The 62,086-nt window shown below is 52.0% G+C and overlaps 1 protein-coding gene and 2 long non-coding RNA genes across 4 annotated transcripts; 1 reads left to right on the top strand and 2 right to left on the bottom strand.

Moving 5' to 3' along the window:
* Nucleotides 1–2,295: 2,295 nt before the first annotated feature.
* Nucleotides 2,296–21,669, bottom strand: CD93 (CD93 molecule). Its single transcript, XM_008541394.2, has 5 exons — nucleotides 21,481–21,669; nucleotides 15,017–15,198; nucleotides 14,448–14,609; nucleotides 7,207–13,242; nucleotides 2,296–6,929 (listed from the first exon to the last, which is right to left on the bottom strand). Exons 4-5 carry the CDS (start codon nucleotides 9,129–9,131, stop codon nucleotides 6,905–6,907), a joined length of 1,950 nt encoding a protein of 649 aa, XP_008539616.2. The 5' UTR covers nucleotides 9,132–13,242; nucleotides 14,448–14,609; nucleotides 15,017–15,198; nucleotides 21,481–21,669; the 3' UTR covers nucleotides 2,296–6,904.
* A 31,438-nt stretch (nucleotides 21,670–53,107) lies between these two features.
* Nucleotides 53,108–58,360, bottom strand: LOC139078105 (uncharacterized). 2 transcript variants are annotated; one of them, XR_011530864.1, is made up of 3 exons: nucleotides 58,043–58,360; nucleotides 54,830–56,714; nucleotides 53,108–54,285 (listed from the first exon to the last, which is right to left on the bottom strand). It is a non-coding gene; the product is annotated as an uncharacterized lncRNA (long non-coding RNA). The 2 variants fall into 2 exon arrangements; XR_011530865.1 differs by having other exon boundaries at nucleotides 54,830–56,710; nucleotides 58,043–58,354.
* Nucleotides 58,361–58,647: 287 nt separating this feature from the next.
* On the top strand, nucleotides 58,648–61,907 carry LOC139078104 (uncharacterized). The gene is made up of 2 exons (XR_011530863.1): nucleotides 58,648–58,778; nucleotides 61,553–61,907. It is a non-coding gene; the product is annotated as an uncharacterized lncRNA (long non-coding RNA).
* The last annotated feature ends 179 nt before the right edge of the window (nucleotides 61,908–62,086 follow it).

Below are 62,086 nucleotides of genomic sequence, written 5' to 3'. Positions count from 1 at the left end.
ATATTTGAACGTAGAAGGATCTCAACACAGCAGAAGCCGTGGACCCAGCTTGAGACTTTACGACATAAATTATGTGAAAAGGCACAAAATGTGAAGCAGAAGAGACAAGCAGTGCTTTCCAGGAGAAGAAGACAAGAACATGATACAGAGGTTCTTGGTCCCCAGCCAAGGTCAGCAGAAATAGAGCTCCGCTGTTCTGCAGGTGTGGTCCAGGAAGCTCCAGATGCAGCAAGGGGCACGGCCCCTAATCACCTCAAACTGAAAACTGAGACATGCGAAGGAGGGCCCAATGACCTTCACCGCGTCTGCTCATCACCCTTTTCTCTCTCTCCTCCTTTCTCCTTTCCTCCTTTTCTGTGTTTCTTCTATTCTTCCTTCCCTTCCTCCCTCCCTCTCTCTCTTCCTTCCTCCCTTCTCCCTCCTTCTTCCCCTCTCTCTCTCTCTTCCATTCACTCATTCTCTTCCTTTCCGTCCTTCCTTTTTCCTTCCTTTCTTCCTTCCTTCTCTTCCTCCCTCCCTTCTCCCTTCCCCCTTCCCTGCCGTCCTCCCTCCCTCTTTCTCACTCTCTCTCTTTCTCTTCCATTCATTCATTCTCCTCCCTCCCTCCCTTCCTTCAACACAGTTGAGTTCAATGGGCCAATTTCAACCGCAAAAGAAGATCAACATCCAAGTCAACGGTGACAAACCTCAAAGTAAAACCCAATAGCTGTACTTCAAGGGGGCGGCAGCTCCTGGTGCATCTGGCTGTGGGCCTGGGAGACTCCAGAGAGGGCCTCTTCGCAGTCCTGTGAGGGGCTTCCTGTCAAATTAAGTCCCTGGGTGGTTGCTGGCCTCATGAGTTAACCTGGCCTTTCACATCCTTTGCCTCTTTCTTCATTTTTTCATCATTTACCTGTCCTTCGTTTCCTCTGAAAAGGATGACTGGTAGGTATAAAGAAAATGTGAGGGGCAAACCCATGAGACTGTGTCACCCATCAGTTCAAAACCCCATCGTTTTTTTTTTTTTTAAATCAGCTGTAATGTCAAAATATAACTCAAGGAGAGGCTGAACTGAGGCTTTCTGGTTTTCAGGTTCGTCATCTCTGCTCTCTGTATCTTCTTATGGAAAATACTGAAAAACTGGCTGAGAACTTGATTTGCTCATTGACTGGTGTCAAAGCCCCAGCATGTACGTAATATATGTGAGAGTCTACATTTTAATCTATAGAGTGTCTGCTACAAGTGCACTTTGCATGTGCAGTAGATATAACTCTGTATGAGCTGAATTGTTTTTGTAAATGAATCGTATTTGAAACATTTATCTAGCGTTTAAGTTATTTTACTTAGCAAATAGCAAAAGTCACCAAGAGGAGTCACCATTAAAATCTGGCATTTTTGTTCTTGGGCTTTTCCTATATTAGGAAACACTGGCCTCAGGTTTGTCAGTATGAAACAGAAAGATGTTAAAATTGTGCATGTTTATGTGTCTGTGGGTGTGTGGATGTGTAAACGTGTTGTGTGTGGTGCATGTGTGTGTGTGTGTGTGTGTGTGTGTGTGGTGAGGGGGCAGCCATGGTTGTTCATATTAAGGTATAATTTCCAAATGTATTTGGTTAGTGACTAGACTGCTAAAAGGATCAGCTTTACTCACCCCTAAGTAATGAATGTTTCTTACAAGTGTCCTGTGCATTAGCATGACAGAGCAGAGCACTTTATCCTACCTAAGCCCTGTTCCTACCAAGGGCACAGTCTGAAAAGCAGGTGGCTTGGAATCAGCCACCATCTGCTGCCCCGGCTTCCAGTCGCAGTGAGATTTGTGCTGCCAAACAATGACGATCTGGTCTGCCTGTCCAATTAGTTAAATAAACTGAAAAAGCTTTGCTGACAAAGTGGTGATAAATGCTCCACTGATAACTGTAGAATGGTGTTTTCACATCACACCAATTGGACATGTTTAATCCTGCACCAGGTGCCACCATGCAATTAAAAAGATGCAGGGAATTAAGCAGTGAAGACAGCAGCATGGAAGAGTGGAGTCCGGATCAGAAAGCAAAATCTGGAAGCATTGAGTCAAGCCTGGGTCTTGGCAGCTGGGTCACTAGAAACAGTGCAGCCCAGGCCCTCCGTATGTCCATGTTCCCAACCTGTGTGCTCTGGGTGCCTCCAGCAGGTGAGGATGCAGAAATGGGGCAGTCAAGGTAACTTCTTTTTGCAACTCTTTGAAAAGGAAAGTGCATATATTTAATGATTGCGAATGTAAGTTCTGCCCTGTATTTTGAGTTGTTATGAAACATATTAAAGCACATTGACAACACATGTTTTTCAGAGTTTATTAGGAGAGGTGCACAGAACAACGCACAAAGGAGGACACACCTGCTACTTCCTGAGGCCAGCCGGAGATGCTCTCTGTCCCTGGAGCTCTGAGGAGCCAGGCACAGCTCACGGGTGCCCGCTGCCTCCCCCCCCACCACCACACCTGGGCAACTTTCACGCCTGGGATGAAAATAAACCCCGCATGGAAACCCACGGTTCCAGAATTGGTGGAACACATTTCAAATACACATATTTAAAAATACCTACATTCTTATTTGGCGTTCAAGAGTGATTACTGACATTTACGATCGCATCTAATATCACAGAACAAGGCTTTACATACAATCTAACTCAAGCTTGAGCCACATATGCAAAAAGAACTTCAGCCCAGGGTAAGAGCAGGCAAAGTCTGCTGCAGGGAAGGGCTGCCTCCTCGCAGAAAAGAGGAACACTGCGAGAAGGGAATGCCAGAGTTCTTCCTTAAATACACGGGCATTATCGCCAAGAACAGACCGAAACACAATTCATCTTTAAAAAGCACTTCAGCAAGTATTACTTCTGGAATCTGAAAGGAATAAGGTACTGGATTATTGAACACGTGGAGAATTTCGATTACTGCCCTCTTTGTTTTTGGGTGACCAACGCCACAAACCATGCAGATGTAAGCAGTGGGCTTTGCAGCCAGATAGGGACAGCTGTTTTCAGGGGTCGTGTCTCAGATTCCCATGCTAAAGCTATTGTTTAAGGAGATGGAAACGTGTAGGGGACATTACACCATTCTGCAGCTGCTAGAAAGCAATGCTTTCCTGTTTTCCTGATTTAGACAATGGAGAAGCCAAGAAGAAAAATAATAGGAAAAGGCTTTCCTATATCTGCTTTAAAAAACTGTGTTATTTTGAATTCAGTACATGTTTTTGTCAAATCTCATCTCTGTTCTCTTAGTTTTCACAGAAATATTTGTGAGAAAGAGGGTTGGAATGAAAGTAGCTAATTGTCAAATCCATATTCTCCAAAGAGAAGATGTTTGTGATAAAACTCCAGGTCCCATCACAAGATGCTCAAACAGGGGCTCACGATCAGAAGGTACGAGAACAGCAACACGCACGCGTGTGCTGCAGAGAGAAACTCATTCCTGACTCAGCGCCTCCTGCACAATACACAGGAGCACACACACATACAGGTTCTTTATTCCACTGTTCGCCTGGTCAAGGGAAAGAGGTTGGGGGAGCCTTTCTGAAGGGTTGCTGGTCTGCCATTGAATAACACTAGGGCGAGAGACAGCCCCACGAGACCTGGCAGTGGCTGCAGCCTGCATTCCTCCATCCTCACCTCAGAACCCAGTTAATTCACCCACTTAATGTGCCGGGGCAACGCCAGACGGACGTGGAGCACCACAACGTCACCATGACAATCAGGCGGGTGGGTCACCAAAAGCAACAGCAGCCGGGCTGCTTTTGCCTCGAGGTCATGCCATTGACCAGTGGTAGGTTCACCCTGCAAAGGGCGCTCATGAGTCCACCCATCCTGGGACATTTTCCGACAATTGCCCCACCCTTGGCTTTTACTCCTCAGCTTCCCCAAGGCAATTGCCCTCCTGCATCATGACTTCTCCAAATAATAACAAGAGAAAAGAGAGGGATTGCCCCTGAAATTCAGGAATGGGCAGAGTGGGCTTCCTGTTTAGGGAGACAGACATCCTCCCTTTAAATTATCTGCCCGGGGGATGGGAGGGGGGCAGTTTGTCTCAAATAGAGTTTTTCCACAAGTCTCCCAGAATTATTGAACTATGGGAAATTCTTTTTGGATGAAAGTCTCCATTGTCTTTGAGCCTGCCACCAAGTGGAGCCTGCTCCCTGTCCCCAGCGCCCCCCTGTTCTGCTGCTCAGCATGTCAGGGACAGAACTGCACCGGGTCTGCCCCTGCCCAGCCCGGTGACGTGGTTGGAGGAGTCTGCACACGGCAGAGCCCACCTCTCCCGTGTTCCATCCCATCAATTTCTCTGGCTGTGTCACAGCCAAGCCACTTGGGGCCCCTCTGGATAAAGCGGAGGGTTTGTCGATGGCCATGTGGCCTGTGGACATTTGTCTATCCACTGCTGTGGCCCCTGAACTCCCCCAAAGCAAGGATTTGCATCCCTCAGACAAAATGGCAGTGGTCTTCAAAGGGAGAGCAAAGGCAGCATCTGTTTGAGGTCAGTGGTTTTCATCAGATGCACTGCCTGAGGTCATCCTGTTCAGGGATCTTGGCCACTGGTCAGCAATGGCTGTGAGAGAAGGTAGGGCTCATTCACCTGTGAAGGGGCTGACTTGCCAGAGGGGGTTTTGAGAAACTATTATTCATCAGCCCGTTTCTCCCCTTGTGGGTCCCACAGCAGGCATCCGCGGTCTCCCCAGTGTCAGGGACGGGGCTGCTTCTTCCCACGCACAGAAGAATTTGAACACAGAGACCAGAAAATGGGCTGGGCTGTAGAAGAAATGGAACACTGAAAACGGGAGGGCGTGTGGGTGCCCTCGGCCCATTCCAGGCCCACAAGATGGCTTAGGGGAAGCCTAGGGCTGGCCTGGCTCCTCCGCCCCAGACGAGGAGGGTCAGGACTGGAAGGCCAGGGGAATGTTGCATCTGCATTCCTTTCGTGGAAGTGCAGGTACTGGTCAGCAACACATCCGGCCGCATCTTTAAATCATCTGAATGGCCACACACTTGGCTCCCATACAACAAACTGCCGACGGTCCTGTGGCCAGAGGAACTGCCTTTGTCTCCTCTGAGTGTTGAATATCAGTATTCTGAGTGAAAACTGAAGAATAGTAGGTGACTTTAAAAAGGCAGAAGTTCTGAACACCCCCCGTTAGGCCCCACAGAGCTTCCGTCTTTCCTCCTCCCACCTCGCCCCCTTCAGTTTTCCGTTTTCTTAAAAAAATCTGATCTATAGCATCTACATTTCTAAATTGGCAAAAGGATATTTATGCGGCTCTGAAGGCCCTGCACCTGGCGGCTGAGGCTCTGTCCACCCAGGGCGTGACCTCCGGGCAGATGCATTTCTAAGGCAAAACCAGAAAGAGCGGGTACCCTCGTTCTGAGAGGCAGTTTGCAATCTGAGAAGGAAGCCTGCTCGTTCTCTCTGTCCATTCTGCGAGGGCACAGCAGAAAGCTCCCAGGAGACCCGAGGCCTCCCGGCGCTGCTCAGGCCGCCCCCAGCAGCTCTGACCTCCAGGGAATCCCGGGCTGCTTTCCAGGGAGCCGGGCAGAACCGTGCGGGAGAGAGCGCTGTCGACCACACATGGTAAGGGGAATCTTTACAGGTGAGCACTTAAAAACGAGGATATAGATTAAAATTGCTTTGACTAGTTTTTGCAGTTGCAAAAGATTTTACTTCCTTTCTCTTTCTCTCTCCCTTCCCTCTCCCCCACTTTTCTAAGGACAGGAGAGAAAGGGGACTGAAGCAGCACTGGCTAGCCTCCCACATGACTGGTCCCTGACTTGGTGCGAGCTGCAGCCACGGAGCAGGATCGAGTTCTCAGGATGCAGTGTGGACTGTGAACCGTGCTAAAACGCCCCACGACGACAGCTCTCCACACTCAGCATGCGTCTCCCTCACACGTCCTTTAGTAACAGTCAGGACGAGAGACGTTGCAGTGCTTCCTCCCTCTCCCATCAGCGTCCGAATCCAGAGCAGCCTGCCACGGAGGCCGGCAGCAGGGCGGTGTCTTGGCTGCACTGGCTCAGAGACAGGCATCCTTGACTTTTTTCCTCGCGAGTGTTGGTCTCATTGATAGTCAAGTGAGAGCAACATCAGTGCACATAGATGCATCCATTCAAGGACTTCTGAAAGCAACCCCTTTCTCCAGCCCTTAGATGACTTGTTTTAAAAAATACTTTAAACTCACTTCATATAACTTTTCTCACATGTTTCAGACTTCACTTGCAAATAAACCCAAGACTATTAGAAACTTAAGAACTAGAAAATGCAATTTCTAAACTTCCTGCCTCCTCGCTACCCAAGCAGTTCAGTGGACTTCTAGTCATTCCGGAGGATTTCAATGACATCGAGCTCAGCAGGGCTTGTGATGGGAGAGCGTGTGAATCCAAACGTAGGGAGGTGCTTCCAGTCCTGAACTTGTTGCCTCTGGCCAGAAAAAGAGCTTCTTCTAGCATTAAACAACTAACTGACTTAGTCTCTGCTATACTAAGAGGGACAGACCCTTTTAGTCCTAAGTAGCATTAGCTGGCCGCTTTTTCGTTTGGGTGAACAAGTGGACAGAGAAGCAGCTTAAAGGGAGCCGTTAGCCCCGAATGATAACGCCCTGGGCCAGAATCAGTGAGAAAACAAAACCAGTCACATTTGGGTTGGAAAAGGGAGAGCGAGTGAGAATTGTTAATAGTCACATAATTCCCGCAGAGACATCCCAACCCACGGCTTCTGCGTCAGGAACGCCACACTCACGTAGAGAGCACCTGCACGCTCCGAGCGGCCGAGCTTTTCAGGAGAGGTGCACAGCTGTTGCTAAGATTCCAGGCCAGTCTTTCGGAAGAATGTGGCTCCCCCTTCCAACAGGGTGCGTGGGGCTCTGAGGACAGTGCTGCCGCCCGTCAGTGTCTCTAGGTTACCTCACCGTCAGCAGTCTGACCCCGGCGTCGGACTGTGGAAAACAAAAGGTGACACCACTGGGAGCTGCTGCCAGTTGCCGTGCACGTCTAGACCCGGGAGAGACCACGTGCACCTGCAATGCAGGCAGGGCTGCCGCGCTGGGAGAGCTTGAGGGAGCCTCCAGGTTGGCAGTGGCGTTGGGGTTTTGCTGTCCAGTGTGGATGGCGCCTGCCCCTTGCCCTCCGCCTGCTTTTTGCCTCAGTCACGGCCCTCCCGCTTCCCAGGCCCGCCCCCTGCCCCCTCCCCTGGCGACCTCAGGCCTCCTTTACCTGTACTGGTTCTCTGTGGCCCTGCTCTCAGCTCGCTCTGGGGCCCAGGAGTAGCTGTCTGTTGCACTCTGGGGCTTTTTCTCCTTCTTCTCCTCCCGCTTTGCTCTCCGCTTGCGATAAACCAGGAGCCCTAGAGCCAGAGCCAGCAAGAGCAGGATGGCCACCACGGTGCCCAGGATGTAGAATAAGAGCAGTTTTTGTCCGTCGGTGCCATCGTCGTTCTGTTTGGCCGCGAAGTCTCCACCCGTGGACTCCCTATGGCCAGTGCTGGCCGTGGGGTGATGGGTGCTGGGCTCCATCCAGACGCCAGGGGGCCCACTGGGGACCATCGTCTTGGGTGGGGTGGGGGTGATGGGAGCATTGGGTAGGAGGGAGGGGCCCCTCACAGTGGGAGCCACCTTGGAGGTGCCCTTGGGGTCCCTGGTGGGACTGGACGTTGAGGCAGAAGGCACAAGGTTCCCCTGTCTCTCACCCATGTCATCCCCCTGGTGAGGCCCAGCTGGTGGCCCCAGGGTTGTGGTGCCCATGATGCAGGAGACCCCATTGGGAGCCAGCTCCCAGCCTGGCAGGCAGCCGCAGCGGAAGGACCCCTGCATGTTGAAGCACAAGCTGTCGCAGAGGTGGCCCTCCGAGTCCTCACACTCGTCCACATCCTGGCACTGGGTGTCATCCTCACCTGCCAGGACAAAGCCCTCCTTGCAGGAGCAGTAGAACGAGCCGTCGGTATTGGTGCAGTCCTGGGCGCAGGGCGAGCGGCCTGGGGCACACTCGTCCACGTCCCGACAGGTTTCTTCTCCGGGGCCGCTAGGCTCGTAGCCCACCCAGCACTGGCAGTGGAAGCCCCCGGGGGTGTTGACACACTCCTGGGCACAGGGTGAGCCCTGGCACTCATCTACGTCCACGCAGTCCCGCTGAGTGGAGTCCAGCTGGTAGCCTTGGGGGCAGCGGCACAGGTAGCTTTTCCCGAGGGTCTCAGGGACGCATGTAGCCACCCCTCTGCACGGGCTGGAGCTGCAAGGGTTCCGGGAGGCGCAAGTCACCAGGTCGTCCAGCAGCCGGAACCCTGGCCGGCAGCCGCAGCGGAAGGAGCCATCTCCCCCCTCGAAGCAGTCCTGCTGGCAGCCCCCATTGTTGAAGTCGCAGCCGTACTTGGGGTTGACACAGAGGGGGCCCGAGCTGTCCCAGTCGAACACATCGGGGGCCTTCTCCTTGCACAGGAAGTAATGCCACTCACTCTCGTTCCTGTCCCCACAGGCCACATTGGCCATGGAGGCGAACGGCACGGCCTCCAAGGAGGAGCTGGTGGCCTGGAAGGGGGTGGTATAGTTCACCTGGCCTGGACCCCCCAGGGCCAGGGGCCGGCACATGCCTTTGAAGCTGAACTTGCACACGAAGCCCTCGATGTTGTTTACAGAAAAGCCGGGGTTCCCACAGGGGCCCTCGGCCCACTTGGGGAGGTGGCTGGCGAGGGGAGGCAGGGACAGGTCCAGCACCAGCGACACACAGCGCCTGAAGGTGCAGCTGTTCTTGGGCTCCTTGTACCAGTTGGCATAGGACGTGTTCTCCCCGCCGCCCACCCAGCTGAAGCCCCTCAGCGGCAGGGTGCTGTCCAAGCACTTGCCCTTCTCTCGCTGGAGCCCCATCCAGAACTTGCCCATCCGAGTTACCAGGGGCGCCTCCAGCTGGAGGAGCTGGGCCAGGGCTCGCTGGATGAGCCGGGCCTCCTCCTCAGTCTTCACCGTGGCCAGGTTACCCCCGTTCTTGCTGCAGTGAGATTGGGCCTCGGCCGCAGTCAGCTTGTCCCAGTGCGCCGTGTAGCAGGCGGTCCCCGCACAGACCACAGCCTTCCTCTCAGCCCCGGCACCCACCCTCGGTTGGCCCAGCAGCAGCAGCAGCAGCAGCAGCAGGCCGGCGGAGGTGGCCATGGTGGCCTCCCTGTCCCTCTTGGTGGGAGGCTAGAAGCCCGGCGGTGACCGCGGCGGCCCCAGCTGAGCCCCGAGGGGAGCTGAGGGCTCAGCAGCAGACGCTCCGGCACAGAGAAGGACACAAAGGCTGACGGCTTTTCACGTCCCCCTGACCCCAGGCGCATCCTGTGCTGTGGTGCTCCTTATATCTCACCGGAAACTGGGGCTTCCTGCAGTGAATAGTTTTCTGACTCCTGTTGCCTTCATCACGATTTTGTTGTTCATAAAAGGCAACGGGCAGCTTTGCCGGGTCCCCGGCTGAGCGCTGAGGAAACACGGCAGCGAGGGGAAGTCGGCAGGACGCAGAGACGCTGTCTGCTTGGTCTGGGCTCCATTCTCTCTCTGTGCATGAGGAAGCTCAGTGGCAGGCTAAAGAGTGAGTCGAGACTTTTGGGACCAGGAACTTGAAACAGCTCACTCAGTAACCCATAATAAAATTCCACTTGGGTTTGCAAACAACCAGAAGAGAAAAAAACATCCTCAGACTTGAGACATGAGGCCACGGATGGCTATAATTTTCAGCCTTTTTTAGAAGCAAACTGGATTTTCCTTTTGCCTATCTCACGTTCCTTTTGGCTTTGGGAGTCTTTTTTCTTTTATTCCCCTCATGGTGAACTTTAAATAGATAGGCAGTTTTTAAATAGGCACTGGGCCGTGGGAATGTCTGTTTCTAACACGATGCCAAGCTCCTTGAGAACATTAAAACAAATTGGGTGAAATTTGGCAGTTTTCAGGGTTTCACAGTGCAAATATTGTGCTGTGATGTGGCAGCGTCACAAAAAGCATCAGAAAGAAAAAATGAAAATGCTTCTGGCTCGTGGCCCTGGGCTTGCACGCCTGCCTCACTGGCTCAGGGTTCCCAGGAAGGGCCGGCGTTCTGGGCACAGAAGGAGAACCCAAGCCATGCAGGCCAGCTTCAGCACAGCAGCTCACCAAAGGCCCCGGATCAAAGGGCTCTTTTCCTGCAATCAGACATGTTTTGCTCCTAGGGCTGTGTTTGGTTGGTTCCCCAAATTAGACCCTGAGACAAGGACTTGGGGCAAGTGAGAGGAACTGAAACAGTTTATTTTGGAAGCGAACTGAAAGAGGGAAGAGAGGAGCCAACATGGGGAGGCCCTGGGGCTCCTAGAGCGCCATTTCCAGGGCACTCTGGGAGACTCTGGCCACGTGTTAGCATCTTCCCAGCTGAGGAGAGGGGGCTGGGCCGTTCTCCTCCAGCTCCCCTCCTCCCTAGTGGTGGCAACTCCTTGGCGCTCTGGGCTGATGGTGAGGACCTGGTACACCAGAGGATACCCTCGAGTGGAGAACGACAGCGGCAGCTTTTGGGCATGGCACCAGCATGTGCAATGTTGGCTCTCCACAGAGACCTGAGTTAGGGTGTCATAGGGCTTAGGAACTCAGTGGCTTTCAGCCTCCACAAAGGATATGGTGCTCAACTCAGACTCCACGCAGGAGTGAAGGAAGGGCAGTGAGCCTGGAGCCTGAAGAGTTGGAGGGAGGGAAAGGCGGAGCCTTCTGAGACTGAACAATGAGGACTGGGGGCTCTGTTCTCAAATCCAGGGGGAAGCACTGAGGGGACGACATGCTGAGACCGCCGTGTAGAGGATTGCCTCCCGCTGTGGAGTGAGCAGCTGGCTGACAGACCCCGAGTGGTGTGGGGGGACCACTCAGCAGGCAACTGCAGGTTTCCAGGCACAGTTGAGGGCAGCGCAGACTGGGCTGGCCCCAGATGAGGGGAAGCAGATTCAGGAGGTGATGAGGATCCAGACCAGCCCTTCCTGCGCTGGCTGGAGCAGAGCTGAAGGACACAGGAGCTCCTCAGGAGGACTTCATGGCTTCCTGCTTTGCTACCAAGGGCTGGGGGCCCTTGAAGGCTGTGACCACTGCAGGTGGGGAAACAGGGCCTGGGCTGGAGAAGAATCAGACGGGGCTGCCTCTTGGGGATGAGAGTCTCCCTGGCCCCCTCATCTTGACTTGCCTCCTCAGGAATCTGAATTTGGCCCCAAAGCTGGTAAAGTAGGTGGGTTCAAGCAGACCTGGGAAGCCTGGTACCCTCAGCTCCAGGCCAGTGTAGCTGGACATACATTTAGGCTTGGCGAGGCTCAGTGTTGACCTCTGTTTGGGGGAAGCTGCATTTCTAAAGGTTTATTTATAGGCAGGGAACTTCTTCACATTGTAGAAAACGACTCCGACAGCGTGGGCCGTGGGCGCGTGCAGTCGGCCTGCACTCGTAGTGGGGGCCTTTCTCCTGGTTCACGCCATCCGTGCAGCCCAGAGCTGGATGCCTCAGTTAACCATTGTCATTGAGCAGGGTTCACCCCGAATGCCACGTGGTTGGTACTTAAGGACACAGGTTGAATGAGTGACTTGCAGCTTGTTAGCCGATTCTGACCCCCAGATCTTTGTCAGGCCATCTGCTTTTGCTGGCAGTTCGCCATCTCCCACAAGGGAACTTTCAACCTCAACTAGTATTCACTTAACCAAGTGTTTAGATCTTAAAGAAGAAAATGAACTGGGAAAGATGTGCGCTCAGTTTATTTATTTATGAACCCAGGAAGTGTTTGTAAAGCACCTGCTGTGAGAAAGGCCAAGTAAAGTGCAGGAACCCTGCCCCGGGAGTCATGGATTCTGCTTCGTCACTTCCAGTAACGTGCTTTACTCAGCCTCAGCTCTTCTTCCCCTCATCCGTAAGGAAGGATCTGGGAACAGGCCCCTGGGAGCCTCTCTTGCTCGAGCATCAGTGAACTCATGCTTCCCTCTCTCCTCTGGAACTGGGGAGAGCACAAGTGGGGAGACACGGGGACTGACTCCACTGAGCCCTTGCCACACGGCACAGGAGCCAAACCCGCTGTGTAAACCCTGCAGGGGCCATCTCCCCACTATCCACCCGAGTGTGGAAACACAGCGCAGTTTCTCCAGTGCTTACCAGGCTCCTTGTCCCCTACATCTGACTTCCACTCTGTCCCTCGGTCCTTCAGCCACTGCCTGCTGAGCTCAGCTGGGTTGCCTCACCTGGGACCCAGCAGCCGGCGGCCTCCAGCTCCAGGTCCCTTGCTGTCCTCTCCCATTCACAGAGGAGGGGGCAGGAGAGTGCCAGGCGCTGGGGCACGTGCCTGCGAGCTCGGCGGAAGGAGGAGGGCTTATGTTACTGGTGGCATTTGGCTGAGTTCTACCAAGTACTTACGATAGTTTGGATGCCAACTTTGAGGAAATGCTGAGGCTCACATCCTGAATTCTCCCTTGGATGATGATCAGCCACATTTTATTTAGCATGCAGACTTCATCAAACCTCTCCGCGGACTGAGAGTTAAAGAAGAGGAATGGCGGCCGGGAGGCTGGAGAGCTTTCCTCCGCAGACTTTCGGGGTGGGGGAAGGGGGGAGCCATCTCAAGTGTTCCAGAATCACCATAAGCCTGACAGCATGGCGTGTGCCCTGGGCCATAGCCCACCTGTCTACGTTCATTCCAGACTCCCAACGAGGACGCTGAGCTTTCTGTTTAAATTGCCTTAAAATTCGACTTCGTACGATGCTGAAGACGGCCCCTGCTGGTCTCTAGCACGGGGAGAGTTTAACCTCTCAGTTACTCTGGAGCACAGTGATTGGTTTCTGGGCCGTTCAGGAATCTGGCTTCTCTTTTTCTTTATATTCCGAACTAAAAATCGAATGAAAGGGGATCTGCAAAGCCACATTGTGTTTTTCCTGGCATACCTAATAGGTGCCCGATATATGTCAGCCAGTTCTCCCCCAGAAAATGGAGGTTTATTCGCTCACTCAACAAATGTCTATGACACTTCCTATGCACAGATTCTGTTTTCTGCACATGGAGCCAAAGGGGAGATGGGTTTTGGTACTTTATGAACTTTGTACCAAACAGGTGGCATGAGGGACAAGAGCACAGCCCCTGAGGGAGAGTGACAGGAGCTAGGGGAAGCTGGCCGGCCACAGGGCTCAACAGTAGTTCTCTCGGTGGGTGAGGGCGTGTTCCAGAGGTGGCCAGGTAAGTAGGGGGTGCCAGGCTCTGAGGTGGCGGTCAGGGTTGCCAGAGAAGAGAAGTGGTGCATTCCACAGAGTCTGCAGGAAATTTAAAACAATAATAAAACTGATTACAAGTTGGTCTTTTTTTTTATTACCTTGTTAATTTCACTAAATTCCACTAATTCTAAACAAAGTCAATGATAAAATTTGCCTCCCCCCAAAAAACTTGTTGGTCTAAATTCTAAAACAATTGTGATGGTCACTGTAGTTTTAGTAATGTGTATGCAGGCCTCAGGTCAGCACCTTTAAGTGACTTACCCTTTACTCAGCATTGTATTCTGTACCGTGGTCAGTTAGGAGACCTCACAGTTGCAGAGCTGGCCCCCCGCCCGCGGGGACCCCCGCTGCCCCACCGGGAGTTCAGGGCGGGCCATGCTCAGCTCCTGCGTGCACCGCCCGGCAGAGCTGCAGTGCACAGGAAGCACAGAGGCCGCGAGGGAAAGGAGCAGAGGTCCAGGCACTCGGCCTGTCATTCTCTGAGAGCGCTTAGAGTTCTGTGTTGAAAGTTCAAAACAGGGGAACAGAGTGGGAGCTGTGAGACGCGATATTTTTATCAAGTAAGTGTAAATTTTAGTTCCTACACAAGGTATTTAAATGAATCTGAATAGCATATTTTTAAATTGAAGCTTCATCTTTTTTAATAGTTTGTTTTAAAACTAAAGAACAACTAAAGAAAAAATCATTGATACTGATTACAACGGTTCTTTCTGAAAGTAATTTCGTTGTACAGAGGTGTGAGGTGCTGCATGACCGTCCTGGGGTACAGAAATGCCAAGTGTGCAGCCCCATGGCCCAGCAGTTAAATTTCCCCCTCTCCACTTCGGTGGCCCGGGTTCACAGGTTTGGATCCTGGGTGCGGACCTACTCCACTCATTGGCCATGCTGTGGCGGCATCCCACACACAGAGTAGAGGAAGACTGGCACAGATGCTAGCTCAGGGCAAATCTTCCTCTCACACACACACACAAAATACCAGGCGTCCAAACCCTTACGAGGACTCACTTCTCCCAGGGGGTGGCTTGTGGATCTTCCAACTGTTCTGCATTGAAAGGATAGAACACATCTATCCTGAGTTCAAATCCTGCTCAATACTTACTAGCTGGGTGATCTTAGGCAAGCTGCTGAACCGCTCTGTTCATTGCTATGTGGCACAACACTGTGTGACTGTTTCCTCAACCGCAATAGGGAACAATGCAACTTCACGTCTTGTGGGGCTTTGTGAGGATTAAATGAGTTCATACCTGCGAAGCAGTCAGCAGAGCGCCTGGGAGGAGGTGCGAGTGACCATCACAACAGGAGGCTGAGGAGCTGAGACCACCTGACTGCCTCACAGCTGGACTTGGCATCGGCGGGCTGTGGGATTGGACTCAACCTCCTCACCTCCAGAGATCTGGGATCCTAGTCTGTCAAATGGGGAGGGTAGGAGTCATGACGCCATCACGCTGTCGTGAAGCTTCAGTTACAGGAGGCAACACATGTGGACGCTTCCCACGGGCGGGCACACAGCAGACCCTTAGTAGCCTGCGGTCTCTGTTCCTGTGCTGTTGGAAACAGAAAGGCGCCGCACCCGCCTCCCCCCGCCTGCACACCCAAGAATGAAAGGAGAGACCCCTACGACCTTTGCTGGAGACTTGGGCTGACCCAGCCTTCTGAGTCTTCTTCGGCTCCTCGGCCGGGTACACACTCCTCATAGAGCATTATTGATTTTTCCACGTTTCATAAATAGTCTCCTAACATAATTTATCACTCACAATATTTATAGAAAATTTGACTAGGCTGAGTGTTGTTTTTAAGGTGGACTTGTGCTCACCTGGCAACTGGCTTCCATGAGCAAAGATGCTCGTCAGCGTTCAGAAGGAGAGACCACGCCGAGGAACTGGCTGCCGCAGGGCGTGTTCACATGCTCCGTCTCCAGCCACAGCTCCCAGCTCGTGCGTGAAACTCGAGGTTGTAAATCATGCTGTCATGGCTGACCGGGGCGATTTGCAGGATCTGTTTGGCATTTACAACATTCTCGGTTGTTCCAATAAGTTGTCATAACAATTTAGCCCTATTTAGACAATGTAATTTTATAGAAACGCAAATGATCCATTTGGCCTCACGTGCCAAGATTGGATTCTCCATGAAATGAGCACAATAACACAACAGATGTTTGAAAAGAGGTCATGTAGTTGAAATAGATAGAATTTCATTGCCTTCAAGAAGCTGACTAGGGAATCGTGGAGATTTCTGGGAAGCATAGACTCTATTTGGAGAGGCAGATGTCTGAAGGACGCCCCGAGAACCCACAGGCGCCAGGACACTCGGGCGGGTGCTGCACGGCCCCTGACTGCGGGGGAGCCATGAGTCCTGCTCCAGGATCACGTGGGAAAGCTGGATCTCCACCTCACCTTCCCAGGGCGTGACTGCTGCCGTCGCCTTGCCTGGCCTCTGTTGGCGTCCCCAAACTGGAGTGACTTAGTACAAACGGAAATAACAATTCCCACCCCCTGTAGTTATGGTCGTTAGTCAAAATGGGACACTTACTAGCCATGTGACTTTGGGCAAGTGTCCTTCCTCTCTGGGCCTCAGTTTGCTAATGTGTGAATGCTATCATGCCCCGCAGAGGCATACAGATCAAATGAGATGATTTAGGAAAGTGCTGGCACAGTCAGTGCCTCATCGACAGCTGCCATGATCAGCCGCGTGATACAGTCTCCTGTGTAGTAGGAAACAGCGCTTACGGTTTTGATTATCATTTTTGCCCTAGCTGATTCTTGGGGAGCCGCCAAGAACACCCCAGAGGGAGGAAATGTCTAGTGTGCCCTGCGTCAGTGCCACAGAACCCTCCCAAAGATCCAGAGGTGGAACAATGCCCAAAGGCACTGCCCTGGCCACCAGAGAAGGGCTTACAGGTGACGAGAGGGAGAGGACCCAGCGAGAGCAGAGACGATGGTGGCACTGCCACAGATGTCCCTAATCCAGGAACCCAGGCAGATGTGTAGGGCATGGGGTGATGCGTGTGTGTTTTCAAAGCTGGCACTGTGACCTGGGATCGCAGCATCCGGGTCTAGCTCGAAGCTTGCAACACTGTATTCTCCATCGGTGGTGCATCTTTGTGCCAATCCATCACCACTGCCATGGGAGTCACAAGTTGCTGTGGGCGTCTAAGGCCTGCCAGCTCTGTCCAGGGCCTGGGGTTGCTCCTCTGCGAGGTCACTGACCCCTTCAGAGGCCGGACCCTGCTGGCTGAGGTGAGATCGAGGAGGCCAGCAGGTGCACTCCATTCTAACCGTCACTCAAACGGTGCCATGAGGATGTGCCAGCCCAGCCCACGGGTGCAGGTCCACAGGTCAGAGGTGGGCCTGTCTCCCTCAGAGGTGAGCCAGGAACTTGCCTGCAGGCTCTGGAGCATTCGGATCTGTCTGTCAAGTGCTGGGTTTTCCATTCTTCGGGGTGGGGGTGGTTATGGAGCTCCCTGAGTGCCCTGGGGGCACCCAGAGTCTGAGTCACCTCGGCCATCCCACAGAAAATGGGGTCCTCCCTGCCACGCTGAAGATCAAGGCGGGAGGTCAGACTCCCTCCCACCCCCACGGTTCTAGATGAAGACACCCTGTGAGTTCTCTCACACCTGGTCCAAGCTCTGTGACTTCAGGTGAGTTACTCAACTCTCCTGTGCCCTGTTTCCATGTGTGAAAGCCCAGTGCGACTCCCTGACCATTTCCACACAGTGGGAGGAGGCGAGGGCACGGGGGGCCAGACCACGAGGGAGTAAAGCAAGACACACCTGGCCGCCCCGCATCCATTGCCTCCATCACGGCACTTACCCCGCAAACAGAGAAGAGCTCCCTTTTGTGACATATCATCGAGAATGGGCTGACTGCATTTGGTTCAGTGCAGTCATTTGGAAGATAAACCTGATTGCTTTTTTATATCCCTTTTCTTGAAAAGAACAAAGACTTGCCTTTTCACAAGCTGCTTTGTTTCTCTCAGTCTCCACCCCTCAGGAAGAGGGAAGGCTGTAAGGAGAGGAAACCCAGCAAAGAGGATGGCGTAGGGACACAGCTGTCCCATAGCCCCAGGGCCAGAGAGAGCCCCCAGGTCCCACAGGCAGGTTGGGCGGGGCTGCGCCTGATGTCTGGGGGTCTGCTCTGGGCACAGTGACAGAAAGGAGTCCTTCTTAATTAGGCATTCCAACCTGGCGGGATTCCCCCAGGCAAGAAGGCGCGAGAAACCCAAACACCAGCGCCCAGTCCTGTTGAGAGCAACAAGAGCCAGAGTAAAGGTGGCCACTGTGTGAGAGGCCCCACGTCTCAATTTCTGGAAGGTTCTGCTAATACGGCTGCCCATTCCTGGGCTCATTTGTCTGATTTTATTTCACCAGTGGCTAAGCTTCATCACCTTGTTTTATTTCCCCTGAGTGTTCTGGATTATGTCTAGTTTCCAGCTGAAACTGTGACTCACGCTGTCCACGCCCTGTGGTCTCCAGCATTTCAAGGGAAACAGGCCTCTTTGCGGGAAACATTCCTGTCTACTTCCTCTGAGCCCCCTGGTTTGCTCATCTCCCTTTTCCAGTTCTTTCTAAAAGTTGGAAGTGACCAGACCCTCAATTCTGGGAGAATATGAGTGCTCTCGGCCTCTACTGTAGTAATGTGGTCTCTCTCAAGCTGGGGCCACTCCTGGTCCGTGAACTCAGGTCACGGCAACTTCTAGACATGGGCTTCTTCCTCTGAGTGAGAAGTGTGACTCAGGTGGAAGCTGGCTCTTGGACATTTTCTGTTAGACCTGCATGTTGTTCTTAAAATTTTGACTTAATTATCAACATTTAAGAAGTGTGAAATTTTACATAAAGACCTGGATTCCTGGTTTCCCCTGAAAAATCAAAGTGTGTAGCAATGCTGGCACCATTCCAACACGGCAGTCAGTGGCCACACCAGCCCCTCATGGGTGCCGCCATGCTGGCTCCTGCAGCCCCGGGGGCCTCGACTTGACTAAACATCAACGCAGAGCCCAGCTGCCTTCCGTCTAAAGCTCTGATGGTTCTTCAGCTAAAAGTCACCCCCAGTCTATCCAGAGTTCTGTGTGCACGGCCCTCTGTGTGAAGTGGGTGGCAGGGAGTCGTTCTAATTATAACATCTTTTGAATCCTCCATGCCTCTCCAATAGATGCCTTCTCTTCTTCATGAGAGAAGCTCAATTGTGTATCTGTTGGCAATAAGCTTTGGGAGATGCTGGGAGACTCCCTTACCCATGGGTAAACCTGGAGAGGTCTCAGCCAGTGATGGCGTGCACATCGCCCTGGCTGGCACCTGATCAGGGCCGACATGTGACGCACACTACTGGTGTGGCGTGAGGGAAAGTGCTGGGCGCTTCGGGGACATTCCCCTTGCCCTCCAATAGAGAGGTGAGAAACCGTCATCCATCCTCTGAACGATCCTCTGGGTGCTGGTTCTCGAAGCCACTGAGTCAGGACAAGCTGGCATGCTTGGAAAGGTGGAGCAGAAAGAGGGAAGGAGCTGGGCCCTCAAAGGCCTCACTGACCTGCTGACTCAGCCGGCCCTGAGATCGCTCCCCTGAGACTTCGCACGTGAAATTATTAGCACTTTACGTTGTTTGAACAACTTACACTTTGGCTGTTACTTGCAGCTGAAAGTGTTCTTTCCAGACTTTTGAGTCCTAAAGATTTTAGTCCATGGGACATGAGTGACTCAGAGGCCTTTCCAGCCCTTCCTGGCTCTGTAGGGCTTTGGTCTGTGTGCCAACTCAAATTCCCACACAACACTTCTAGGGGCCAAACTCTGCTCCCCACACGCATATTGGAAGAGAGAAAAGTCTTCCACTTGGGCTCTTTCTGGTGGAAGAGCAGGCCTCCCCGGCAGGCGCTGACACGAGGGAGGCGGCTGAGCCGAGGAGGAGGCAGCAGACGGAAGGGCAAGACACCAGGCCACTTCAGGTTCCAACGTGCAGAAGCCACTTCAGACCTAGACCGGAGCAGGCTGCATCCTTTGTCTGTTCAGGATAAAACAGGACATGTCACATCACGCAGAGCACAGGCAGTTCCACATGGCTTCCTAAGAAAGGGCAAGCCGGAAGCCCCCGGCTTCTTACCTGAGTAATTCAGCAAGTGCGCATTGTTTCTTCTATCTCTTGATTTTGAAGAAGTGATTTTGGTGTGTCAATAGTTCATCTCTGAGCACCCTCCCCCCAAATTATGGTTTAAAGTGGTGACCAATTTGCAGGAGTTAGGTCGTCACCTTGCAAAACCATCTGGTTCCACAGAATTGAATGAAATAAACATGTTTCCATTCAACCCAAAGTTTCAGGTTACTGTGTTGGAGGTGCAGAACCCCAGCAGTTTCCTTTATTAGGAAACCGCATGACTCAGTGTATCAATATAGCATCATAAAGGATGTGGGAAACCTGCTCCGATTGAAGTTTACTGTTCATTTCTTCTCCCTGTAACGCAGCAACCTGACTCTTACAGACACACAGCAAGAGTAGACATGTGACTGGACGCCCTCCTCGGGCCTGGAAAGGCTGTCAGCGGGAGGCAGGCAGGCCTAGCTTCACCGGGGCCCTGCTTGCACTTGCAAGATGCTGGCCTGTCTGCCTCCAGGACAGCGCGTCCCTGGCCCCAGCAATGCTGGTCTCTCCTCCCAGCACTCCTCCGGCCACAGCCAGGCTCTCACTGGTGCGCACGATCACCTCAGTTTTCCCACCGTCTCACTTCTCTCCTTTCTGCTTCTCTGATGCCCCAAAGCTGCCTTCACAAAGGTCCCCTCTGATGTCCATGGGTGAATATACGGCCCCTGTCAGTCCTCAGTTACTCAACCTTCAGCCATCCCTTCTGGAATCCTCTCAGCAAGCACACCAGGCAGTCCACGTACCCCGAGTTCTTCCTGCCTCCCTGATGGTCATCCTCCTCAGGGCTCGCTTCTGGGCCCCTCACAGACCTATGGATGTGTGTTCCCATCTTAGACCCGTCCTTTCTGCTCTAAACCCCAGTAACCCAGCCACACATTTCTCACCTTGCCAGCTAAAGTTGCCAAGACCAAAATTGCACTCACTTTCTGCCCCACCTGCTGTGCACCCAGTTGTCCTGGAAGCACAGCAGGGCATCCTAACCTCACACCTCCCCAGACCTCTAACAGATGATCTGTCATCAAGCCCTAACTAGTCCTCTTTCTGCCTGCCCGGCTGTTCCTGTGCCTCATCTCCACCACTTCTCCCTGCGCTGCTCCCCAGGCCTGCTACAGGGAGGAGGTGATCAGTAACTTTGGTTGAATGGCTCCACAAATCCCACAAAGGAGAAGTCTGGAGGGAGAGGATCAGACAGGGAAGTGGCAGTCAGCTGAGAAATCAACATTTACGATGTGCATGACGACTTGACGAGGTATTCACGTTTCAGGAAGAACTATGTTCACTTTAAAACAATGGAGGAAGGTTTGCTGGTGGCCCTGGACCCCAGCACCAGGTTTGCTGTCTGCAGGTCCTCCATTCATGAAAGTGACAGAGGTAGAATTCAGGCTGCTTAGTGCTGGTCTCCCCACAGCTGGCCAGACCCCTCCTCTCTGCTCCAAGCACCTTTCTCCACCTCCCCCATCCACCAGGATGGCGTGTGCATCCTCCAGGGCACGTGAGGGACTCCTTGCCGTCCGTGGCGTGGTTTCCTCCTCTTGTTAACCTCAGGGGTCTTAGATTTCTCAGGTAGGGTTGACACTCAGATATTATTTTCAAGACCCACCACTGAGTATTCCTTCTTGACTTTCTTCCTCTTAATGTGTCTTTTTACAAAACATTAAAGCCTGCTTTCTGAGCTGTGCTGCAAAATGCTTTCAGAAGAATACCAGCAATGCAGAGGTAGTCATGAGGATGCGGGGAGAGTGGAACAGTGAGAAGAAGGCAACCTGGTCATGCTTGGGCCTCAGGAGCCATCAAGTCGCCCCGACATGGGGGCCAGCCCCGCAGCCAAGTGGTTAAGTTCTTGGGCTCTACTTCGGCGGCCCAGGGTTTGCCGGTTCAGATCCTGGGCATGGACCTAGCACAGACCTAGGACGGCTCGTCAGGCCATGCTGAGGCAGCGTCCCACATAGCACAACCAGAAGGACCTACAACTATAATGTACAACTATGTACGAGGGGGCTTTGGGGAGAAGAAGAAAGAGAGAGAGAGAAAAAAAAAGAAGATTGGCAACAGATGTTAGCTCAGGAGCTAATCTTGAAAAAAACAAAAAAAAGACGCCCTGACTTGGAGCAAAGTCTCTCTGATGTGCAGTGTTCAGCTTGAATATTCTTACCTCCAAAGGCAGGAAGGGCGGTGCAGAAACGAGATGCATCCCCAAGGCTGCCAGTGAATCTGCATCAGGAAGCAGGCAGGGCTAGAGACCCGCAAAGACGACCTCGCCCGGCTCCTGCGGCCACACTGGGTGTGGTTTTCATTCCCAGTCACACCTGAGAATAACTCTGGCAACGTGACGAATCTCAGTGCCAAGTCCTGGCCTGGACCCAGTAAGCCAGACTCGCTGTGGGTAAGGCCTGGGCTGGGTGTTCTCGTCCACACACACACACACACCCAGCGTTGAGAAGCACAGGGCCTGGAATATTCTGAGGACCCAACACACACTCACTGAACAGAGCTGCATTCTCCCCTCAGAGAGAACATAACTGCACCTGCTGCAGAAGCTCCTTTCCCGCAAGCTTGCATTTGCCTGATAGCCGTGTGAGTGCTATGTGCAGAGCCCTGAGGCTGAGCCCCAGGACCTCCTGAGCACAGCGCACATCCCTGGTAACTGGGAATTCAGAAAGTACTTTCCCTCATCTTCCTAACCTGCAAGGCAGGTCCTTCCACGATCACATGCTGAGACAATAGCGATCCTCTCTAAGCTGGGCTGCCATGCACAAGACCAGATCTGGAGGAGTGATGGAGGAGCCAGGAATGATGGAGTAACAAGGAGTGATAGAGGAGCCTGGATTCTAAGCTAGATCTGAGGGTGGGTGAGTGGGGACACATGGATGAGCATCCACCAAGGGTGCTTTATTAAGCATGATGAGCCACGGGTCAATGGAGACTACCAGGAAAGGGCATCCACACCCAGAGTCCTTCGCCTGAGACTCTGCGGTACTAATTCCATGTTCACACAATAACCTGTACACAAATGTCTGTAGCAGATTTATACATAATGGCCCCGAACCAGTAACAACCCAAATATCCTTCACCTGGTGAATGGTTAAATAAACTGGTCCATGAATACCATGAATACTACCCAGTAGTAAAAAGGTAAGAGCTCCTTACACCCACATCAATCTCCAGAGACTATGCTGAGTGGAAAAAGCCAGTCCCAATGGTTACCTCCTATATGATTCCATTTATATAATAATCTTGAAATGATGAAGTTATAGCAATGAGCAACAGATTTTTGGTTGCCAGGGCTTAAAGTGGGGGTGGGGTGGGAGGCAAGTGTGTGTGGCTACAAAAGGACAACAGGAGGAATCCTGGTGGCGCTGGAAATGCTTTGCATCTTTACTACATAATGCCAACATCCCAGTTGTGATATTGTATTATGGTTCTGCAAGGTGTTGCCATTGGGGACGCTAGATAAAGCGACATGGGATCTCTCTGTGTTACTATTTCTCATAAACTATAGGTTCATCAACAATGATCTCAAGATAAAAAGTTTAAAAACAGGAGAGGGTCTTGGTCACAAGTTTATTCACACGTTGCCTAAGCGCTAGATGGAAGCTGCTCATTCTTGGCTGCAGGGAAGCCAAACTCATCCACGTGGGCCTGCCAACACCAGCCCAGGGTCTTAGGAACCAAGGCCAGTGTCAGCCCCACGGCGCCCCAAGGCTGTGGTCTTTGATAGGACCAGAGCTGCAGGCCCTGGGTATGGTGGGGACCAGCCCTGTGCATAGGAATTGCAGGAAGCCACCAAACGGGGCTGTGAGGGCCACTGCAAACCCGAGTGGACAACATTGCCCCCACTATTCTGAGAAGATGCCTCAATTGTCTGCACAACAGCCACTCCTCTGCAGGCACTGTGAAGAAGGATCCGTTAAAGTGTTAACACATTGTAGAGACAAAATAATTCAACTGTCATTACAACATCAGGGGTCGCAAGCATTTTCCATAAAGGGCCAATTTGTAAATATTTTCAGCTTTCAGCCATATGGACTCTGTTTCAACTACTTAGCTCTGTCTTTGTAGCTCGAAAGCAGTCACAGACAATACGGAAACAAATAGGTGCGGCTGTGTTCCAACGAAACTTTATTTACAAAACCAGGCAGTGGACTGGATTTGGCCAGTGGGCCACGGTTCGTCGACCGCCCGCTTACATTCACATGATGTTTTTGCGTTTGCACATCATGTCCTCCCCAGCCACCACCAGTGGGGCATGGATACTGCTTAGCAAGCTCAGCAGTGGACCTCTCTAACAGGAGAGAAGCCTGGGATGGCCGAGGGCCAGATGGGGCCTCCGGACCCGGGAAGGAAAGTCAAAGGCCAGCTCAGACGCCCCACACTGTCGGGGACCCGTAGAGTGGGGCCGGAAGAAGCCAAGAGTGGGTCACGGTGCTTTATCCACCAGCAGACAATGGTGAAGAAGGGCTGTCTCTGTCCATCGCACCAGCTAAGGACAGTGTATTCACACTGATTCCCACCTACACTGATGCCTGGGGTCATGGGTCAGGAGAGGAAAATGCTTGACAGGGGCAAGAAACCCAGGTCTCCCCGCAGCCCTGGCCCCCCCTGGCTGTGTGAGCTCAGAGGGCTCGCTTCCCACTCGGGGTTCCAGAAAACAGGAGCGGATTGGAAGACCCCTCCCTGAGTGCCACTGTCCTTCAAGCCACGCAAAGTCTGCTTTCATCATGACCCAGCGATATTCTCCATCCACCCCCGGAGATTCCTGAAGGTGAGCATAGATACTCACTGCAGTGCGAATGCCAGTTATTGCTTTCATACCTGGTTTTCTCCAAAAATCTTCTTCCCAGCTCAGGCCTACATCCGGGTAGAAGGCCCCTGGAGAAAACAGTAGAACTTACAAACCATCTTGGGTATTAAGTTCCTTAGTAAAGCAGACAAAGACCTTGGAAAATGACTCAAATGCCGGGAAGGAAGTTTAAAAAAAAAAAAGGAGCTCATTTAAAGCAAGAACAAAAAATAATGAAAGGCGAGCTAGAATAACAAGGGAAGCACATGACATCAGCACCGCTTTCCTATCAGGGATGCCAGCCCCCACGCAGAGGAGCTCGGCGAATTTGCAGGGTAGGTGGGGTGGCATGGGTGGGGACACTTTCTGGGAAGGTGGAACAGGTAATTTCAGAGGAAGTGCCCTGTTATCTCTAACTTGTCATTGAAGTGCAGCCATCCGTAGGAAGGAGCACGTTTCGTGACTTGACAGTTGAGTTTTCACCTGCTGAGCTCACTCCTGAAACTAGCTCCCAGATCAAGGAGCAGAACCTCCCGGTGCCCTGGAAGCCCTGGCCCGCTTCAAAGCCTGCCGAGGGTGACACCCTGCACTCTGACAGCAGGTGATCCATTGGGGCGATTTCACCAGCGGAATCCCGCGGGCTGTGCGCATGTGTGTGGCTTCTTTCACCCAGCGTCGCATTTGTGAGATTCAACCCTGTTGCACACAGTTGTGGATGGTTCGTCTACCTCTCCTTGCTGAGTGTCCCACTGTGTGAATGTGCCACAATTTTGAAATCCATTCTGCTATCGATGAGATTTGAGTGGTTTCCAGGTCTAGTTGCGTGTGACTTGGGGAGGTGAAGCCTCCGCCACCACACGTCCTCCGTCTGAGCTCTGTGACACGCGTCCCACAGAGGCGTGTGGTTGGTGCCGCCTTGCTCCCTGTGCTCTCCTTGGCAAGGCAGGCTCCCCGGGGAGGGGCCGGTGAAGTGATCTGCTCCCTGCCGCGCGGTGCTCCAGGGCCTTTCCCTCCAGCAGAAGGCAGAGCGACAGGCAACAGGCACGGGTTTGGGCTCTTCAGTGCCACTCACCGGCATCTGAAGACCTCGCTAAGCCATAGAGGTCTGAGAAAATAGACCGTGCTGACTTCAAGGAGCTCCCAGACAAGAAAATCAAAGCAGGGCTTGATAGACCTACGAACAGAAAATGTGACCGGGGTCTGGGGGAGGGTGGGAAGGAGGCAAGGCAGAGAAAGCCTCGGGGACCTCAGATCTGACCTAGGTTTTAAAGGATAATGTGGTCGCTGACCAGGCCCAAGGTGAGCCTAGACACCCAGCTTATTCAGGACGAGAAACCATGTGGATGGTTTAGGAAGCCAGGCCCCATCTTTGGAGTAGAAATGGGGGTGGAACCAGGAAACCCATCCAGATGCCCGTGCAGGCGCTGTAGGGGGCACAGCTGCGGGCGAGGAGCACTGCCAGGCGCTACCCATGGGCACGTCCTTCCCGAGGGGTGGGGCGGGTACTCTGAGGGGCTGCTGCCACAGCCTCCAGCTCAGGACCCGCTACCTCACTGCCCTGCGTGTGCTTCACCAGTCTTTCACCTGTTCAGTGGCTGTTCCTGCCATTTTCTCTCCTTCCTGGAAGCTGCTCACCTGCCCTGTGACCCAAGAAGCTTGTCTTCTCACCTGCAGGAGCACTGAGACAAATGGAGGATACTCTAGAAGCGGTCCCTCCGCCCAGGTCCAAGCAGAGGAGCCAATGACTCGGTTTCCTGTGAGCTCACTTTGGCGTGGCCCAGAGGACAAAGGCATCTGGAGGGCCTTTCCCTAGGCGCTGGCCGCTGGTGGCTACTGTTGATCGGGGCCTCCTGGCCCCACCAGCTTACGCTGGGCTCCTTCAGGGCCGCCTTTCTCGGACAGCGTGGAGTCCTGCAGGCAACTGGTGGCAACTGCTAGTGGCCATGTGTTTCCACACATTTTCTGGAAAATTACCAAGTATTAAAAATTGGATCTGAACATATGTATGTGATTGGGAATTCCAGCAGAATTCAGGAGGATACGATGAAATTCGTTCCCCTCCTCCTCCGGAGCCGCAGGCTTCCTCTCAGAGGCTCCCATGGGGAAGACTTCCCAGCTTTCTCTTCAAGTATAAACATACCCATATATGTGCACTCCTGTGCTCGAACTTTGTCACTTAGAAATATGTCTTGGAGATTGTCCCTTATCGGCCCCGACAGCTCTGGCACTTTTTTCAAGCCAGCATTCAATGATCTAGTCATAGCACATTCCTTTAACCAGACCCTGTGAACTGCTTTTTTGGGAGGGGCAAGGGAGGGTGTCGTTTTTCTATTGAGATTTTGATGTTTTTCTTACTGAAATGTAATACATATCTATAAAGTTATCTCTTGTGAGGCACTGTGTGTGTGCATGTGTGTGTGTGCGCATACTCTTTTCTCAGTTTGTCATTTGCCTTTTGACTTCATTTATGGTATTGTTTTATTTACAGAAAATGCCAACTGTTATCTAATTAAATATTTTTACCCATGTCCTTTATGACTTCTGATTTTGCATTTTGCTTTTCTTATCTCACACCCATAAAAAAACTCTTCCACGTTTTCAATAGTTTTACAGTTTTACTTTCTACTTAAAATTTTTTGTTACTTCTAGAATATGTTTTGATTGATGGGGTGAGTTACAGATCCAATAATGTTATTCCAGCAGGTTATCCAGTTGCCTATTTTCATTTAATGGCCACATCTTCTTGCTCTATTGATTTTAAATGTCATCTTTCTTGTAAACTAAATCCTGATATTATTTGCTCTATCTCCGTACTCAATTCTCATCGTTGGCCTGTGTGTCTGTTCATACACCAACGCTGGCCACATGGTTTACGCCTATACAGCTTAGAATATTTCAGTCCATCTGAATTTTATGTATCTGAATCTCCTCTTGATCTGAATTTCCCTGGCTATTTATTTACCTCATTCTTCCTCTTTTGTAAGAACTTCCCATAGATAAAAATCAGCTTATCCAGTTGAAACCAAACTATCTTTCTATTTTCTTTCAGACAATCATAAACACATAAATGAATTAGGGAAGAGTTTCAAGTTTATAAAGTGAAGTTTTTCGATCCCAGAATAGAGAACATCTCTCCACATAGTCATAATATTAATTTTTTTTCTCTTTGGTGTTTTACGTTTTTGTCACAAGGAACATGCACTTTTTTTGTTTACTCTTTGTTTTTTTTTTAAATTTTTTTTATTGCTCTAATAAATGGAATAGTTTTTCCATTTTATTTTCTAGCTGGTTTTGGTTTTTATGAAGTTACTGATTTTCTCAAATTAAATTTGTAACCATGCACCTGACTGATCTGCTCATCATTTCTAATAATTTTTCAGTTGATTCTCTTTGTTCTTTCACATATAATACATTCCATGTGCAAACCCTGATAATTAAACCTTCTCTCTTACATTTTGAACTCAGTATTTCTCCTCTGGTTAATCGCTCTAAATAGCACTTCAACAATGTAATCTGATGTGGGGTCAGTTGGCATCCTGGTTCAAGACTTTTATAGGAATATTCCTAGCTTTTCACTATTCAGCATGCATTTTTATCATAAATAGTTTTATCATGTTGTGGAAGCAAATACCTGTTACCAGTCAATTGATTTGTAAAATCAGAAATGTCAAATTTTATCAAACGTCTCCCTCACTTTTACAGAAATGATTGTATGTCTTTTCCCCTTTGCCTTAGTAGGGGGTACAGGTGGAACCCCACTCCGGATCCCCCTTCAGGGTGGGTGACCCATCCATCAGCTGCTGGGAGCATGGGCTGCTAATAGCTCACCGCTGCCAGCTCTCCAGATAATTGCCCTCAGCCCACGGGGGCCCTTTTCCCAGAGTCCCCTTGGGTGTGGGACCAGCCCACAGTCACGCTGGGCTGTACTGATTACAAAAAGCCAATCCTCTGGCCTCCAGGTGGAGCAGACGGTGGTGCTCTTCCCGCTCCAGAGCCCCCTGTGGGACAGACCAAAGCTGGACTCCAAGGGATCCTCCTGTCTACCCAGCGTCTCCCCGCTGCTCCTGCCCCCGATTCTGACTGTGTCCCGGGAGCTCCCAGGTGGGAGCATCTGTGTGAGAACCCTCATCCCAGCCTCCGCCTCCGGGAACGCTGGAGTTGGACTCACAGGAAGCAGATGAATGGCTATTGTTTCTAACGTGACCCAGCTTGCATTTCTTTTTTTTTTTTTTTGAAAGATTGGCACCTGAGCTAACATCTGTTGCCAATCATTTTTTTTTCCCTTCTTCTTCTTCTTCTCCCCAAAGCCCCCCAGTACATAGGTGTATATTGTAGTTGTGGTTCTTCTGGTTGTGCAGGGCTCCCATTTCATTTCTTTAACATATTCCTGGGTCTACTTGTTATATTACACTTGGGATATTTCCATCGGTGATCATAGGCAATTAGTTCGCTGTTTTTCTTTCTGTAATTTCTCAAGATTTGATACCTTATGTACTGAATAAAAATAAACATAAAGCTTTCTCTTTTTATTGACCTAGAACATTTTAAATGTCACTGGAATTATCTGTTACTTGAATTGAAAGTTTCATCAAATTTCATAGAAATTACCTGGACCTTGGGGGCAGAGTTCAGACCTTTAGTGACACCATCAACTGTTCCATGGTGACTTGTCTGGTTAGATATTCTATTTCTTCTGAGGTCAGAAGCATTTCTTTCTAGATAAGGGAAAATACAGATTCTGTATATATTTCTAGAGTAACATCCATTCTATTTACTTGCATGGAGTTAAAATATTCTGTCATAATTATTTTACTTTCCTTATCTCCCATGTTTAGTTCCTCATTCTCCTTTATACATTTGTGTTTTGTGTTTCCTCCTTTATTCCCCTGTGATGAATTAGTTTTGTTGGGTTGAGGGGGGTTTTTTTAGTATGTAAAAAAAGCAAGTAATATAAAAAAAGAATGAAGTAAAAATCACCCAAAATCCCACTGCTCTGAGATGACACTATTGATGATTTGGAGGCCTGCCCTTCATAACCTGTTTAGGCATCTATACACACATAGACATGCAGTCAACGTAAGTTGGATAATATCCATGCTATTTTAATTGTAGCCACCATCTTTTTATTTTTAAAAAAAAAGTGTTTTTGCTTTGCTGACCTCTTCTCTCTGACACACACAAACACACTGCTTTTCGCTGAATTCCATAGCTGGTAATTTTGTCTCCAACATTGTGGTTTGGGTTTCACGTGCTTTAGTTTCTTCAGAGATGGAGTTTTCTGATATTCGTTTTCCTTGATGTTTTTAGTTTGCTTCAAGGAGGGAGCTGGACATAGGGGCCATTATTCTCACATCTTTAAAGGGAAGACCCTTGTGTTAGTTCCCTATGGCTACTGTAACAAATTAGCACCAATTTAACCCCTTAAAACCACCCAGATATATTATCTTACAGTATAGAAGTCAGAAGCCGGAAATGGGTCTCATGGGGCTAAAGTCGAGATGTCTGCAGGGCCGTGTTGCTCCTAGAGGCTCCAGGGAATGTCATTTCTCACCTTTCCCAGCTTCTAGAGCTGCCTGCATTCCTTGGCTCATGCTCTCCTTCCCTCAAAGCCAGCAACGGAGGTTGGAGGGTTTCTTGCGCTGCATCGTTCTGACTCTGACCCTCCTACCATCCTCTCACTCTTATAAGGACCCTCATGATTACATTGTGCCCTCCCGGTATTCCAGAATATTCTCCCAGTCTCAAGATCAACTGATTAGCAACCTTAATCCCAGCTGCAATCTCAGCCGCCCCTTGCCACTTAACGAGCTACAGGTCGTGGGGATTAGGATGTGGATACTTAGGGGATCGGAGTTTTGCCTGTCACAGCTCCCAAACGTTGTTTCCCAATTCCCACATCCCTGGGATTTGGACCACAACATTTGCGGAGCTGCATTTGACGGGGAACCTTTGGAGAAGTGGGCTGGGGAGAGAGACGCAGTCAAGAGGGAGTGACCATCCTGGGTCTGAGCTTTGTATAAAAGGAGGCAACGGCACCCATCCCCAGGGAGGGCTCTCTTGGACCCATATCTCCTTGGGCCCCTACACCAATCATATTAAGTAGTTATTTTCCTCACACCCTTGATTAAGGAACTAAGGCCCAGAGAAGTTCAGGGTCATAGAGACCTGACCAATCATAAAGAGCCTGGAATGGTAGCTCACGTGCCCTGAGTTCCCCCAGGACCCTGGAAATCCCCGGGAACTTAACCCTGGAGAACACGGCAGGAAATTGCTCCTCTCCTTTCATCACGGCTCTTGGCTCGTCTCCAGACATTGCACGGGGGCAGGCAAGTTGTTCTGCTTACACACTAACAGGGCCTCTCAGAGTCAAGGGTGTTTCTGTCATCAGAAGGGGAAGTTCCTTCGCATATCTCTAGATCGCTGGGTAACACAGCAGAGCAGCAGACGCTGCCAGGGCCCCTCGTATCCCCAACTTTCCCTCCTGGCCCGCAGTCCTGACGTCCTCTGCACACAGTGGCCCATCTGTACTCAAGGCTTTCCCTCCCATCTGCCGGGCAGGCCAGAAGTACCAGGACGTCAGCTAGGCATAAGCCCCAGCTCACTCAGCCCTCGGCAGGAAAGCTGCTCCCATGCACCCCCTGCTCGTAGGCCCCCGGGCAGGATGAGGCTCCAGAGGCCCAGGGTGACAACCTGCTGATTCCACAGCCCTTTCTGCTCCTCATTATCCTCAGCAATTAGGGGGTGCTGCTTTAGCTGTCTGTCTCGCCAAAGAGCAGGGAGTCTACAGAAAGGGGCTGTCCACTCAGAGCCTGTGCCCCCACCTCCAGACCTCACTCTGGGTACCTGGCACGTCCAGGGCTGGCTGGGTTCTTCCCTGGCTGGCCCGTCCTTCTGTGTGGGGAGCAGCCCTTGGTGCATGCACCGTGACCCCCAAGTGGCCACTGCTGTTTGTGGGGTGTTTGTGGGCAGGGTCTGCACACACGGGCAGACTGAATTGTCACACACATGCACACCAGACCCCTGGAGTTGCAGGACAGCTGAATGGGAGGAGCAGGGAGGTGGCTGAGGGCTGGGAGCAGCTCTGCCTTCACTGCCACTTGCGCTCAGGAGGTGGAGGAGGCTGAGAGCTCTTTGTCCAGACCTGGGCTTCCAGGTCCTTAGAAAGGTGTATTTATCAAGATGGGAAGATGAACCAGGTTTTGTTTGACAGTTTGTTACCTCGACTTAGGAACTGTACATATTTAAACCAGCAGTGAGTAGGCCTCTGTTTGTGCTCTTGCTTCAGGCCCCAAACATCTCAGGGGCTGGCTGGGGAAGGGCTGTGTGGTGCCGACGGTGGGTGAAGGGAGCACAGAGGAGAGGCCCCACTGTCCACCTGCCAGTCTGGGCCCTGGTTGGCTGGGCACGGAGCTTTAGGTGGCAGACCCTGCCTTCCTCAGCACTCCTTACCCACGGGTTCGTGTCCCCAGCTCTGGAAGTCACCTTGGCTTGTGACTCCCCAGTGACTTAAAGGCTTTCTGGGAAAGCATTGCCTTGGAAACATCAGTGCGAGTGACGAGACCGGTGCCTGGAGGGACGAGGGGAAGCAGCTCTGAGCAGACCCGCCGAAGCTGCCTTTCGTGCCGAGAACTCAGAGCGCACATGATCGCGACACTGTTGGAACTAAAATGACAAGACTGTCACAGGCTGCCCTCAAAGGAAGGACCAGACCATCCTTGTCTGCAACCTCCACATCCAACAGAGGCTCTTGGAGCTCATCAGTCTTCACTCTGGCCCACCTTTAGTGCCACAGCGGTCTCTCTCTGTTGGATGGCTCATTGTGGCTTTGTCGTTTCCTTTTTCAAAATGACTACACTTCACGGAAAATTTTCTCTGATGGTGGAATTCAGCCCAGTGTCTTAGCAGAGATCAACGCATCATCTTCTGCTTATAACAGGTCCTTTCCCACGAGCGAGAGAAATCGGGCAGGTCGCAATGGACACGTTTCTCCCTAGGTGTTTCATCGTAGGCAGTTCTGCCTCACATCAGTTAACTCCCTAAAGGAGAAATTGATGAGATCATGGTTCTGACAGGTCTAGCTAAGGTCTATTTTCTTGGTGAAACTAAAGTTACAAAATCAACAAGACAGTCCCATTTATTTCATAGCCTCATGCCACACATTTTATGGACGTCCAGCTGGGGAACATAACATCCCAGGTTCTCAGATATTAGTGTGCAACAGAAGGATCTGGTGGTTCCTCCAAGGGGCAGATGCCCAGCCTCCACCCCAGACCTAAAGGGCAGGGATCCCCACCGTGACTTAGCACCACAAGTGAGTCTAATTGAAGTGGGCTGTGACTGTGCCAGGAAGACACACCAGGACAGTGGCACCCGTGGTGCTTATGTGACAATCAGAGGGAGGTGGTGGAGGTAAGTTTGGGGGACAAAAATATGTTTTGGAAGTAAGGTGAAAAGAAGAAGTTTGCACTGGGTAACAAAAGATTCTTCAGTCAAAAAGTAAGCATGGAATGAAAGCATCAAAATGTATCATTTAGTATCATTATAAAAGATAGGCAGACTTAAACATTTTTGATGCTGTCACTCCATGCTTATTTTTTAAGTCTGCATATCTTTTATAACGATACTAAAAACAAACTGAAAAAAAAAATTATTAGACACTAGTGGACAGACTCTAGGGTGGCCCCCACGGTCTCCACGTCTGGGAGCCACGGCCTCAGTCTTTAACCACAAGAAAATGAATTCTGCCAACAATCTGAGTGAGCTTGGAAGCAGGTCCTTCCCCAGTTGGGCCTGGAGATGAGGCTGCAGCCCAGCCCACACCTGACTGCGGCCGGGTGAGCCCTGGGCAGGGACCCGCCGCTAAGCCCTGCTCACTCCTGACCACAGCAACTGCAGGATCAGAAAAGTGGGTTGTTGTACACTGCTAAGTTTGTGGTCATTTGTTACCAGCAACAGATAACTCAAACTTCTACCTTTGGAGAATTCTAGGGAAACTCTTCCTTTTAAAAAAAGGGGTGACTAAGAGGCCAGAACAAAGCTCTTCTCCTGCCTTTCCTAGAGGAGCCCAAGGGCATCACAGTAGGTGATGAAGCCGATTTTCTCTCTATGAAAATTTTCCAGCTGATAAACAAGATTGTAATAACAGAATTAAAATACCACTCTTTTATTGCCCCCTGATCAAGTAATGGCCATGAGCATCAACAGCTGCTAACAAAGCAAAAACAGAGAGAAGCGGACGTTCTGTGCCTCCTGAGGGAAGCACCCACACCTCTTATGAAGAGGCCTTGCAAACAAACAAAAACCCATTCCTGAAGCTGGGCAAGCTTCCAGCCTCAACTATCAATTTGCAGACAATCTAGGGGATGGAAGAACACGGTAAAAACACCACGGAGATGCAACCAGCAAAATCCAGACTACAGAAAATTCTGCAGGACAAACAGTCAGCTTCTTTAACCAGAGAGAGAGAGCAGGGGACCTATGGAGGCTTAGGGGACATGTCAGCCAATTGAGATTTTGCTCTTTATTTGGACTCCGATTCAAACAAGTTATAAAACTGATCACAGGAAAATTAGGGTAATTGGAACCCTAACTGGATATTTGATGATGATTTTCCTTTTTAGGCATGTTAAAGCTATTGGACTACATATTTCAAATGATTCTTTATTTGTCAGAGAGATTTTCTGAAATATTTGCAGATAAGCTACTATCCTGTCTGAGAGTTGATTCTACACAACTGGCTGGGGGAGTGGCGGGGGCGGGGGGTGCAGGTGAAATCACATCAAGTGTGCCGTGAACTTCTTTAAGCTGGGTGATGGGCACACGGAGGTCATTATATTATTAATTATTATTACATCAGTCCCTTGACTTCCACATGCAATTGAAAAATGTCGGTAATAAAAAGTGAAAATTGTAAAGAAAGACTTGGCAAAGGCTTGTCCTGTAGAACTGGAGCTAAAGAGACTAATTGCTTTTCCCACAAAAACTTTCTCCTACAAGCAAACATAGAAGTGAGTGGAGAAACTAACTTTGCTCTGAAGAAACAAATCTGCGTGGCCAGCTGCACTGGAACACATTTATTACATGAAATGAGGAGTGACTGAATAATGGCTTTAGGACAGAAGGAAGTAATGTTTGTGAATAAAGCTTCTCTCTCTTCCCAGACTGCTTGTAACTCTTCAGTTTCCTTTTGTTTAATTGTTCTGACTTTTATGACGGCCTCTCAGATAACAACATGTCTCTGCAAAATCGCACTTCAGAATGAAGGGAGCTTTTGTTCAAATAAAAAGGTGTTTGGGAAATGTTCTGTTTGTTTTGGTTTCAAAGCTGAGAGCTGACTCAAGGGCCCACTTACTGTCGGCTCCCAGTGGACAGAAATTATCTGAGATTGCGATGGCCGAGGAGGCAGGTGCTGAGAGATGAGGCCAGGGCCCCGGGGCGGAGGGCAGGGGTGGAGGAAGAAGGCAGACTGAGGGTCTCTGTGCCGATTTGGCTGCAGAGCCCATGAGGGGCTGAGGCTGGCTCAGCTGTCCTGTGCCTCTCATCGGGAGGGTCCATGTGAAAATTTGATTGACATTTGCCCCTCCAGAGTTTTCTGATCAAACAATAAGTTCTGGTATTGCCCAGGCCTGCTGAAGTACCCCTTGGATGCCAAATTCAGGGACACATCCCTGTCCTCCAGGTTACCCCGTCCACTGCCCAATGAAGTGCCACCCCTGCAGTGTGCTGGACCCGGCTGGATGCCCAGGCCTGCTCACCTTCGGCACCCTCCGAGACCCTTAGAAGCCATGTAAGGCCGACTCAGTTCAAGGCGGCACCTGTGAGAGGAGAGGGCTTCAGCTGGAGGTGACAGGGAGACCAGTCATGACTTCCGGATCACTCTCTCCTCACGAGGTGACAGGGAGACCGGTCGTGACTTCAGGACCCTTCCTTTCTCACATGTTTTTATCTTCCTAACAACCCTGGGAAGGGACTCCTAGGATCACCCCATTAGTAGACGAGGAGATTGGGGTACCGAGGAACCAGGCTCCTGTCTTAAGGTTGTGGCTGAGGTGGGCGTTGAACCTGGGGCCCTTGACCTCTTAGGCCACCTGGCCCATGAGTCTCGGAGCTGGAGGCCCAGCAACATGGGACAAGCAGTCAGGGCCAGGGACCCGCTGAAGTGGTGGCCACGCTGGTGGAGAGGGACCTGCCATCATCTGGGCCTGGTGCTTCCCTCAGAGACGCCCTGCGAGTTCTTCCACGGGTGCCAAGTCTCAGAGAAAGCTCAGTGGGTGCCTCTGGAGGAAGCCGCTGCAGAACGCCTGGCCCCAGTGCCCAGCGCTGGGCCACGTGCTGGAAGGCACAGCCACGGCCCGTGAATATCCACATGGCGGTCCTGGAAAATTACTAACTCCCTGCTCTCCAGGGAGAAGCACCCTCCTTGTCACCTTTGCCTTTCTCTGTGAGGCAACGCCTCTGCTGTGGCTGATTTCAGTCTGCCCAATGACGTCCCTGGGCGTGGAGCAGCACACCGTCATATCTTATTTCCACCATGCAGACGCCATAGGTGTAAATCTCCTCAAGAGCACAGATTGTCGTAAAAGCAATCAGGAAGTCCTAAGCTTTGAGTTGTTTTCATACAATTTACTTAATTATGTTTACATAGTTCATTTTTATTTATTTATTTTTTTCTTTTGAGGAAGATTAGCCCTGAACTAACATCTGCTGCCAATCCTTCTCTTTTTGCTGAGGAAGACTGGCCCTGAGCTAACATCCATGCCCATCTTCCTCTATTTTATATGTGGGATGCCTACCACAGCATGGCTTGCCAGTGGTGCCACGTCCGCACCCAGGATCCAAAACGGTGAACCCCAGGCCACCGAAGCAGAACATGCAAATTTAACCGCTGTGCCACCAGGTCAGCCACTTTACGTAATTTATTTTTAATAATGGCTGTATTTAACAGCCAACTCATGTGATTCTCCAAGATTGTCTGATCAGCCTCACAAGCAGGCTCCGGCACACTGTGCATGAGGCAGGCGGCTCTGAGAACCCAGCAGGCAGAGAAGGGCAGCAGGTGAGACAGAACGTGACAGGCCGAACCTGCCTGGCACTGAGCAGACAGCAGACACACAGACAGACGTGCACAGAGCGGCGTGATTGAGTCTTTGCGCAAGGCCACTCTTCCCCCAGGGCAGATGGAGTCGGGGACCAGCTGTGGGCCAGCTCCTGGGCTGCAGCTCGCACCTAATATGGAAGTCCAGGGTTTTCTTCTGCTGGTGCAAGGAGTGGGTTGCAGGCAGCCTGTCAAGTTGCTCCCTCAGTTAGAATGAGGACAGGAAATCTGCAGCCTTGCCCGTTGGCTGTTGTCTAGAGCCCCCAGTGCCTGTCCCTCAGCCTGGCACAGGGCCAGCCTGGCCTTGCTGGGGGCCTGAAGCTCTTTTGCCCATGGACCACTGCTGATCACCTGGGCGGCTGAGCAGAGGCTGTAAGGGGAAGTGGTGACAAGGGCTCGTGAGATAACTGGAAATCACTTATGTTCTGTGGCCCAGGAACCTCGTCATGTTTCAGGAGCGGCCGTGTGAGCCAGGGCTGCATGGCTCAGTGTGAGGGCCGCCGGTGGGGCCTGCCCTGCCCCAACGTCGGGCTGCACTCACTCTCGTAACTGTCCTCTCATCATACGTCACGTTAAAAATCTACTCTCAGAAAGATGACTAGATTAGAAGGCAGCAGTGCTGGGTTGTCATAAAGCTTGATGTCAATTTAAGGACTTTGGAGGAGGCTTGTCAGTTTTCAATGGTACCCAATCAAGGTATTAATAAGATCTAACTCCATGACGCTGTGAAGGGATCAACGGTGTTTTGACATGGTTGTGTCGAGAACCCTGAGACATTCTCACCTCACCACCGCCCACACCTGCTCCCCCACTTCCACCTGGAGCAGGTTTGTTGCGTCTCCCGGACCTGAGTTTTGTACCTGAGCTAGGATTCCTCATCACTCGGGAGAGCCTCTGTGGGTTCCACCACACTCCAGCAGCACACCGCTGTCAGGGGGCCTCAGCCCTGCCATGACGATGAGCATGGCTCCCGGCTCCCGGGGCTGCAGGAGGGGCTGGCTCGGCCCGCGGCGCACGGAGCTGGCTGCAGGGGGACCGTCTGAGGAGAGCCAGGCTCAGCTGGGCGGTTGGAGACCAGAGTTTAGAGGGGGTTACTCCAAACCCCTGGGAGGAAGGAAATCGCCCACCTCTCTCAGATGTTCCGGGAATGTGGGCTCCCTGCCCTGCAGCTGGTCGGTGGGACTCTGAAAATTCATTCTCACAAACCCACGACCACACACGTCTGCTGACACTTCGTAGGGCCACGGGGGCTGAGAGGGGCGCTGGCAGGTCTGAGGCTCGACTCCTGTCCCAGCTTCTGTGTTAGCACCTCAAACTGGCCCACAGCTCAACTATTGCTAGAGAAATGGACTATCCCCAAGCAGTTGTCTCCCAACCTGAGACTGAGGTCTGTGAGATGCTGTTCGAGACTCTGAAATTTCTTGCTATTTTTGAAGTTTCAGCCTCCAACTTTTCCCCAAATATCTGTTACGTCCCTTTGGGAGCATTATAATGTAAGAAAAAAAAAATCAAACGAAAAACATCAACTTGTCTCTCCTTATATTCCAAATGAAAATAAAAGGCCATCCAAATTGATAAATTCTTCTCCAGTAAGTTAATTACTTACATTAATCTTATTAATTTAACTCGAACTCAGTTGTCTTTGAAAAATGGCTGTGTCTTGCCCATGTGTGAGAGTGACTGACTACAGTCATTTCCCTAAAAGTTTTCCCAGAATAAACATCAAAACTCCAAACTGAGTGAAGGTTCTGCTTTTGAACTCCCTCAGGTGGTTATCTCGGCTATGGGATAATTTATAGTTGGGGCCATGGCATTTCTGGGCACCTACATAAACATCACAGCTCTAAATCCAGGAGATGACATCTTCCAAGACGCAGCCCCACTTTCTCTGACCTCTGTTATACTTTAAGGTAATACTGTATAATTTACAAAGAATTGAAATCTCAGAGAGATCAAGCAAGCCACCCAACGTCACACAGCAAATTTATAGCTTGGGTCAGAACTCAAACTCCAGTCTCCTGATTCCCAATGTAATGCATTTGCCTGGGCTAATTAAGAGAATGGACTTACAGAAGAAAGGAATTTGTTGCACAAGCAGCTGCCATCATTTCTAAAATGAGAGGCTGGCTGGTGACTCAATGCACACCCCTCTCCCCATGGCCAAGTCCACATCACGGTCACAGTCACACCTGTTTTCTCTAGCATCCTGGGTCTTCAGTGAGTTCCTCCACTTGTGTACGTGTGCGTTCACGGAAAGCATTCCCCTGGAATGGCAAACAGTGTGGGCTCCATGTCCCTGTGATCTGCTTCCAATCCCAGTTCTGGCCCTTGATTATGTGACGTCGAGCAAGTGACTCCAAGGGAATACTGGAAAGCTTTGGGGGCCACACTGACCAGCCACATGGCCCTCAGCCTTGCTTCTGAAGGCTCCCGTCCATCCTTTGATGGAAGCGGGGTGGGTTCGGTTCGCCTATAGGGCTCCAAGTGCCTGCAGGTTGTTTGGAGGTGATCCAGGAGGCAGCAATGGGGCATGGGGAGGTGAGACAGGGAAGGGAGGAGCTGACACAGATGGGCGTGTGAGCTGCCGCCACGGGCGACAGGCTCAGTGCTGCTGGGCCCTCTGCGCATGGTGTGCACACGCCTCAGAGTTGCACAGCCAGCAGACCGCTCCGAGTGAGGCTGCTGTGATTGCACGTTACCTCGCTGACCGGCCCCAGGGCTCCTGATCTGGACTTTGGCCTACCTGTGGAGCCTCATCCAGCTTGCCTCTCCTGCAGGGCCCTGCACAGCCACTCAGACCAGGGGAGCTGGGCTTGGAGGAAACTGGGTGGCTTTGAACTGGAGACATTAGCTCTCTGGGGCCAGTTTCCCCATTTGGAAAATAAAGGACTCGACCCATGATCCCGTGACTCTGAAAACCGCAGAGCCCACCTCGGTTCGCATCCCACAGCTTCCTCGCGTCCTGCTAGGACCTTTCTCTCTCCTGCAGTGACAGCCACACCGAACTTGAACGCCCTGCATGCGTGGGAGGAACTTGGCTTATGCTTTTGTGATCATTCACTGTTACCTTCCAGGCAGCTGGTGGGCGTGTGACTCCGTGGGGACGCCTGCCCCGGGGTGTACATGGTTGAATTCAGTGGGCACGGATCCCAGAGTGCATGCCTTGCATGTTCTCAATCATTTCACTCCAGGCGTTTTCCCTTTAACGTCTGGCCTCTTGGAGTCCCTCGGAGGAGAGGGGGATAGTGCATTACATGTTGGTGTTTGCAGGGAAAGGCATAGTTTTCGTGATGGTTTGGGGGAACGTTGCAGAAACCACAAGTGAAGGCTTGCGTTTGGGCGTCTGTCTGGAACAAAGTGGAAATGCTTTTGCTGCCCTGTGAGGCGTGGCCGCTGCGGGTCCAGGGAGCTTCCCTCAGGGAATCTGGTGTTTTGGAGGCATGTCTTGCTGATATCCAGGGGTCGTATGAAAGATACGTACCACCTGTTGGGCATGAGCACCCGCCTCAGAGTAGAGCTGGAGTCTGGCCTGAGCCCTTAGAGTGGGTTGTGGGCTGTAGGGAGCTCTTGGGGAGAAGGGTCCCAGGGGAGGGAGGAAGGAGGCAGGGGACACATGGGGACTTGGAGCAGCAGCTGCTTGCCCACAGCGTGGCAGCGCTGATGCCTGCCAAGTACACCTCATCCTGGCTTTAACCACAGGCCACAGCCTTGACTTCCGAATGGAATATTCTAAGCGTGCCGGGCCTCCGCCAGGCTGTGAGTTTAAGATCCCCAGCAGCAGCTGCACCCCATTGTGTGGTGTCTTAACGCAACCGACTTGGTGGAGGGGAAACAGGGTCGGCCCTGGCATGGGGCCTCCCACTTTCTGGCCATCACTCTGCTCCCGGTGAGGGTGAGGCTGAGCCAGAGCAGAGAGATGGCCTGGGGCTGCTGAGGTGGGAAGGGAGCGGGGCAGGTGAGGGGCGAGTGCGGTGTGAGTGGCAGCTGAGTTGAGAGATCTAAAGCAGGAAGTCTGAAACAAATCCATTGTCTCTCTGAAGGGACAGCCAAGAGGGAGATCTCAACCGGGAGCAGGCCCACACACGGGGAGATGCGAGCAGGAGCACAGGGCTGCCTGGGAACGGTGGTCTCTGAGCCTGCGGGCCGTGAAGGTTTTTTCAGAAAAACTTTTGGCTTGAGTCTGGGCAGGACGGAGCCCCAGATGGCCCTGAGTGGGTGTGGACCGTCATGGATGCTGAGCGAGGGCTTCAGAGCAGCTTTCCCATTAAAGGGGCCCCGGCTTTGACCACAGCAGGGAGATTCTGGGTCACCTAGGGAATGTTGGGAAGGGCAAAAGCAAGGTTCAGGTCTATCACACTTCATCCTTGAGGTCCCCTAGTACCATACCCCAGCCGAGGCTCCTCGTGCTCTTCTCCAGGCACCCAAGGCTCCTGCTTTGGAAAGATCACCCCACACTCAATTATGCTAAAGTGTAAATGACTGGCTTCAGTTTTCAGGAACTGGGATCAGAAAGGGTGAAATGCCCCAGCTCAGTGAATGAAACTCTATAAGTTATAATGGATGCATCAGCAAACGCCAGTAGGGATAATATTTTGAGGCCAGAGAACTCCCTCTTGTCCTTCAAATCATCCACCACTCCTAGGTGTAAAGTTGCCTTTGGGAAGAAGTGTTCCATGTTGGCAAATTAGAAACCTACTGACGATGGTACTCTGGGATTCCTTTGTTTCTGTCAGGTATTGCTGCCTAACAAACCTCCCCAAGTCCCGGGTACATAAACAGCGACATTTACTTTGCTCAAGTACGCAACCTGGGCAGGCTCAGTGGGGACATCTCGTGTCTGTTCCACTCAGCCACAGCTGGAGCTGGGCTGGTGTCATCAGAAGGCGCCTCGTCTGGAGCCGCGTTCGTGGGCTCGTCAGTGCAGGCTCCTCTGGCATCTCTCCACGTGTTCCCTGTCGCATGGCAGCCTCAGGGCAGCTGGACTTCCTTGAGTGCCCCAGGGCTGTCCCCCGGGGCTGTCCCTCAGGACACATGACCCAAGAGATTCAGGCCGAAGTTTCATGCCCTTTCACAACCTCGTCTTGAAAGTCACACAGTGTCCCTGACTCCCACTACATTTTATTGGCTGAGGCAGGCACAAAGGTCCACTTACGGTGTGAGGGCAGGGGACGCAGGTTCTGGCTTATGGTGGTGAGTGGCGAGGTTTGGGAAGAGCATGTGGGAGCAGAAATTTTGCTAGGGCCAATTTTGGAAAATACCATCAACCTTGCTCTTGCCAAAAAGAAATGTCGGTGCTATGATCTAAATGTTTGTGTTTTCCGGAATTCATACGTTAAAACCTAATGCCCAGAGTTATGGTGTTAAGAGGTGGCGCCTTTGGGAGGTGATGAAGTCATGAGGCTGGAGTGCTCAGGAATGGAATTAGAGCCTTAAAACAGAGACCCCAGAGAGCTCCCTCGCCCTTCTACCCTGTGGGACACAGCAAGAAGACAGTTGTCTGCAACCCAGAAGAGGGCCCTCGCCTGACTGTGCTAGCACCCTGCTCTGGCTTCCAGCCTCCAGACGGAGAGACATAAATTGCCATTGTGTGTAAGTCCCGGGTGTTCCTGAGGCAGCCCGAAAGGACCAGGGCAGTCACCAGACCTTCAGTGGCTTCGCCTGCACTGGGGTGGCTCGGCGTTTCTTTCCTCTCTGCAGGAACAGGTAGAGGTCTCTGTTTCTAGGTCTTCATTACTGAGTGCCCACTATGTGTAAGCACCTAGCCAGTCTATCACCTTCAAACATCACCCTGATTCTACAATGACCCCAGAAGGTGGTTATTACTGTGCTATGTTAAAGACGAGCACACTGAGCTCCAGAAAACTGATGGAATTTGTCCCTCCTTTGTGAAGACCTCATCTGGTGTGTACAACTCCCAACGCTGTTTTCTTTCCATCATGCCCTTCCTCATTTTGTTCTGCATGAAGGAAAGAGCAGCGGAGAGGTCTGGGGTGACCCAGGAGACTGAGCATGCCCTGAAGGTCCCCGTACAGTGGGCTGGAAAGATGCAACACAGTCCATGCCTGTCACCAGGACATCGACCCACTGTGTACAAAGTATTTTCTCAAAAAACCAAGATGGCAGGCGCAGGGAGAGCCACTATTAATAGCCTCACTTTACAGGAGGGACATGGGTGGTCCTCAGAGAAGTTAGCTGACCTCCTGATGCGTCGACAAGTCGGCGGTGAGGGTGGGGAGGCCGCAGCCCTTGGCTCCGGTGCTAGATCTTCTTCCAGCTGCCTCGAACCACTCCAGCGCGCAGAATTTCCTCTCGCCATGTGGAACACTGGTTTTATAGCATGGCGCAGGGCCGGGCCTCCTGGCTCTTTGTACCACCGTCTGGTTACTGGCGTGCAGTCAGATTATCCACCCCAGCGCCTTGGGAAGCTTCCCCTAGGAAGCAGGACTTGGATCCGCAATGGCCTCCATCAGCAGCTTCCTCTCTCGGATTTGTGGATGATGAAACAGTCTCTGGAAAGCTGAAGCTAATTAACTGTGACTAATTTGGAGATATGAGCCAAAATTCTCAAAAACAGCACTTTTCGTCTCTGCCAGGGCCTGTCTTCCAGTTCTCTTGCATGGATTTGAATATCCAACTTCCCTCAAACAATGGAAAAAAGGACTGCAGACTTTGATGGCCCAAGTAAGCATCTAAGATTCGAGTGTCAAGTCACAGGCACTTGGATAAGAAGCTGCCAAGAGGCGGGGTGAGAAGGACAGGCAGTGTTACCTCCTGCGAGTTCTGGCTCTGTCCTCCAGCTTGCTCTTCCCTGCCAAGGCCGTCTTCCTAAAGGCCCAGGCTCCCCATGTTTTGCTGTGTGGGTCAGAGGACAAGCGAAGCTGCCCCAACCAGAGACTGCATAGTGCAGTGGCTCCAGCAGGACGGCAGTTGATGGCTCTCATGTAACAGTGCATCCAAGGGCCAGGGCGGTAGGCAACGCAGTTCCAGAGGGTCACCTGGGACCCGGTTCCTATGGTCCAGAGACCCTGGAACTACTCTGGACACCCAGATACATCCATCTAGATGCACACACATCCTCCTTTGGTTATTCTGTCTGCTGAGCTCAGTGTCCCCCACTTCTCACTGGGCACCGTGGTCTCCTTCCCTCCCCTAGAGTACCGGCTAGCCTTAGTTATTTGCTTGACCAAGAGAATGGCTGACGTGATGTTCAGGGACTTCCAAGGCCAGGTCTTGGGAAGACGACGGCTCTGCCTGGGCCTCACAGGACACTGGCTCTTAGACCCCTGTGCTGCCTGTAGGAATCTGGCCACCCGAGATGGCTGTCCTGGAGAGGCCTCACCTGGGCACTGCAGGCAGCAGTGCCTCCTAGGCTGGCCATCCAGCATCCCTGCCAAAGTGCCATACGAATGCGTGAGGCTGACCCAAGCCAGCCAACACCATGGCGCAGCCCCGCCCTCTTCCCAGGGGACAGAGGACACATCCAGCAGAACACACTTGGGTTCCTGGCCCACAGGCCGCAGTGCTTACAATGGTGGCTATTTTGAGCCACTTCATTTCAGAGTGGTTTTTTACACAACAAAAATGAATGGAATGTAGGGCTATTCTGTTGAAATATGCCCAGAATTGATGGGTTTTGCAAAATTCTATTTCAGGGCCTCAGGGCCCGCACCAGGAAGGGTCAGCCATGAGCTTACTGCAGCCGTGTGCAGACCTGCCCCCAGTCAGCAGCCACACCTCTTCCTCTAAGTCTTTGTCTCGTAGTCCAAGCATGAGACGGCAACACGGAGGACAGCCAGCATACAGGGCAGTACTGCTCAGTGGCAGGTGCTCCAGAAACTGAGAGAAGGGTGCCAGCTGGGGGCTGTGGCTGGTGAGGAGGGACAGGGCTGGGACTAGGACATGAGCTGCCGGAATTACAGTAGATCCAAACAGGATGGCAGTAGGAGTTCGACAAAACTGCGCAGCCGAGCCAGAGGTGGCCTGGTCGGAGCAGAGCTGTGTGTCAGGGAGGACATAGATACGTCAGCAGGGGAGTGGGGGGACCTGTGGGCACTCTTGTGTGCCCAGGCGAGGAGTTAGGACTACATCCCTACACAATGGTGCCATCAGAGGTGGCTGAGCAGAGCAGGGACCTAGAGAATGCAGGCATAAGAAGATACGATGCCCCTGGGCAGGCGGACATGCCCTCGGCCGCCTCCTTGTGAGAAGATGGCGGAGGGAAGCAGGCTGCCCGCTGTGGGGATGCACACTCAGATCTCCTGCTGTGGGAGCGTGACTGACCGGCCCCTCAGCTGCTGCCCTCTGGACCCACCACCAGGTCTGAGCTCACGCTTCCCAGGGAACTGGTCCCAGCCAATGATTGGATGACAGGGGCCCCCACTGCACTCATTTCTGGTCTGCGCTCTCATGAGGACTCCAGAACCTGACTGTCCTGGAGCTGTGTCTGAGGCCCTTCCTGCCTGGGCTGCTTCCTTCTCCCTTCCTGCACAGGGTCAGGCCCCGTCACGATCTGAAGGCCCTCCCCACCTGCTCTGCTTCCTCCTCCTTATTCTTCACAGCTGTTGCCCCCGGATGAATCTCTTGCATGTCTGCATTAGTCTGTTAAAGGTGGACTTACACAACAGACATTCATTGTCTCGGAGCTCTGGAGCCTGCAAGCCCGAGGTCAAGGTGTGGGCAGGGTTGTTCCTCCCAAGGGCTGTGCGGGAAGGAGCAGCTCCAGGCCTCTCCCCTTGGCTTGCAGATGGCCGTCCTCTCGGTTTTCACATTGTTCCTTCTATGCATGTCTGTTTCTGGGTCCAAATGTCCCCTTTTTATAAAGACACCAGTTATATTGGGTTAGCGGTGAACCTAAGGACCTCATTTGAATTTAATTACTGCTTTAAAAATCCTGTTTTCAAATACGGTACATTCTGAGGTACTGGGGGGAGGACTTTAATATGTGAAAATCGAGGGGATACAAATAACCCATAACCCCGTTGATTGCCTCTTGGTGTCTGCCTCTCAGAGGAGCAGCCCTCACTCAGACGCCGTAAAGCTGAAGCTAAACCGAAAGCAGCATCTTCAGGTTCTGCGCCCCACGGGTCTTTGGGGGTTGTTGCTGGGGCACAGTGGGCAAATCCAGATTGGGGAGCAGGGACGTGGGGCGCAAATCAGTTACCCAGTGAAGCACGGGGCAGGCTGGGCCTGGACACCAGAGAGAAGATGGAGCGAGCAGGGCAGGCGAGGGCGCAGAGGAAGAGGCCTTGACTCAGCCCAGGGGTTGGGCCAGGAGCTGGGCGCCAGCGTGCAGATGTAGACAGTGGTCCTCAGGGGCGCTAGCGGCCCACTTCTCATCTGTAAGCGAGGTGGCACCAGGGTCACCACCAGCTGGGGGAATGTGTGGCTTCAGACTCCCCTGTGAAGCGGCCGTGAGCTCCTGGGCCAGGCGCGGGGCCGTGGCTGCCGCTCGGGGGTGAGGAGCCAAGCTAAGAGGGCGTGGCTCTGACTCGCTGGCCACTGCCCTCCAGGCTCTCCATTGCTTCCCTCCTGGACCGCTCTGCTGCCGGTGGACCAGCCTTTCTGTCCGGGCACAGGAGGCGTTTCACACGGTGGTCCTTCACTGAGCCCACAGATGCCCCTGGCCTGCCCCTGGCCGCCGGCCCTGCTTAGATTCTGGGGTCCCTCAGGAACAGGGCAGACACAGTCCCCACTTCCCAGCCCCTGCCCCTCTCCCACCAGCCTGTGGGGTCCACCTGCCCATTTTAGGAGGGGGGCAGGATGAGAAGCAGGAAGAGGGCCAGTCAGTCACACCTAGCGCTAAAAGGAGGCCAGTGAGGCGGGAGGAGGGGCAGTGTGGGCAGACAGACGCCGTCAGGCAGGCTCCTCGGTGAAGTAACACATCTTCCTTCCTTCCTGGAACAAGAAAGCCGTCTGCATGCTGAGCATACAACCCCAGAAGGCGCGTCCGTCCAAGTGCTGCGCTTGGTCAGGAGACAGATCTGCTGCCAGCCCAGCATGATGCCACGATAGTGTCTGCAGTCATCCCCGGTGTCCTCCAGCCGAGGCCCTGCCTCCACGCACACCGCTGCCCACTCTGCAGCCCTGGGCTGACCCAGCAGCCAGCCAGTCATCCACCACCACTCACTCCCCATGTTCCCCCCAGAGCACTGTATGTGTGACAAAGAGGACACTCAGTCTGACCTCTAGCTGTGGCTGCCTGCAGCTCTGGTCTGCACGTCCACACCTTGTGGCCTCTCACCTCTGCAGGACCAAACCCAACTCTTGCTGCACCACTGGGCCTGCTGCTCTCTCCAGCATCCCCACTCACCATGTCGGTCTCTCCCCCATCCATTCCATCAGCAATCCCAGTGCCTCCATCCCCAGATGTCCACTGGTCACCACCAACACTGCTCCAACCCTGCCTGGGCCCCCTCCGCCCCGGGCCCAGACTGTGGCCGCAGACACCAGGGGTCACTCCCCTCTCCCCTGCCCCTTGGCTTCTCTTCCCAACAGCCTGCAGAGTGATCCTTTCAAAGTGCATCTCAGACAGTGGCACGTTCCTGTGCCAAAACGTCCCAGCTTCTCTCACACTTGGGACAGCGTCTCAAGTCCTTCTGACGGTGTCCAGGGGCCGCCCTCAGTCCGTTCCCTACCCTCACCCCTCCCTCTATGCCCACCGCAAGCAATCTCCTCACTATTCCTGGAACCAGCGAGTCCCCATCATCTCCTCTTCTCCAGACCCAGCTCGGCCTCTGCTCCGGGAAGCCCACCCTGCCACCCTCTCTGCCAGGAAGCCTGTCACCTCCTGCCCCCACTCCTCTTTGCTTTCTCTGTCCCCATTCCAGAATGAAGATGCTCCACGCAGGGACGCTTGTGCCCATTGTGATACAGCGGCACCCAGAACGGTCCCCTGCAGGGCAACACAGTCAATGCTGTCAGAGAAGTGAGTTCACGAATGACCCATATAGGTTAAGAGAGTGCAGAGGTGCAGTCCCTCCAGCCTTCACTCCCGGATGCACCCCCCCACCCCGGCAGGAATCCAGCCCAGCCACTGTCTTCTCTCTCCCCTGATGCCTCCAGCCAGCTTGGAGGGAGCTGGAGAGCAGGCCTGCCTCAGAGCCTAGATGCCAGTGTGTCCAGAGCAGTCGCCTTGGAGGCCTCGCCCTGAGGTCCTCCACCCCTGGGAGTCCCCTGCCGCTGTGACAGCCTCTGTGGGCACACGCAGGAGCTGGCCTCCTCCGAGGCCCCATCTCAGCTTCCCCTGGGGGACTTGCTCAGCCTCTGGCAGGGCAGGCAGAAGGCACTTAGCCCCCAAGAACAACACTCCAACAAGGGCCTGGGATCAGCGGAAACCGTCCCATTGCTGAGACGACCCCAAGATACATCCCACACAGTTCCTCAGAGGGACCTGTGGCACCCAGCCCAGGGGTCCAGGAGCAAGACATCATCAACACAGGTCTATCTACTTGCCCCTGCCCTGCCCCACTCCCCACTGCTCCCTCACTTGTGCACCCAGGGACCACCTCTCAAAGTGACTGTGTGTACCCGAGGCCTCATCTGGGCCTGCTTTTCAGGAAGGTCGGCTCCGTGGGAGGCTGCCAGCTAAGAGGAGCCCGGCCCCAGGCTGTGCACAGAGTCGAGCTCAGCGCTCATCTAACTCGGGGCTCCTGGCCGCTCTGATATGAGCCTCCCATGGGCAGCTTCAGTCTTCGCAACGTTGCCCCTCTTTGTTGGGCCACTGCCCTGCTGCCATGCTTGGTGACTGCTCATGAAGGAGAAGACTCCCAAAGGCTTCCCCACTGCCTCCCACTGAGCATGGAGGGGTGACCACACTCACCGACCATTTCCACCAGTGCCCTCAGCCAGCGGGTCACAGGTTGGCTTTTTCTCCGCCCCACACTGGGCGTGGGCACAGGGGCTGGCATGGGGTTAGCACTCAGGGAACTTTCATGGGTGGACTGAGTGGATCCCATGACCTGGGATTGTGGCGGGTGACCTGGATGGTCTCCACTCTCTGCCCCCAATTCCTCACTTCTCAACAACCCCAAACCCTGCCAACTTCTGCCCTGCCTCGCCCAGATGTAGCTCTGTCTCCTTTCACTTGGTGTCCCAGCCTCCTCCCTAGGACACTGTCTTCTCTGGGCCTCCAGGCCTGCTCCTGGCTTTCCTCCCACTCCCTGGAGCCCCTTCTCCACCTCTCCAGTGCTCTTCTTCTTGTAGAAGGAGCGGGGTCACTGAGGAATCAGCTAGTGGAGAAACAGGCACCTGAGACACTTGCCCCAAACCCAAGAAGCCAAGCTCTCCTTCCGGAAGGAGCGTTCAGCGTATCAGGGCAGGGGCCGGAGGGGGCCGCCTGAGCTTGGGGAGAGGTTCTGAGTGCTGGGCCGAGGGCCGCTGGACACTGCCCTGTGGCCAGGCTGGGAAGGGCTCCATGCAGAGACAGTGAGACGTAAAACTCGCTCTCCCTCGTGGCCCTGCACACAGCATGACAAACCTCCCCACCAACCTCGGCGGGTCGTGTCCCTTCCTCCCAGGCCTAGCACACAGGCTCCCCAGCCCTGTGCCTGCAGAACGGCTGCCATCCTTCCCCCTCTGCCCGCCATGTCCTCTTCTACCTGCCTTCAGGGCAACTGCAAAGATCCTTCCTCCACGATTTCTCAACTCCATGGTGAATCTGTTCCTGTTTGGAAACTCGTGACACCGTTCATCTTCTCCCGCATAACACAGTTGCTCCTGGCAACGTCTTACACCCATGTTCTATCGGTCGGCAATTGCTGTGCAGCAAACCATCTCGACTCTCAGACAGCGCTCCCTCACTGTCACAGCCCGCACCCTGGGGGCCAGACGGCGCTAGCCAGCGTCAGTCTGCACTTGTGTTCCGCAGAGGCAGGGGCTCTGCTGCAGGCTGGCGACGGCTGAGACCAACTCCAGTGCATACATCCATCCTGTGCCTCTGTCCCATTGTGGGCACTAACATGCACTGGCAGAGACAGTCTCACGGCTGAGCCCAGGGCCGGGAGTCAGGGCAATCACTCTGCCTGGGGTGGGAGGGTCATCAGCTGGCTGAGGTCAGGGACCCAGGGAGGAGTATAGAATTGGGCGAGTAGCGCACCCCCCACGTCTGGGAAGCTCTGATTTCCGAGGGGCTGGAGACAGCCGCAGCTGCCTGCGCCGTTTTCTACAGTGCACACCGGGCGTTCACCAGCTAGTTTAGTTTGCTTTTGGTTTCTTGTTTTCTTTTACCACTTTATAGAGGAAGCCACTGAGACTCAGAGAGGGAAGGTGGCCTGACCAAGGTCTGCAGCAGGGAAGTGATGGGGTCCCAGAGTCAGGGCGGGAGCCCAGCCTCTCCCCGACCCGCAGGAACTTGCCATTGTGCTCTGACACACTTTCCTAGCTCACCAGACTTCACAGTGTGGTCCTTGGAGTGACTCACAGCTGCCTCAGTGTTGGAGTTCGTTGCCAATTACAAATTACGAGAAGGACTTTTGACGTTATAGGCTCCAGTGGGGGAAAATCATCTGTTTTCTTATGATGGATTCCAAAGATTTGAATATTTTATCTAATTTGATTTTTGTTAACTTGATCCTCACATTGGTCTGCAGCGATAAAGCTGTGGAAAACTACACTGTGGGAGAACTGGGGCGTTTACAGAGGCTGACGTGCTCGATTTCAGTCCTGTATCTTGTGCGTGGCTCTATGAGGAAACAGCGTGTACTGTGGTTCCCTTGTTAAGCTCCGGTGCCCAGCACACGAGGGCTGGAAGCCACTGCTGTCCAGCCCAGCACATCGCCCTGTGGGCAAGCAGCCAAGGTAAGTGGAGATGGGGCCAGGGCTGTGCCGAGGCTAGCCCCGCGTGGAGTGTGGAGATGCCTGTGGCCAGTTTCAAGGAGAAAAACTGAATAGCAGTGTGCGCGTTGCAAAGGCATGTACTTGTGTGTTTCCCCAGCAGTGGGTGGCCTCGGTGGGATGAAAGGTGTACGTGTAACTTGTAGGGAGACTGCAAACGGCTTTTGAAAGAGGCCAAACAACCGTCCCTCTGTCTACACAGCGCGGAGGGGCCTGCTCCATGTCTCGGCACGGCTCGGCATGGGCAGCCTTCCAGTTCTGGGCGTGCTCGTGGGCCTGTGTGGGGTCTTGTTGTGAATTGCAATTTGCATTCAGGAGTTAAAAGGAACAAACTACTTGTCTTCAACAAACTTTAGTCCGTTCGGGCTGCTAACAGAATACCACAGACTGGCTTACGAACAACAGAAATTTATTTCTCAGTCCTGGAGGCTGCGGGTCAGAGATCAGAGTGCAGGTGGGGCCCGGCGAGGCGCGCTTCTGAGTCCCAGGTGACAGTGGAGGAGGCCAGGGGTCTCTGTGGCAGCTCTCTTAGGAAGCGCTAGCAGGGCTCCACCTTTGTGGCCTAAGGGCTCCCCAAGGCAGGGCGCCCCACACCATCCTGGGAGTTAGGGTGCAACACACGAACTCGAGGGGACGCACTCAGACCATAGCACCACTGACACACATGACAGCATGTGACTCTCAAAGTCATTATACAGAGCAAAAGGAGTCCGACACAAGAGTACACGTGCGATTCCATTTACATAGAAAGAAAACTAATCTCCAATGACTAGAAGCTGGTCAGTGGTCCCCTGGGTCCAGGCGCGAGACGGGTCTGCAAAGGGGCACAGGAATCTTTTGGAGGTGACGGAAATGTTCAGTATCTTGACTGTGGTTGTGGTTCTATGCGTGCATAAAACCGTCAAAATTCCCTAACTGTTCACTTTAAATGGACGCCTCAAATGGACGCAGTTTATTGCCCATAAATTATTCCTAAATAAAGTTGATAAGAAAAAAAAAAAACGTCTGTGCTCAAGGCACGGAAAGACCAGGCCTGGGTCACCTTGCTACCCCGTAAGAGGCCCGCGCCGGCAGGAGTTGCAGGAGCGATAGCGGTGGCCCAGAGCTCAGCAGGTCTTCCTCTGCACCAGGCACGTGCTGGGCTCCTTACATATCTCCTCCAGTCCTCACAGAAACCTCTGAGGAAGGTTCTCTTGTCACACCCACTGTACAGATGGGGTAAGTGAGGCACACAGACACTGAGTGACTTACACAAGGTCACGTAGTGAACTAGCACCATTCAAACCCTAGCATCTGAACTCTGAACTGGCACTGGGCAATAAATACTTATGGGACAAGCGGTAGAGTCCAGAGACTTGGGAATCCACATGGACCCCACCTGTGAACCCTCCACCATGTGGCCAGCCATCTCTGTCACTTGGAGAGGGAGGGTAGGGCTCGCCGGCAATGTTGGGGTGGCTGCCCTTTCCCTGGTGGTGACGGGTAAAAATCCCCAAGCTAAGGGTGTGGACCACCTGCATGATGTCCTCGCCTAACTGACACCTCCCAGTAGGAGACCCCTGTGTGCTGGGTGCTGCCCTGGGAGTGAGGTACAGAATGAGCACTGGAGACCCCCCATAGCACAGACGTTAGAGTCGGGATTCAGGGAGAGGACCCCACAAATGCGTATCCAGGGTCCATGGAGGGCCATCTCTGGTCCAGGTGCCCAGCGCTGTCTGGGAGGCATCCCTGAGGTAAATGGGACTTGAGTGTCACCTCGAAGGGCAGAGGTGGGCTTGAAAGGTGGGGGTAGGGGCAAAGGAAGGAGAAGCGGGAGGAGCAGAGAATTTCCAGAGGGTAGTCCTCCCTGGAGGCCGAGTGCCATGCCCGCCAGTCACCCTGTGAGACAAGGTCCATGCCATTACGTCACCCAAAGAAGATGCGTCGCAGAGTGATCCATGACCAAGAAGCTCTGAACTAAAAATGCTGGAGAGGCGTGTCACCTCCGGCCCCAGCCACAGTTCCTGGGCACTCTGCACCCTGACAACACTGGGCAGCCAAGGGCCAGCCTCTGCATCTCCCCAGGGCCTTCTCTGGCTAAAGAGCCAAGGAGCTAACATCCCTGGGAGCAGGTCTGAGCCAGAGAGATGAGGGCTCCTTCTCACTCTTGGCAGTAGGTGGCCCAGCAGGACAAAGCCCGTGATGCTCTGCTCACAGAAGCATGCTGTCTGAGCTCCTTTCAACCCGTCTCATCCCTCACTTCCTAGCTGACACTTCCTGAGATCTCTCGCCAGCAAACTCATCTCAGGTGCAGGTTATAGGGTCCCAACCCAAGACAGCTCCTCCGTATGTCAGCTCCCCCTTCAGGGAAGAGGGTGCAGATGTAGGACCCACCTCTGCCATCAGGGAGCGAGGCCATCCAGCTAGCACGCGCGTGGGAGTGGAACAAACGTTATCGTCAGCCCACGTAAAAGAACTAGGAAGGCAAAAGTGTTGGCCAAAACCTACACTACACTTATCACATCCCAACGCTTCCTTTTTCTTATCCAGTGTTTTTGGCTTCCTGTGACATGCTTTCCCCAAAGCCTCAGAATGGAAAAGCTGAGGGCAAAATCCAGACGGCCATCTTCATGTGGCCTACCATTCCAGGCTTCTCACTCATAGGCCTGGAAAGATGCAGCCCGGGCTTGAGGTTTCTGAACAGGATGCAAAGGCCTTAGAGAAGTCAAATATGTAAACTCTGACAAAATTTCCTGGTACTCCATGTCCCTGACAAGGATTCGAATGCAGCAGAATGAATGAGACCTCAAATCAGTGCAGCCAAGTGTGGAGCAGGGAGCCTGAGCTTTCTCCAGCAGCACTGGGCCAGCTCTTCTCCTTGGATCATGTATTTTCCACAAGTCAATAAATGTTCCAGAAACATTTTTTAAAAAAGAAAAGAGGTTTGAGCGTTTTGTCTAATAAATCTGTGTATAGCTTCATACTTACCCCCTCTGGGTAAGTAAGCACCTGTTAGCAGATTAAAGGCACCAGTAAATCCTAAAGAAAGAAAACTGTTTACTTTAGTGTTTTCCAAACTCAACGGACCATGGAAGCTTTTTCTCTGAGTAACATTTATTAAAGTCCTGTAGGACACTGGTGCTCTAGAAATGCATCTTGGGGGAACATTGGACTTCACAGGTCATGCTGTCAATTCCATCAACCAATCACTGTTGAGTGCCCCATGTGACCTGCACACGGCTCACTGTGGGTAATGAAGCTGTCTGCCAGTGCTCTGGTGTCTTAAACCAGAGTCTTAATCGAGTCTTAATCCAGATGTTTGGCATCCTGAGAAGCATGGAGAAGCCAGCATCCAGTGTTTGTGCTTTGGGGGCATCAGTTACCTCTTTTAAGCATTCCTAAAGTGCCCTGGAGAATAGCCCAATTTCGTATTTGTCCACAAACCAGTCTTTATTTCAACCATAATTGAAAGATTCAGCCACACAAACACTGCCCATGTTTCCTGCGGTGGGCAGCTGTCATATTCATCAGACTGACATGGCATCCGCTAGCTTAAGTTGACCTGAACCTCAAGAACCTTCTGATAATCTGACCGAAAGTAGCCCCTCCAGTGAGTGAAGCGACTGGTCAGGTCTCTCAGGCTCACAGAAGCTTCCAATGATGACTGCCCTGTGAGGCGGCCACAGACCCATCACCACGGCCCCTCCCTGTGTCTGGGAAGGCCCCACCTCTTGTCATTGTATAGTCAGAGCCATTACTGTTTGTTTTCTGGTTGTGTGGATCATGCACTATTTAATTTCCTGGTTCTTATCTTTTCCCTACACCCAAGAAAAACAGCCTGGATATCAAGTTGGCCTCAGCATGGATTGATTCTGCCTAGAACATGGTCCCAGTGAACTGGCACAGAGCTCACACGTCATGAGTGTCCTGCACCTGAGTCTAGTCTGAGATGCAATCCACCCACTTAGTCTTCAGGGGGCTGTACGGTCCCCAGAGGAGGGCATTGGTGAACCAGATCTCAGACCCAGGGATGCAGGGCTAAGGCCAGAGCTCACCCTCTCGTCCCCATTCGCACTTGCCTCAAAGACAGCATTTATGGGGCCAGCCCAGAGGCCGAGTGGTTAGGTTTGCGCACTCCGCTTCGGCGGCCCAGGGTTTTGCCGGTTCGGATCCTGGGCGCGGACGTGGCACGGCTCATCAGGTCGTGTTGAGGCGTCCCATATAGCACAACCAGAGGCACTCACAACTAGAACGTGTAACTATGTACTGGGGGGCTTTGGGGAGAAGAAGGAAAAAAAGAAGATTGGCAACAGATGTTAGCTCAGGTGCTAATCTTAAAAAAAAAAAGAGACAGCATTTATTAAGCACTTACCACATACACCTAGGAAAGGATAGTACTTAATTGCCAGCAAAAGTGCTTCCTACTCCATTTTCCAAGATGATTAGGAAACTTTTCTTTCAAGGCTTAAGTCACTGGCAGCTCTGAGACAGTGCCCATGTGTGTGACAACTTCCCTCTGGAGGCCTCTGGACACCGTCCCACAGGGGAAGGAGTGCAGGGGGCAGAGCTCAGGCAGGTGGGGGTAAGGGGAGACTCAAACATGGCAGGCGTCACCCAAGAGGCCATGCCAACAGGAGGGTCCCCTCAGTTATTAACACCAGCTCTCTGGTGCCACTAGTCCCAACTCAGTGACTATTTGTTGAATGACTGAAGGATTGCGTGACCCAGCTTGCAGGGGACCAATGCAAAATAGAAGGGAAGAAGTTCTATTTGTAATGAAACCTGCAACATGCATGGTGGTTAAGAGCTCGGGCCTACCTCCAGAGGCTGCCTCCTCTGCTCGCTGAGACGAGTCACGTGGCCCGCGCCCAGAAGGGCCCATGCTGTGTTTAATGCTCCACTGTCGCCATCTTGAAATTCTTAACGATGTTTGAACACGGGCCTTGAAGGGGCTGTTCTGGATATGCAGCTGCCCCGCACTTTAGTTCCGCATCTGTAAAATGGGAGTGACAGTGATGGTTGTCTCCTAGGTTATTATAAGAACGAAATGAGGTCTGTGTCGATCAAGTCCTTTGCGCAGTGTCAGACACATAATGAGAGCTGGAAAGGTGCTGCCTTTTCATATTTCTTTCATCTTTCCTTTCTGTCTTCTTCATTTCTGTGTTTCATATTAAAAGAGGGGTGCTTTCTAATGAGGTGAATTGTTTTTTATCCTAAAGGTTTCCCTTTAGGGGGCGGGGGGCCAAGAACTTGAGAAGCTTCTATAGGATCTAGGCTTGCTTCCACATTCCAGGAACCACGACCAGCAGAAGGAGACAGAATCTAAGCCCCCTCCCCACAAGCCCCTGAAAGTGTGGGATTCCCAGACCCCAGAGCCCCACAGTCAGGCCAGAGCTCTTCCTTTCTCCGTGCACAAGCAGCAGCACTGAGAGACCCAGCCGTCCTTGGATTTCCAATGGGATTTTCTGAACAATTCCAGGAATTGAGAAGTCAGTGGGGAAGTTCATCGGTGGAGCAAGGTCACTGGCCTGGCTCCAGAAGTGTGGCTGCAGATAAGGGCCCTCAGGGCAGGGGCTCACCAGGCTGCAACCACACACAGCCTGCTTTCAGGGCTTCCGTTTGGTGCTGCAGAGTTCAGAGGCCAGGGAAGATGAGAGCACTGACAACAGATGGTGGGTCTCCACCTCCAGAAAGGCTGCCTTTGCCCTGGAGATAAGGCCTCTGAGGATACAGGTGGAGCGAGGAGCCCAAACACTTTCCATGGCAGCAAACGCGTCACCCTCAGAGCCCAGGATGAGGGTTGTGTGCAGTTTGGTTCCTGACCCACATCATCATTGTGGATGGAGGGGGTTTGGCTCTTTTCTAAGGGGCCACATTGTGATTTCAGGTGAGGTTTATTTAGCGTCTGTTTATCAATTCAATGTATTCCTGCTGAGGTCTGAAAGAGATTGGCTGGCATTTAGGGAGCATCAGAATCCATTTATTGTGTTCGTGTTCTACAAGCATCACTGATCTGGTGCAGATTCACTTCGCATGTCAACAGGCATCAGCAGGTGTGGATATTAAGTTTTCAGCACCATTAGTTGTAAGAAATAGATGCTGGGAGTGTGTGGCAGGGCCAGGAGAGAGGACTGGAGCCAAGCTTGGCTCTTGTGGATCTGGTTACTAGACAGACGCTGTGAGCAGTTGACCTCTCTGGGCACCAGTCCATTTCCTGGAAAAGTCTGAGTCCTTGTCAACCAAGGCTGGCCAGGGCTCTTCCAGCTGTATAGGTGTTCTAAGATCTTATGGACACAGCTGGATCATGGTCTCCATGCCCATCAGGGTGGAAGCCCACACAGAATACATTAACAATGAAGGATCCAAAAAGGAAATTAAAATAATAATTCCATTCACAATAGCATCAAAAAGAATAAAATACTGGGCTGGCCTGGTGGCGTAGCAGTGGGGTTCGCGCACTCTGCTTCAGCAGCCTGGAGTTTGCCAGTTCAGATCCCAGGTGCAGACCTGTGCACCACTTGTCAAGCCATGCTGTGGCAGACGTCCCACATATACAGTAGAGGAAGATAGGCACAGATGCTAGCTCAGGGCCAGTCTTCCTCAGCAAAAAGAGGAAGGTTGGTGGCAGATGTTAGCTCAGGGCTAATCTTCCTCAGCAAAAAGAGGAGGCTTGGTGGCAGATGTTAGCTCGGGGCTAATCTTTCTCAAAAAAAAAAAATAAATAAAATACTTAGGAATAAACTTAACCTAGGAGGCAAAAGACATACACTGATGAGACCAGGAGCCATCTTGCGTTAACCACACTCAGTTATTTGTCTGTTTGAAAAAGTAGTTAGATAAGGCAATGCTAAAGCCGACCCTGCAGATAACATCTCTGGCACTGGGGTCACCACGGTAACAGGTGGGGTGCTTAAGTTTTTCAGGAACTGAGAGTCAATTCCTTGTCCAGTTCAGGCTGGTTAAGACCACTGATTCACCAACTGGGGCTGCGAGGATGCCCCATAGGTGACCCTTTGATGTCAGGGGTCCAAAAACTTCACCCTCAGGTCATGATAACGCTGCCATTTTGTGAACATGTCCTGTGAGGAGCTATGAAGCTGGACCACACTTGCGTGGGTCATCAATTACCTCACTTCTCCTCACCTCCAATCCTCTGTCTCCACACTTCAGACCGCCTGGCCCTTTCATCCCATAAACGTCTCTGATCCCCATTTTCAGAGAGGTGGATTTGAGATTGGTTCTCCTGTCTTCTCGCTTGGCTGCCTTGTGAATAATCCCTTTCTCTACTGCAAACTCGTCGTCTTGGTGATTGGCATTTTGTGTGGTAGACAAAATGAACCTGGTTTGGTAACACTGAAAACTACAAAATGTTGCCAAAAAAAAACACTAAAGAAGACACAAATATAAAGACATTCTGTGTTCATGGATTGGAAGACAATTTTGTAAAGATGTCGTTACTACTTAAAGCAATCTATAGATTCAATGAATCTCTATTTAAATCCCCAGTGGCAATTTTTGCAGAAATAGAACAATCCAACCTAAATTTCATGTGGAATCATGGGACTCCTGCATAGCTAAAACAATCTGAAAAAGGAGAACAAAGTTGGAGGTCTCAGAATTCCTGGTTTCAAAATTTACTACAAAGCTACAGTAATCAAAAGTAGCATACAGACAGACATATAGACAAATGGAATAGAATAGATGGCCCAGAAATAAACCCTCACATATATGGTCAAATGATTTTTGACAATGTTCCAAGACTATTCAATGGAGAAAGGATGGCCTTTTCAACAAATGAAGTTGGGAAAACTGGATAGCCACATGAAAAAGAATAAAGTTGAACCCTTACTTACACCACATACGAAAATTATTTCAAAATGGATCAAAGACTGAAATGTAAGACCTGAAACTATAAAACTCTTGGAGGAAAATATAAAGGAATTCAGTGGCACTGGGCTGGGGACACCTACACTTGGGGCCCACCGGAACAGGGAAGATGTCCTAACGACCCCCCTCGGCACCCTGACTTACTCTGGCTGGCTCACAGGATGCTGAAAGGAAAGGTCTCTGTCCAGCTCAGCCTGTTGGTCGTCTTGTTATTTTCTCCATCTGTGCTGACGAGGAGACAACCAGGAAGCACTGAAGGGACCCGGGCCAAGATCGTGGGCAGCGTGATCCCGCCCGCTAAGCCTTCACTTTTCTCCTCTCAGGAGAGGTCTGTCGAGGGGCCACGGGGCAAGCACGAGCATCTTCCTGAGAAGAGAGGCACCCTGGCTCCCTCGACATTTGACAGTGCACCTCAGGGAGGGCTGACCCTGCTCAGAAGTCGTCCATCCCGTTCCCAGGTGGAACCAGCAGCACGTCAGCTGCCAGCAGAGAGGGAGAAGTGCAAACCTACGCACAGGAAGTTGGGCAGGATGTGCTTGGGCCTTGGCCTGCCAAGATTCCAAGGAAAGCCTGAGCATATTTCAGGAGTGGGAAGGACACTGTGCAGAGCCTGGGCCTGTTTCTAGGAGAAGGAGAGGAGATATTCCCAATGTGGAGTGAGAATAGAGGACGAACGAAGGGAATGCCTGAGGGGCTGGCAGGGAGATTGAGACCTGTGGAGAGCCCTGAACACCAGGAACCAACGTTCAGATAAGTGTAAACACCGTCCCACTGTTCTTCCTTCTACAGGAAGGCGAGACAGGCTGGACGATTCTTTCCCCGCTCTGTCTTTTGGGAGAGGTTTCCCTTTGTCATGACGCTGCGCACTTGGTGTAAGCAGGTAAGTTGCTGTGTGGTGGGCCCTGAGTCCCCTGGGGGCAGCTCCTGGCAGGACAGCTGCTGGGGGCTGAGAGACAACAGCCTTCTGTCTCATTCATTAAACGTCCCAGTTCACACGCCAGGATCTCTGCTCAGGCATTCTCACCTCACCCTGCATCTGAGGTCGAACTGGATCCATATTTCTTTTTGTAGTAGCCAAAAATCATCACCTGCCACGGACAGAGTTGGACTGATTAGATTTGCTTGCATTTTTTATGATCTAACTAAATATTAATAATAATAAATTGCAAAAAAGAAAATCCTTAGGAGTTCAGACAGGCAGATTTGCAAAATCAATGTGAAGAATGTCAGAGCAGGTTTGCAAAACTCACATGATCAATATTTCCTGCACCCCACAGATCCAGATGCTGAGGACATGCCCAGCCTCACCTGGCTCCCCTCAAGGCTGCGGTGTGCCCATCTAGTTTCTGAGCTTCTTAAGCAATCAGCGCCAGACAGCTGAGACAGATGCGCAGCATTCTCCCCAGGTCAAGAGAGCGAGTTGGGCACCTAGAGGGATCTCTAGGGCAGCGAGACATCTGCACACTTTCTAGTGTGTCCTGACTACGACGTGGGGAAGGAGCATCTCAGTGTAGTTTTGATTACATTTCTCTTGACTTTCCCTGTGTACGAGAGGCAGTTATTTCTGTTTCCGTCTCTACCTCCCCTGCCAGTCCTGCTGTGGAGTGGTTGGTCTTTTCGTCATTAATGTGCAGTAATGCAACAGGAAGTGAAGACACCATCTGCTTTGATTCTGATGTGTGGTGCAAGTATATTTCATGCTTGGTCCTCCTTTTTAAATTTTATTCATCTTTTCCTTTTTTGACCTACAGATTTCTTCTATCTATCTGTATACGGTCAGCATATTAATCTTTTGTTTTATGGTGTCTTAACGTTTACTCACACTTCTAATCTGCACTCCAAAATTACTCCTTTTTCTAACTCCTATGTTTCCTTCTAGATGTTTCATGGTTTAACTTTTAGCGGGTTTGTGTTTTATATTTAAATGCTCAGTTCAGCCCTGTCAAATTTTGGAGCTACTTGGTCTTAATTCTGTCCTATTTTCTACATGTTTTCTCTTTTACTGCCTGGTTTATGGTTTGTGTGTTCTTCATCTTGGGTGCATGTGCTGCTGATGATTATTTCGGTTCTGGCTCATCTTGCCGTTGCCCTTGTAACACTACTGCTCTGCGGGGTAACGTAGCTCAGATTAGGCAGAACTTACTACTCCACCCGAAGCACCGCCACTTTCTCTACCTCCCTCCATTACCCAATTTTAGTTTATCATGTTATTTAAAAAATTCTCTGGGTTAGCTTCTGTCCTTTTAATACTACTTGATTTTCTCAGCTTTGAATGATTTCTTTTGACCCCCAGGACTCAGTGCTGTGATCTCCGAGGTGTTCAACTTGTCACCAGGAGCTGGTGAGATAGTTTATTTGAAAGGAAAATCCAAAAGCGTACTTAAAAAATCATTAGACTGGGAGGCATGAGCCGTTATGGCATGAGCCAAATGACCTAACGTTGTCAGCTAAAGCCGAGGGGTGTCCTCAGGGTCAGATTGCACAGGAAACAGCGCAGCCCTGGCCTCCCTCTCCACGGGGCGTCTCAGGGGCTCTGGGTCAGCCTAAGCAGAGTGTCACAGGGAGGAGCCCGTCTGGAACGATGCACTCATCCATGCACTCATTCATTCAGAGTACGTTGATCGAGTGCCTACTGTGACGTGCGAGGGATGCAGGATGAACAAACCGGGCCCCTCCCTCACCACCCGCCCCCGCCTTGCACAGGGCTGGGGCCTTCTAGTGGGGTACAGCCAGCACGCAATCAGACGTGGGTAAGGAGTCAAGTAGGTAAATGCTATGAACAAGAATACATAAAGGCGGGGGCTCCAGATGGATGGCGCTGACGTTTGGAGCAGGGAGCTCAGGAAAGTAGCCCCAGGAGGTGACGTTGGAGCTCTGGGTGTCCAGAGGTCATAGAACGGGTTTGACTGATGTGACATCTTAGAGTGAGTAACAAAACTTGCTGGAAGAACTAAGTTCCAGCTTCTTCACAGCAGGTCTTATGTAACATCTGGCTTCCCAAAACAGGAGATGGTCAGAAAGAAAGAGTGGACTAGGCATAGGGAGCCCACCAGGGAAGGGTCCTAGGTCAGCAGACGCCAGTCCAGGGAACACTCTAGATCAGTGCCACTGGACAGGCTCCGGGCTGGCCTGGCAGCATCCGGCCTGGTCAGGACAGCCCAGCAGCCTCAGGCTGAAGGGTGTTCAGCAGAAGGCTTTCCCGAGGACACTGCAACAAGACTAGGAGTGCTCCAGGTGAGGGCCAGAGGCTCTGGGACGTGCTGGCTCCACAGCCAGCCTGACTCGGCATAGATGGGGCACAGTAAATATTGGCTGGACAGGTGGGCGATAGCTGTACAGCGCCTTACACGTGAGCAAGAGGCAAAGTCCACGTCAGCTGAACATTGTGTGCAGCGGTGATTTTTGCTGATTTCTGACAGCAGACTGAGCCAACAAAATGGGACCACTATGAAGGGAACAGAGACCTTCTCTTCCCAAGTTTCTGTGGCCTGTTAAGCGATAACGCCCTCTGGATGCTGGCTGTCTGATACCTCACTTTCTTGTGTGTGCTTTTCCACATTGTTTGAATGTTTTATTTGGGCATGTATCATTTAAAAGGGAAGCTCTTTTTCTGAATGCTAACACTCTTGATTTTCATAAAACAAAATCCCGAAGCAGGAAGAAGAGTCATCTCCGTGTGGAACAATCAGGAAAACCTCCAACCACATGGCACTGCTGAGAGCTGGTGACTTCCTACTGTGTCGGAGCAGACGATGCGGCTTGCTCATCACCCAGTGCGTGATGACACAGGCTGTCAGCTAGTGTTAGGGCCTGTGTGGCTGCTAGTTTTCCTAGGAAGGACACAGAAGTCCAGACAAAGGGACCCTTGAGGGAGGGAACACCAGGAATTCATGGCATTTTGTGGAAAACCTTAAAATAGTTTCCTTGGAGTAAAAGTGTTTTGCATCATCAGAAAGTTTCATTTGTCCTTGGGATTCTGTTACCTGATAAACCAAAAAATGAAAACTTATATATTTGTGTGTGTAATATCTTTTCTTTCATGAGTTGCAAAACCAAGTTTTGATGTTGTACAAAATTGTACATGTTTATAGAAAGTACATGATTCAGGGGGAACAGGAATGATTCTAGCCAAACTGAAGGTCACATAGACAATAAGAAAAATCTGAGAGCCCTTGGCTTCTTAGAGGC

This window comes from Equus przewalskii, chromosome 21 (assembly GCF_037783145.1).
Source record: "Equus przewalskii isolate Varuska chromosome 21, EquPr2, whole genome shotgun sequence".
NCBI lineage: Eukaryota > Metazoa > Chordata > Mammalia > Perissodactyla > Equidae > Equus > Equus przewalskii.
The sequence above is the reverse complement of the archived record's forward strand: the minus strand, read 5'-3'. Positions and strand labels throughout refer to the sequence as shown.

Bases quoted from the DNA above. Each gene is read 5' to 3' on its own strand.
- CD93 (XM_008541394.2), bottom strand. From the start codon at position 9,131: ATGGCCACCTCCGCCGGCCTGCTGCTGCTGCTGCTGCTGCTGCTGGGC. The intron at 6,930-7,206 runs GTAAAGGAGGCC...TGTTTTCCACAG, and splicing joins GCCACAGAGAACCAGTACAG to TCCGACGCCGGGGTCAGACT.